At 37.7% G+C, this 72,089-nt stretch overlaps 4 protein-coding genes and 1 pseudogene across 7 annotated transcripts in view; 2 read left to right on the forward strand and 3 right to left on the reverse strand.

Moving 5' to 3' along the window:
- LOC109851030 (tuberculostearic acid methyltransferase UfaA1-like) lies at positions 17,933-38,763 on the forward strand. 3 transcript variants are annotated; one of them, XM_020421153.1, is made up of 24 exons: positions 17,933-18,357; positions 29,096-29,313; positions 30,065-30,170; positions 30,247-30,348; positions 30,938-30,997; positions 31,115-31,177; positions 31,857-32,023; positions 32,287-32,410; positions 32,516-32,696; positions 33,025-33,053; positions 33,244-33,392; positions 34,122-34,224; positions 34,363-34,458; positions 34,531-34,586; positions 34,677-34,800; positions 35,661-35,723; positions 35,814-35,873; positions 35,974-36,135; positions 36,500-36,573; positions 36,675-36,768; positions 37,246-37,382; positions 37,491-37,571; positions 37,819-37,924; positions 38,302-38,763. In XM_020421153.1, exons 1-24 carry the CDS (start codon positions 18,184-18,186, stop codon positions 38,371-38,373), a joined length of 2,601 nt encoding a protein of 866 aa, XP_020276742.1. In that variant the 5' UTR covers positions 17,933-18,183; the 3' UTR covers positions 38,374-38,763. The 3 variants fall into 3 exon arrangements, with proteins under 3 accessions (XP_020276742.1, XP_020276728.1, XP_020276735.1); XM_020421139.1 differs by lacking the exons at positions 17,933-18,357; positions 29,096-29,313; positions 30,065-30,170; ... (1 more) ...; positions 30,938-30,997; positions 31,115-31,177 and having other exon boundaries at positions 31,891-32,023; positions 37,246-37,376; XM_020421146.1 differs by lacking the exons at positions 17,933-18,357; positions 29,096-29,313; positions 30,065-30,170; ... (2 more) ...; positions 31,115-31,177; positions 31,857-32,023 and having other exon boundaries at positions 32,323-32,420.
- Positions 41,969-44,825, reverse strand: LOC109851046 (heterogeneous nuclear ribonucleoprotein 1-like). Its single transcript, XM_020421164.1, is given in 3 exon segments — positions 41,969-42,622; positions 42,625-43,435; positions 44,466-44,825. Coding segments are annotated over 3 exon segments (1,398 nt in total). The 5' UTR covers positions 44,688-44,825; the 3' UTR covers positions 41,969-42,257.
- LOC109830910 lies at positions 51,367-51,948 on the reverse strand. Its single transcript, XM_020398268.1, has 2 exons — positions 51,781-51,948; positions 51,367-51,711 (listed from the first exon to the last, which is right to left on the reverse strand). The coding sequence occupies exons 1-2, from the start codon at positions 51,946-51,948 to the stop codon at positions 51,367-51,369; spliced, it is 513 nt and encodes a 170-aa protein (XP_020253857.1).
- On the forward strand, positions 67,536-70,333 carry LOC109830918 (annotated as a pseudogene).
- Positions 71,199-72,089, reverse strand: part of LOC109851054 (protein PHOSPHATE STARVATION RESPONSE 1-like) — a 6,156-nt gene continuing 5,265 nt past the window's right edge. For both annotated transcript variants that reach the window (XM_020421177.1, XM_020421173.1), the window contains exon 8: positions 71,199-71,915. In XM_020421177.1, the coding sequence (XP_020276766.1) occupies positions 71,583-71,915 (333 nt within the window). In that variant the 3' untranslated portion in view covers positions 71,199-71,582. The remainder of the gene's footprint in view (positions 71,916-72,089) is intronic.

Here is a 72,089-nt window from a genome sequence, read left to right on the forward strand (position 1 = left end):
TGATGGAAGTTACAATCTGACGACTTCCAGAAGGCTGTAATCTGAAGACTTTCGCGTAGATCGCTGAAGGTTACAATCTGACGACCTTCACGACAACTGATGGAAGCTCTACTTCAATAGCCTTCACAATCAACATCGGGAGTTGCAATCTGACGACTCTCATATTCTCAAGGAGCCAAGACGAAGATTACAAGACAATGATCTTTGCAACGCTATGACAAAAAGAGATTACTTGGTGATAATCTCTGCAAGGCAAGACGCGGAGGTCCTCCCCGTGTATCAACATCAAAACGCCGAGGTCGAACCCGCGTTACAACATCAAAACGCCAGGGTCGAAACTCGCGTTACAACATCAAAACGCCAGGGTCGAAACCCGCGTTACAACATCAAAACGCCAGGGTCGAACCCCGCGTCCCAACATCAAAACGCTGGAGTCGGACCCGCGTTACAACAAGCGAAACGTGAGCGACCCTCGTGTTTTGGATGTTCAGTCAACACCCAACCTCGCGTCTCAATCATAAGACGTGAGGTTAGGGTCCTGAACGCCAACGTGGGCGTTTGACTCATTCAACATGAGTTGAACGGTTCTAAAACCGTTTCCCACGATTTGGGGGCTGTTACACCCCACTTAGGAGAGATTTAAGGGGCGGTTTCACCCCCTTAATCCTCTATAAATAACTGAAGATCAATTCAGTTCAGGGGTTCCAGGGGTCCGGTTGGATTTTTGGCATTTGAACCACACAGGTTCTATTTTTCTTGGCTTGGATCAACCATTGGAGACAGGCTTTTGAGGAGATCGACATCATCTTCCAACGAAGATCATCTTCAACTTCAGCAACAGAGAGCTTTGATCCTTGGCTATTAACCGAACTTTCGGTTCAAATCAACTCTTTTTCAAGAGTTCAAACTCGATCAGAGTTATCAACTCATGTATAAGTGGTATGGCTTGCACCAAAGATTCAATCAAACCATTCAAGAATACACGACTAAGTTTCAACAACAAGTGATGGTCCTCAACATTGTGAGGATGAGTACTTAGTCTTTATGAAGTATATGGCGGGTTTGAACGAATATATCTAGAAGGAGATGAAGCTATTCACGGTTGAGTTGATTGCAAAGGCAAGCATGAAAGATATTACCATTGAGAGCAAGCAGAAGAAAGGCAACGAGACAAATAGGGATGTCAAACAAGCAGGGGGCAAGTCTAGTGACTCCTAACCTAAGAAGGAGAAGAAGAAGGGTGACCCAGGGAAGACAAGATTGACTTGTAATCACTGCAAGCAGACATGGTACGTAGCTGATTGATGTTAGGAGAAGTATCATCATCTGAAGCTGAAAGGGTTAAAGAAAAAGGAGGAGAAAAAGACATATGTGGTGGCACAGGGTCCGAAGAAAGTCCCCGGGATAACAGAACCCAACAACAGGCTCAACCTTATGACAGGAAAACTGGCTGTGAAGGAAGACGAAAACCCCAGGGAGCAACTCTTTGTTCTTAAATTGTAGGTGAAGACCAGCTTGGTTGATTCAGGGAGTCAGAAGAATTTGATATCTGAGGCCCTGGTTCAGAAATTGGGTTTGAAGACGGTCAAGCATCCGAAACGATATCATTTAGGGTGGATTCAGAAGGAGGCGGAGCCGAGTGTGATCAATCAATGCACTTTCAGATTTGCACTCCACGAGTCATATATTGATGAGGTCACGTGCAACATCATTCCATTGGATGTTTGCCAAGTTATACTAGGTAATCCTTATTTGTGGGAAAGGTACGCGATCAATGACACGCGAGCCCAGAAGTATATGTTCACCAAAGATGGTGAGCATTTCATAATTCATTCAACATCTCTCCTGCAGGAGATAAGTTTGCTGACAATGACTCAAGCGAAGAGGCTAGTGAATGTGAGCAAAAAGTTTATTTTATTGTTCATTAGACCTTATGATAAGCAGCTGAGTAGGGTGTGCTTGACTACCTTGAGCAAGCTTCATGAGGAAGATTTTGACAGGGTGAAGGCCAAGTATGCGGACTTGTTTTCAGAGATCACGGGACTACCACCGAGACGGAGTGTGGAGCACGAGATTATGTTGACGGGAGAGAGTTTATTATCGAATATAGGTCTCTATCGCACATCTGTACAGGAATCCGAGGAGATCAAGAAACAAGTTTAGGAGCTTTTGGAGATGGGAGTGATAGTACCGAGTTGTTCGCCTTGCGGGTCACCAGTTTTGTTGGTGCCCAAGAAGGATGAAGGCTGGCGCATGTGCATGGATTATCGGGCGCTTAACAAGATAACAGTCAAAAATTGTTACCCACTACCATAGATAGATGATCTTATGGACTAGTTAGAGGGGGCGAGGTTTTTCACGAAGCTAGATCTTAATTTTGGCTACCACTAGGTGAGGATTCGAGAGGATGACACTTGGAAAACTATGTTCAAGACCAAACAGTGTATGTTCGAGTGATTGGTGATACCGTTTGGGTTATGCAACGCTCTAGCAACCTTTATGAGGCTCATGAATGATTTGTTGCAACCTTTTATAGAGGATTTTGTGATAATTTACCTTGATGATATCTTGGTGTACAGCAGGACCTAGGAGGAGCATATTGTTCATGTAGAGAAGGTTTTTAAGGTGCTGCAAAATGGACAGTTGAAGCTCAATGGGAAGAAGTGCGAATTTGGGAAGGACAAGCTAGTATATCTCGGCCTCATCGTATAGAAGGGCCATCGGAGGATAGATCCAAGCAAGGTGGAGGTGATCACGAAGTGGTCAACGCTTAGGACAGTAACGAAGGTGAGAAGCTTCACGGGGCTTGCTAATATTTGCACAAGTTTATTCAACATTTTTTTACTTATGTGGTACCTTTACATGGCCTTACGAAGGTGAATGTTCAGTTTGAGTAAGGGCAGACGCATGAGGAGACTTTTCAGTTACTGAAGAAGAAGATCTCGGAGGCACCAGTGTTAGCGTTGCCTAATTTACAGATGACCTTCGAGGTAGAGACCGACGTTCTAGTTATTCTATGGGCGCTGTATTGACACAGGATAGGAAGCCGATGGAATACCATTCTGAGATGTTTACGGATGCTATTCTGAACTATCCTACCTATGATAAGGAGTTTTATGCACTCAATCAGGTTATCAAGCATTGGAGGGTGTATTTGTTGGGTAAGGAGGTGGTTATGCACTCAAATCACAAGCCATTGGAGTTTCTACATGCCCAGACAAAGCTGCAACAGACACAACACATAAAGTGGATATCCTATTTGATAGCATTCAATATCATCATTAGGTACAAGAAATGGGCGACGAACAAGTTGGCCGATATGTTATCTCTGTATGCGTCAAAAATTACCTATAGATTCCCGCACGTAGTTCGAAACAGAGAGAAGGTAATGAACGCTATTATGTGAGTCAAAGAGGATTATCCAAGTCAAATTAGATCATTCAATACTATAAAAAGAAGCAAAGGAATGCACGTGAAATGTTGAAACATGTAAAACGATGAAGCAAATACAATCAGGAGGGTTCTACAGTAACCCACATGAAGAAGTGAAATTTTGACCATGATGAGATTTGAATACGAAAAATCTCAAAAGACGAAGGTTGTAGCTCTCTTCGTCAAATTTCTAACGCATCTTAAATCGCTTTATTCTGAGGTTAGACAAGAGAATTAAAGCCAAAATACCAAAGATAGTACAAACTATCTCGAAGAATCTGAGTCACTTCGAAGTGACTCGCGGCCGGGTCAGCTCCCGACGTGTTTTCTGATAAGATTAGCTTCTAGAACTCCTTAGGGTGCGGCCGGGTCAGCTCCCGACGTGTTTTCTGATAAGATTAGCTTCTAGAACTCCTTAGGGTCATCCATAAACATGTGAGGTTATTCTTAAATGTGTGAAAGCTGTTACACAACCGAAAAACCTACCTAAACGAATAATAATAATTGTTCTTCAATCATATTCTCAAACACAGCATTTAGAATCTATAAATACACCCCTAGCACCCTCATAATGGCAGATCTGAAGGGAACCATGAATTTCAGAGGAGTTAGGGTGAGGTTCTGATGAATTTTAGAGAGACTAGCAAATCTTGGCGAAGTTCTCCAGTATAAAGAGTGAGAGTTCAAGAGATCTGAGGCTCATTCCCCTTTCCTCTGGATCAAACTTGGTTTTGATCTCAAGAAAAATAGTAATCTCTCTTGGTCAAGATTATTTATTTCTACGATTGTTTCCTTTATGAAGCAAGAGTATTGATCTTTTATTCCAATCAACCGAATCTGATCCACGATGGTCCACGGATAAACGCCGGCACAGGCAAAGATTCAGGCAAAGATCCCACGCAAGCAGCGGATAATAAACATCATCTGCGTGTGTTTGAAGAGAGTTGTATTTTTTTATTTTATTATGTAAGAAAGTCTTATAAAAAGACTAATTTTACTTTGAATCTGTAATCGATAAATGTGTAATGGATTTAGCAATGAAAACAACTTTTGACGCGAACACGCTGGCGATCACAGTGGGAGTTTCAGGTGTCAAGTTACAAGGACTTTAACACAATGGGGTTTGAAACTTTTAATACTGTGTCCAGACTCTAACAATAAAAGTATTGAGTGTACAGACACAGTAGGAGTTTGAGTGGATCAAACCAGAAATAATTTTTAGTGGACCCACCGTTAATTGTGATCAGTGAGGGATTAAGCACTTCATAATTAGACCGTGAGGGTTTTGTGAGGGAAGGTTGATCGGATGAAGTCATTGAATCTTATCACGATAAAAGAGTGCTTGAGAAGTCACAGAGGGAGAGTTTTAATCATCTTGAAAATAATTAAATAGCTAGAGTGGGAGATTCTTAATTATTTTTTATCATGATTAAGAATTTATTGGTTTTGGGTTATCCTTAAGAATATTATGTGTAGTATTCTCCAGGAACTTCCCATCAAAGGTAGGGAACAGTTTAGCCTCGTGTACCAGTTAGAGGTTTGGGAAACAGTTTAGCCTTGTATACTAGTCAAACACTTCCGCAACAAGGCAATGAATTGTAGGGATTCTATCACAGAGGAGTTCATCTTGTAGATATGCAACAATAATCTTTCCATTGATGTCCTGGAAGCATTGGGTGTCGTACCATCCAAAACTTAAAAAGGGTTAAAACTACATGGTGAACATGCCGAACGCTTTCTCAAAAGGAAGAAAACGGAAAGAGGCCAACCGACGGCTAAAGCACCTGCAACTTCTATCAACATTCATTAACAGCAACCTTGGAGGTAGCAAGGGACTCTTAATCTGAAGTTCCAAGAGGATTATTCTTTCGAAGATGATGAGCTATCTTCAAGTACCTCCTCGCCAACAACAAAATCAAGCAACCAACGATTATAAATCAGGAGGAAGCAAACAAAATTTAGGATCCGAAGTATTGTGCATATCACAGGAGGGTTCATCACCCCACCAAGACTTGTATTACTCTGAAAAATAGCATTCAAGCCTTAGTTGATGCCACTATCATGATGGCAAAATAAGCCAAATGAGAATGAAATCCTCCAACAGGTATATGAGGTTAAACTGCTCCCATACTCTAATAGGTATACGAGTATAAACTGTTTTCCCAACCTCCAACGGGTATATGAGGATAAACTGCTTTATTTATTTCCAACAGGAAGTTCTTGGAGGATATTACACATAACATTTTTAAGGATAACCCGAGATAATGATTGTTCAAGTCTACGCCCAACACGCGTTGCCGGGTAGCCTATTCACGTAACAATAACAAAGTCTATATATTTGATATCATAACACTAAGTCTAAGAGAGTTAACTCCTTTAGCATAATGTTACATGTGGAACGAGCTTAGACAATCAGCATGCTAGCCCGACTCAAACGGTAGACGATAGAGAGTTATCAAATCCGTTGATGGCTGAGGATTTGCTAAAAATCCTATAAGTATGATAGTCATTAACGCACCAGCTTCATCAGTTGGTCTCGTGACTTAAACACCCGGGACAACATCAATTCTAGTCGAAGCCTCCATGAGGAACCTTTAAAGCATTCGTAATGGTAGTTCTATCAGCTCCAATAGCTGGTCTCATAACCAAAACTCCCCTATGGTTAAGCAAATAAGTAGTGGGACGTAAGGGTAAGATCCGTACCTACAGATGAACCAGTATTAACGGTTGGTCATGTAACCTCTACACTTGGGCCTGCCATGCGTTACAACGTCAGTCGAGCTTAAACTGTGTAGACTCCAGTAAACATACAAGTATAAATTGTGTTAACGTCGGACAACACGCTATAATGAAGGTCAATGCTGATCAACGCAGTGATAGATTCGCCGAAATAAGTCTCAGAAAAATTTCAGGTCATAGGATAATCCCTGGGAGTTTAATCATGATTCAGATACGAATTCCCGACAAAGATGATCAACTCAACATCGATCCATCGACATGAGCTAATTCAGAAACCAACACTCCGATTCTAATTCAAGATTTCGACAACGGTCAGACGATAAACACAGCACCGGAAGAATTTTAGCTATTCAACAAAATACTGAATAGACTGAAAGATGAAGAAGTCTAAGAATTGAAGGCTGATAATCATATTTTATTATAATTTTATACCCTCATTATCTATTTTATATGAATAAATATACCATTAATAATTGTTTTTATTTTTAACTATAGGTTAATCAAAAATAAAGCCCAACAACCATATCTCTCAACAAAGCTCATGTATTAAATGAAGAATATATGCAAGAGTCAAAAAGCCCAAGCCCAAAGTCAAATGAAAGAAGAAAACTTCGGCCAACATTGAAGAGCAATGCGCATCGATACCAGCATCGATGGCGGGATCGATGCCCGCATCGATGGCGGTATCGATGCCAGCATCGATGCCCTCATCGATGCCAGCATCGATGATGGTATTGATGCCAACGACAGTCTGTTACGAATCAACGACTGAAATTCAAGGGTTTTGGATAAGAATTCGATCCAAGGGCTCACATTCATTGATGTATACTATAAATAGGGATAAAGAGTGAGGGTTAAGGGTGTAAAAAATTTTATAACTCCATTTGGAGAGGAGAGTTACTCTCAATTGAGAAGACCTTCCAAAATTATAACTTTTTGTTACAATCAATAAAAGAATTTTTTTCACCATTTTAAAATTTTTTCTCTTTGTTTGATTATGATGATAGAGATGAAGATGATGGCGGTATCGATGCCAGCATCGGTGCCCTCATCGATGCCAGCATCGATGATGGTATTGATGCCAACGACAGTCTGTTACGAATCAACGACTGAAATTCAAGGGTTTTGGATAAGAATTCGATCCAAGGGCTCACATTCATTGATGTATACTATAAATAGGGATAAAGAGTGAGGGTTAAGGGTGTAAAAAATTTTATAACTCCATTTGGAGAGGAGAGTTACTCTCAATTGAGAAGACCTTCCAAAATTATAACTTTTTGTTACAATCAATAAAAGAATTTTTTTCACCATTTTAAAATTTTTTCTCTTTGTTTGATTATGATGATAGAGATGAAGATCAATTTGAAGGTTTTTTATTTTATTTTTTTATTTTTTTAGTAATTTCTTTCTTATTGTTTATTAGTTTATATTTACATTTATGTCTTGTAGAGTAGATTTATTTTCTTGTCTTTATTTATTTTGCATTTTAATTTATAGAGTAGATTTATTTTCTTGCATAATCTAAATTTTTATTTCTTTTATAATTTAGTTAGATTTATTTCATGTTCATAGTGTAGATTTCCTTATTTTCATTTTTCTTCTTTGTAGTTAGTTCTTTTTTTTTCTTGCTTTTATTTCTTAAGATGAGGAAAAAACTCTTGTAGGAATTTTAGAATTGTATAAAACTAGTCTAATTTCTTTTATATTATGCTAATTATTTTTTTGCACTTAAAATGATCATGTATAGGATAATCAACTAGAGAACTAATTGGTAGAAGAAGAATTTGATAATCTATGTTTATCTTGAGTGGTTTGATAGGTTATGCTTATGAATTCTAGAATTAATATCTTGTTGTTATTTTTGTCATGATTATTAATTTTGCTTATATGATAATTTGATAGGTTATAATTTCCTTAAATGGTTTGATAGCCTACGCTTAATAAATCTAAACTGAAATATGATAAAAAGAGAATAGTTCATATTTTATAATTAAAATTAACTAGTGGATTCAATTCTAAATTTCTCATATATTTAATTGAATCCTCCATCTTTTCTTTCATGATTTTTTTCTTAGTTTTTGATTTTCTCTTATTTGTTTCTTGATTTTTATTTCCTTTATTTTTCTTTCCTTATGATTTCATTTATTCTTTTATCACATCCACTCTTCATTTCTATCATCCAAAATCTTATTTATTGACTTTTATACATATTCACAACACTCTTTATATCTCTCCATAATCATAATTTTTATCACTCCTAACTTTCACGCACACAACATAAGAATCGATTCTAATAATTTCTTACAAGCACCTTCCTCGTGGGATCGATAAATCTTTATATTATAACTTGATTAGTTATGCACTTGTAATTTTTGGTACATATTTATGCCCTAACAAGTTTAAAAAGTCTAAGAATTGAATGTTGGGCCTATCATATCCAAAGTATTTCAAGCTCCTCTAAAAAAAATAAGCCTAAAACACTTTAGAGGGGGTATCTGTAGGCATTAAAAATTACCTATAGGTTCCTGCACGTAGTTCGAAATAGAGAGAAGATGATGAATGCTATTATCCGAGCCAAAAAGGATTATCCAAGTCAAAGAGGATCATCTGATGCTGTAAAAAGAAGCGAAGGAACGCACGTGAAACATCGAAACGTGTGAAACGACGAAGCAAATACAATCAGGAGGGCTCTAGAGTTACCTGCACGAAGAAGTAAAATTTTGACCATAATGAGATTTGAATCCGAAAAATCTCAAAAGACAAAGGTTGTAACTCTCTTCGTCAGATTTTCAATTCATCTTGAATTACTTCATTTCGATGTAGGACGAGAGAATTAAAGCCAAAATACCGAAGATAGTACAAACTATCTCGGAGGATCCGAGTCACTTCGAAGTGACTCACGCTCAGGTCAGCTCCCGACGTATTTTCTGATAAGATTGGCTTCTAGAACTTCTTGAGATCATCCAAAAATATGTGGGGTTATCCTTAAATGTGTGGAAGCTATTACACAACCTAAAACCCACCTAAATGGATAATAACGGTTGTTCTTCGATCCTATCCACAAACACAATATTTAGAATCTATAAATACACCCCTAGTACCCTTATAAAAATAGATCTGAAAGAAGCCATGAATTTTAGAGGAGTTAGGGTAAGGTTCTGACGAATTTCAGCGAGGCTAGTAAATCTTGGTGAAGTTCTTCAACATAAAGAGGAAGGGTTCGAGAGATCTGAGGTCCATTCCCCTTTCTTCCGGATCAAAATTGGTTTTGATCTCAAGAAGAGTAGAAATCTCGTTTGGTTGAGATAATTTACTTCTGCGATTGTTTTCTTTGTGAAGAAAGAGCATTGATCTTTTATTCTGATTAACCAGATCTGATCCGTGGTGGTCCACGGATAAACCCCGGTACAGACAAAAATCTCACGCTAGCAGCGGGTGATAAACGTCCTCTGCGTGTGTTTAAAAAGAGTTGCATTTTTTTTATCATTGTGTAAGAAAGTCTTATAAAAAGACTAATTTTACTTTGAATTTATAATCGATAAACGCGTAATGGATTCAGCAATAAAAACAACTTTCGACGCGAACAATCTCGACCGCCGATTAGAGCTTTATTGGTGGCGATGTGTATTCATCCCTTGGTTCCTTTAGAGTATGTACAGATGTACACATCCACCAGAGATTTTGACAATGTGTTCGAACAGACAAGGCTGGTCGAAGGGGAGAGTATGAGATTAGAGCAGATGGTTTGTTGTATCATGGGACGTCACTTTGCATTCTAGAGGATGGCGATCGATTGTAGTGGATTTGAAAGGCACATACATCACGTGTGCAAGGTCATTTTGGGATTCAGAAGACGCTTCTCAATCTACGACACCATGTCTTTTGGCCAAAGATGTTAGAGGACGCTACCAAGTATGTTGGAGGGTGTAAGCTATGTTGCATATCAAAGCCTTCTAATAGGAAGCGGGGATTGTATCTACCATTACCGGTACATTCAAGACTGTGGGAGAGTATATCTATGGATTTCTTAGGAGGTTTGCCGATGACCAAGCGCGAGTATGATTACTTGTTTATTGTGGTGGACCGATTCAGTAAGATGGTGATCTTGATTCCTTGGAAGAAGACCGTGACGAGAGCGGGTACAGCGCAATTGTTCTTTGAACATATGTGAAAACATTTTTGGTTGCCGAGTTTGATTATTTTAGATCGAGATAGCTGGTTTCTCGGGCACTTTTGGGATTCTTTGTGGAGTTTGATGGACACTAAATTGAAGAAGAGCACGGTCTTTCATCCACAAACAGTCTGGCAAACAGAAGTAGTCAACCGGACTATGGTTCACATGTTGCGGGGGTATAATTCCAGGCATCCTAAGACTTGGGATGAGAGCTTACTATACCTTCAGTTTGCTTTCAACAGGGATATTCATAGATCTTCAGGAAAGTCACCATTTGAGATGTGTTATGGGTTTTTACCTCCAAGTCTATTCGACTTAGTATTCTCTAGTGAAGCTATGACCAACGGCAAAGAAGGGAGCGAAAGACAACATGCTCAACAATTTCTAGAGAAGATTACATAGATTCATGCAATGGTTGAAGCTCAGTTGAATAAGTCACAAGCAAAGTACAAGGTAAAACATAATTAATATTGAGTCCCTTGTAATTTTAGCACAGGTGACATAATGTGGCTGAAGTTAAGTAAGGAGCGGCTAAAAAGAGAAGGGGAGAAGTTGAAGCCTATATGATATGGTCTGTTCCAGATTCTTGATCAGATTGGTGACAACGTCTTCAAGCTAGATTTGTCACCTTACTTAGGTATGTATTCGGTGACCGAGTACTTGAAGTTGTTTGAGCCTCCATTGTTAGACGATAAGGGTGAGGACAAAGTGATCTTACCGCATGTTGAAGACTTATGGTTTGATAGAGAAGATCCGCTGAAAAAGGATTACATTTTAGAGAGGAAGGTGTCTACGATGAGACGCGGGATGAAGGATTCATTTCTGATCGAACATCAAGGTCAGGTTCCTAGCAAGACCAGGTGGTTCAAGAGGGAAGGAGGGCTCGCGAGTTCCCTTAGGTGAAATTCTAACTTGAATGAGACTTCAAGTTCCTAAAGGGGAGCCATAATACGGGTGTATCTTCTTCCTTACTTCGGGATCTTAGCGATCTTCATGGGAGCTTAAGGATAGACTATTCTCAGGGTAGCTTGAGAATCAAAGTGTGGGCGGAGTCGTCGAAGGAGGAAAAGTAGTCAAATGTAGGAAAAACAGAAGAAATCAGGAAATGGAAGAACAGGCTCTGGCCGGTTGACCAAATGGTTAACACCGGTCGACCGACAAGGCCATATCGGTCGACCGACCGACCAATGATGGTCGATCGAAAACGTGCACGCTACAGGATTTAAAACCCCTCTCTCTGGCCGGTCGACCGAACCAAGCAAGCCTGTTGACCGGATCACGTTTTCTGGGTGAATCTGGATTCCTTTTGACGTGTATTCCAAGTTTCATTGGGGTTAGTTATTTACGATTTTACCATCCATATTGTTAGACATATAAATAGGGATCATTTAGGGTTTCTAAACATTAGAGAAGATTAGCAGAAGAGAGATTCTAATTAAGAGATTAGGGTTTAGAGAGAATAGAGAGTTTGTTCTTTATTCTAGTGAGATTGTGAGGGAGAGATTTTGTAATCTTTATATTCTTCATAATCTAGAGGATGTATTTTCCTTCGCCAATTGAATTGTTTTGTGTGTCGTTATTGTTTTTTTCTCAAACTCACATTTGATAATTTCGCGATCAAAGGTGCTCACACGGCGACTCATATCATGAGTAGGTAAAAAAAGAATGTAGAATAGAAGTTTAAAGAAAGATTTATCATGAATACTTAAATCATTTTGACATATCGATCCATAGAATGAAAATCCTTCAATCTTTCTAAAGCATTTTTTTCTTTTCGAAAATATGTCAATTGCAAGCCCACAACACTTCAATGTATCAACTCATTGGTGATGTATGTATTTGACATTGAACTCCAGAAAATGAGTTTGAGAAGAAAGGAAAAAAAGAACATTTTGTTTTAATTGGGGATGAGACTCCATTATATTAACTAATATGTTACTTAATTCGCTTAATCTCTCTCATCCACATGTCACTAGCTTAGCTAGTTAGTTATTCTCTTCCCTTCACCCATAACTTTATTTATACTAGATTTTATACGCGTGCAATGCACGTGGTTAAATATCATGATTAAGTATTTTTGACTTATTTTTTAACTAAAATTTGTTCATCAGTTCCACATTAATAGTTTGTGCTCACTTTTATCTCTAAACTTTTATATCGTGATTTTCTTTATGTTTGTTTAAATGTGCTACTCCCAATTTAAATTTTTACTTTGATATTTGAATTGACAGAAAACAAATATAATTTAAAGCTAATTTAAATTTTTATATTATTTTGACCGATATGAAACCAAGCTTTACTTGAGAAAATATAGTGTTGCAAAAGTGAAAATATTAAAATAGTGTTAGATGAATATTTAATACCAATAAGGTAAAATAATTGATTAACAGTATGCTAAAATGATATAAAAGAACTATAAAGTTTGTTCCTAACCATTGATAGACTTCATAAAAAATTATAAATTAAAAATTAATGCTAACTCTAGTATACTTTTATATGATAAAAGCATCCGTATAAACATATAAAAATACTAAAAAAAAGTTCATGAAACTCTCTTATAAAGATTCCCAATTTCACTCAAAATAATTAAACTATTCTATAATATATTTAAGAAAAAATTGTCTTTTATTCCTTCTGTTTTATTTTTTATTGAGCTAAGACCAATCATTCTTCACCTTTTTCTTTTTCTTAGGCAATTCTAGAGTAGTAGCTTCATCATCTATATCGATTGTGACATCAAGCTAGAATTGTATTTTTTTATGTTGTTATCTTTCTTGGGCTTGTTAATCTTTTATTTACTTATTTAACTTTTCAAATAAGTCAAATGTATTTCCGATGTTTAACACAAACTGCTTAAAATATAGACTTTAATGAGAAGAATAAGTGTTAATTATATATATATATATATATATATATATATGAGAAAAATGGGTATGCTTGGTACCAAGCACAAATTTTGTGCTTGGTAGTGATGTGTCACATCCTCATCCACTCACTACCCATGTGAATGTGTCCCATATTTGAATGAGTGGAGGGGGATGTGACACATCACTACCAAGCACAATTTTTTGTGCTTGAGCAAGCATACCCATATTACTCTATATATATATATATATATATATATATATATATATATATATATATATATATATATATATATGAAATTCTTTGTGATCCTAATTTAGTACTTAAATAAGATTAGAAACTACCTCTTTTTTTCCTACAACGAATTCTTCTGATGTGCATCCAATAAGAGTTTATGTTATGCCAATAATATTACCTTTGCTCTATCCCTGTTATTTTTCACAAAGATCAAAACTAAATACTTGCATTTTCATTACCATTTTGCCATAAATATTAGTATTTAATTTATTTAGTATTTGAAGAACAAAGTATGAAATTTGTGAATACTTACTAATTTTTTTTATATCTTCCATGAGAATTCTTTTTTGATTAGGATAAAGTTATTAAATTATTTTTTAACACAACTCAGTTAGTACTTCTTTAATAGATATATTTTATATTAATGCCAATTCAAGTGATTTTTGGATATTTTTTTGAATTTTAAATTTATTTTCGTTACTTTCTCATTTGCAATGGAAATAAGTTAATTCTTTTGAAGGGTATTTCTGAACATCCTGATAGTTTCTCTATATGTAATTCATTATATTCTTTTACCTTATAAATATTATTAACATTAGAAATTAATGTTTCTAAATTATAATTAATTAATACTAAGATATTATATTATAAGATTTTATTATTTTTACGGATTTAAACATTTATCAATTAATTTACTAATGTATTTTTTCTGCTCTAACCTATTAGTAAAATTATATACAGTTACTTTAATTTATATAATGGCGATGATTTTAAGCTATAATATTTTTTAAATTTTTATTCCTTAGCCAAATGTTTTAATCAATTATTATTACTTTTGTTTACCAGTATCAACTTATACTATTTTTAGATGCTGAAAAGGGATCGATAGTAAACCCTAAATTGAAAATTACGCAAACACACACTCACTCACTCACTCACTCACTCACTCTCACACACACACACATACACACACACTCACTCACTCACGTATCTTAATGAAAAACATACCAACAATTACATTTTTCTTTGCCAAATTTTAAAATTTTAGTCATTTTTTATAGTTTTGAACTTTGAGGGTGTGATTTATAGTTTTTAAAACTTTGGGATAGTTTTTTTTAAAAATATTTTTTTTAACTTTATTAGTTGTAACTTTTATGTTTCATGTATCGGTGGTAATTTTTTTAAATGTCAGGATATTTCTTCCAACTTTAAATTTTTGATGGTGTTTTTTACATTATTAAAACTATAGATTAATTTTAAAAAATTTTAAATTTTTAGCGATCTACTAATAGTTTCTAGATTTGATGTGTAATTGTTAAAAATTTTGAAAATTTAGAGTTTTTTATGATTTTTAAATTTTGAAGGAGTTATTTTTTTCAATTTTTGTAACTTTACGGTTAATTTTGATAAATTTTAAAATTTTAGGTGTCTGAGGGTAATATCTTGAATTCATTTTTTATTATTTGTAAATTTTTAAATTTTAGAATTTTAGGGTGAGTTTTTATAATTTAAACTTTTGAGGTTGTTTCCATAAATTTTGAGATATTGAGGGTGTTAATTAAAAATTTTAAATTCTTCAGAGACTGCTATTAATTTCTTAATTTCATGTTTGTTGATTTAAGTTTTGAAATGTTAGAAATTTTTGGGTGCATCATGATAATCTCTTAAATTCATCTATGTTGTTTACAAGTTATGAAATTTTAGAATTTCTGGGTGCTTGTTTGTGAACTTTTGAGGGTGTTTCTATAATTTTTGAGACATTATAAGGTGCTAACTGTAAATTTTAAATTCTTCGCAAAGTGCTGTTAATTTCTTAATTACATGTTTGTTATTCTAAGTTTTGAGACATCGTGATGGTTTTTATAATTTTAAACTTTTCAATATATTTTGTGCAATTTTAAAACTTTTTAGGGTTTTTTTGTAATACTTCATGTATTATAGTATGTGAGCTACGTATAATTTCTTTATCTTAACAAACTAATACCATAAAGATATTTTATATATTTTATTAAATATTATTTTTTAAATTGTTAAGTTATAGAGAATTCACGTAAGATTAGGATAGGATGTAATTATGATTATGATAGATTAAGATATAAATGAAATATTCAAAATAATAAAGGGTAATATTGACCATTGAAAGATTTTCCTGAACTCGTGTTTTTAAAGTGAGTATGATAATTTTGAAATTAATCTCTCCAATCAAGAGTAAAAGTAACAAGTAGAAGGATTACTTTGAAAATGGGAATTGGGGAACCTAATATAATTTCAATGATTTGAGGTACTACTTCTAAAATAACTTAAAAATTCGGGAATCTAAGAGAAATTTTAATGACTTGACTGACTGATCTCAGAATATGAAAGATTCTACGCTAATATAAGGCTCAAAGGGTATATGTGTATATATATACATAATGTAGGCATGTACATATATGTTACATGCATATACAACGACGCTAGAGGGGCCATGGCGCCCTCCCGCTTTCTAGCTCATCAATGATTTTAAATCATATTACTCATTTCTCATTTCTTTTTCTATTTTCGCTTTGACAAAAGAAAGTCTAATTATCTGTTATAATTTATATATGTTATAACTAAGATTATATAGTTACTGTCAAATATATCTATTTTTACTTTTTATTTGTCAAACAATTAAAGTTATATGTTATAATTTATATGTTATAACTAAGATTATCTAATTTTCCGCAATGCATGTACTTATATGTTAACACTCTCATTTCTTTTTCTCTTTCCTCAATCATATTCCTCTTTCCTCCACCATTACCCATTTGTTAGTGTTAAATAAAGACTTTGACACTTGAAATTTAAAATTAACACTCTAAATCTAAAGTTAACTCTAAAAAATGATCATCTTAGCTAAAAAGACAACCTTTGAAGGTTACAATGACAGTTGTGGAAAAATAATGAGTAACAACTAACAAACATTGAGGAAAGAGAAAAATAGCGGAGGAGATGATGTGGCAGCGAAAAAGCTTAATTGCTAGTTCATGTTACACCTCACATGTTAAATTAAAAGTTTATCTATTAATTTTAAGGCTTCAACTTAAAGTTTTATAGTTAAGTGTTAAGTTTAACTATCAGGTGCTAAGTTTGACCGTTGAGTGTTAATTTCGGCGTCACTTTCAAAGATAATGGTATTTGAGTGATGCGGCAGCTATTGCGAAACAGAGGAGAAGGCAGGAGAGAGGAGAAAGGTGGAGATGCACGAAAGAAGAGGAGAAGGAAAGTGGAAATAAAATTGAAGAAGAGATGATGAAGGTAAAGACGGGACAAATGATAGAAGAGGAAGGAGAAAATTAAAGAGGAGGAAAAGTAGAAGAAGAGGGACGATCGAGAATTGAGTTATGTTGGAGGAAAGATGAGAGAGGGAAATGAAGTTGGGATAGAGAAGAGAGGAGGGTGGAGGATGATGGGCAAAGGAAAGAGGAGGATGAAGGTCGCACAAATTTAGAATGAAGAGAAAGGGAGGAGGCATAACCGTAGAAGAAAAAAAAGAATGGAGGAAAATGTTAGCATGAGGAGAAGATAAGGGTATTTTAGGAATAGAAAAAAAAAGGTGTAGAAAAAAATAGATTTGGATCCTCTCCACTACAAAAAAGTAGTGGAGAGACCACTACTTTTAATCCCAATCGCTAATTACTTAGTACGCGGTTATGATACAATCTAAATCTAACATTCACCATACCTCCGTGTATTGCACTCATTCCTAATTTGCACTCAAAGAAAAAAATCACAATCACCAACTAGATAATCAATGGTTGTGATTATGTAGTGGTCCATCCACTACCTTTTAGATAGTGGAGAGGATCCGAATCCAAAAAAAAATTAGCTTGAAAAAATAGCTTAACCCACGCTTAATTTTGGTCAATGAGTTAAGTCGATCACGTGCTGATTCTTAATTTGGCGCACAAATACAATTGTTTCCCAATAATAATGCTCTCACCTAATTTACCGCTCCCATTACATTTTATTTGTGCTAAAAGATTAATATTTTTTTTTCTTGTCTCTTTTGTCGGTTAATAACATGACCACGTGCACAAGTTGAAGTCTGTCGAGATAAGCCCGAGGAGGATAACCCTCCACGGGTTTAGATTTCCTTTCGAAATTGTACCCGACGTGGTTAGATCCGTATCCGTTAAGACCTTGATATTCTCACTCCCCCTTTTGCTTTTAAGTTCACTAAATTTATCCGCGTGCTCCGACACCCAATTTAAACTTGCTGGCCGCATAGGTTTCTAATATTTTTTACACCGATATTTACTTTTCCACTGACACGGCGAGCTACTAGTATTTATTTGAAATTGATAGTAAAACTTATATATGTTGCGTTTTACTTTCTCTATAGGCGGTCTCCGAGTACTATATGATCTTTTCCCCCCACCAGATTATCAAATTCAACATGGCACCCCTGCTTACTACCTACACTTATGGGGGGTAAAAATATCAAACATCCCCACCTTAATGAACTACACGAAGAACCTTTAAGGAATAGCTAAAACCGTATAGAAAGCATCTAGAATCCACTTACCAATCCTTTAATTTCTTAAAAAATATTTCCCAAATATCTTTTCCTTTTTCCTCTATTTTGTAATATAACACCTTATCCTTTTAAAAACCACCTACAAAGCCCGGGAACAGAACTCTCCTCTCCTCTCCTCTCCTCGAGTTGGTCTTTTTGAGCGTCGCCAAGGTTCTTGAAATTAGTAAGAGACAAAATGCGGGTCGCCGTGGTAGGTGCCGGAATCAGCGGCCTCGTGGCCGCCTACGAGCTCGCCGATGCCGGCGTCAACGTCGTGCTCTACGAGGAGGAGGATCATCTAGGCGGGCACGCGAAGACCGTTGCGGTCGACGGAGTCGATGTAGACCTTGGATTCATGGTCTTCAATCGGGTGAGTTACTAGAGAGCCTCCTCCGGTGTTGTGCTTTAATGTTTTAATGATTCGGATCCTCTGCAGCGTCAAAAAAATTAAAAAAAAAGTGGAGGGGCCTCTACTTAATTACAATCATTGATTATTTATCAGGGTGTTATGATTTTTTTTTCTTTGAGTGCAATAGAGTAAGCGTCTGATATAATATATAGCACAATTACTCATTAAATAATTAATGATTTAGATTAAAAAAACAGCAATCTCAAGAGGGTTTGTCCTTACATTCTTAAAAAAAAAGAGCATATACGCATGTGTCTGCGATTTTTTTATTTTGGAGAATGTTTTGTTACATTTAGACCCGTTATTTGCATATAAAAAGCAAAAAAGAGAGAACATGAAAGAAAAATTATAAAGAAATAAACGAAAATAGGATTTTTTTTTTTTTTAACTTTTCCGACATATTTGGATTCTACTATACGTAGATTAATTTTTCTGGATTACTATTGTGAGATTATTTTAGATGATAATGTTTTCATTCGGAACTTACGACTAATTAGCATAGGCTAAATGGGCGAATGGTAGAGACAAAATTACGACATACATTAAGCGGTGTTTAACTTAGTAAAAGGAAATTGCAAAGTTGGAAATATAAAAGAGAGTAATTACACATGCCTAAAGAAATAGGATAGCTAAAGAGATTCCAAATAAAACCCCTATGATTTTAGCAAGTGTCCTAGCTAGCGCATAATAATTAAAACTCATAATGATGTGTTTACATACAAAAAAAAACTAATAATGTTTCACCTTATCCATTGAGAGTCTACTGATTCACGATATACTTGTGTTGCTTTGGTTGCTCCCTAAAAAAAAGTTATTTAATACTGTATTTTCCAAAGTTGTCTAGGTATACTTGGAGTATCTATCCGAGTACTGTTATCATGAGATTTTGGATAAAAAAAGGTCAATTGCAAAATACACCCCCTCTTCCGCGCGCAGAGATTCAGCCATTTATTATTCTATTTTTTTTAAAGACCCTTAAACCTTAAAATAGAGTTGTCTTTGTATTATCTATGTTGGATGCATATTCGACATCTATAAGAGAATTACAAAATGTTTCTGTGTGACATATTAAAACATGAGTGATTTCTGTGTCACATTGATATCAGATGACACTCACATTAACCAATAACATAAAAGTAACCTTGTTTTAATATATAGTATATAAACAATAATAAAAAGGGTTTAGGACTAATAAGTGCCTAATCACCCAAGAAAATAATTAAATGGGTATTTGGGATTTCTCTATGACCACATATGCTGGTCTAAAGCTGCGGATTCCTTTTCTGCAGAGATTGTCTTTTTTAGTTAGGGGCCCATCTTAGCGCAGCTATGCGGTCTTTTCAGAGCAGTTGGGCCGTCCCTAGTATTTGATAGTAGGGCCCAAGCGTTTGTCCTGGTTAAACGAAGAAAAGATTATACGTGAACCATTTGGCCCTATTAGGGGTAAATAAAAGGAACTAAGGGCAGAGTTACCATGGTTAGCCAATTCGTTAATTTGAAGGGTTAATTTTTTTCCCCATCTGTTAAGTTGTTAGGTTAGTTTATTTAATCTTATGCTTATTTTTATGTTTGGGAATTAAAAAATATTATGACAATGTTCTTTATAAATAGAGATGTTATTTCATAATCCCTCTTATTATTATTATTAGTATTAGTATTATTTGGGTTTAGCGAGGGAACGTCCCCACGATCCTTCGAACTATGAGTGTCAAACCCCCGGGTATGTGTAAGAGGCATAACCCAATGCATTGCCTCAGGTATTTTAAAAAAATTAAATTCTTGTGGGTGCTTCTCAGGAGAGTCTAACCTGAGACCTAAGAATATTACTCATAATCCCTCTAATCGGTGAATTTCTAAACCCCTCATTTTGAGGGGTAAACTCATTTTAACCCTCTGGAGGGATTTGCAAACACTTCTACTATTTTTTGCATTTGGTCAATTATGACATGTTAACTCAATTTACACCTTGTGTAATTCTTTCGTGTTTGACAGGTTAAGAAGGAGTTAACTCTCCTTAGCTCCTCGTTTAACCCTTTACCAAACGGGACTGATGTGGGAAAAAATAAAAAATTCAAAATATCATATTCTCAAAGAAAACTTGTGAAAAGATACATACAAAGAAAATGACTCAAGAGAAAATATTAATCATTTGTATTTTACCCTAATTCAATGATTGATTCATGAAAAAACAAAAACACTCAGCCATGGTTCACATGCAACTAATTAATAGGCTCTGTTTCACGTGCAGAAATGTACAAATCACAAATGTATATATGGTTTCAGATTATTCGAAGTTCTAATACGTATCCTTATATGTATCCTGTTGGATGAGAATATGAACATATCAAATATCCTATCAATGTCTCACACATACAAAACCAAATAATAAAATGAGGCTCCTTGTGTAAATATGAGATTGGAGATTGATTTAGAGCTTCCTAAATTAATTGCCTCTAACTATTATATCAAAACTCTAAAGTTATGATGAGAGTCGAGGAATATAATTTTATACTAATTCTAACATGCCTTCACACGTTGAGCGTCCTTTTAATGGACAGAAATCCTAGACCACGCAGCGGTTACAATTTTTCAAAATCTGCATTAAATTATTTGCCAACAAGATTCGAACTTAGTTTGCTCTGATATCATCTTAAATTAAGTCCTTCTAACCATTATACCAAAACTCCAAAGTTATGGTAAGGATTGAGGATTATAATTCTATATTAATTCTAACACAGCTAAATAGCACTTAAATACACTAATATTTCATTACCTTTACATTTAAATAGCCTAAGTTGTAAAAAGTAGCATAAAAATACCCTAAATTGTCAAAAAGTAGCACATTATTACCTTCTGTTAAATACATAACAAAATATTCCTAGGAATATTTCCATAAGCATAGTACACAAGAATTTTATTATTGTATTGCTCCTAGTTATTGCTTTAATTACTATTTTATCTACCCCTTTAATTTATTACTAATGTTTTAATGAAGTGCATTTTAGTCAAAAGTAACGGTGTACAGATAGTAAAACATTAGGATATTTTTATGTTACTTTTTATAACTTAGGGTATTTATGTGTACAGATAGTAAAACATTAGGGCATTTAAGTGCCATTTAGCCATTGATTTATAGATAAAGTATTTATTAGAAAGTCTGATCATAAGGAATGATATCTTCATACATAGATTAGAATTCTTGAATCAGTCTAACAAATTATAGTGTGTTGGATTTGGGTGTAGCCAAAACCTACCTGTAGGCGACGAGCTCAAGTTGAGTTCTATCAGGCAAGCTCGAGGCTTGCGTCAGGCGAGCTCGAGCGTGGCGCGGGCGAGGGCGAGATCTGAAGGCGAACTTGGGACTCTGCAAACGAGCAACGGGAAAGATCCAGGCGAGCTCGAGCGCTCTTGCTTCAGGCGAGCTCGAGCGCAGCCTCCTTGCAGGCGAGGTTGGTGGCCCGCAAGCGAGCTCGACGCACGCATGGCTGGCGACAGCCTGTTACCAGCCTGACGTTAGGGTTCACCTATAAAAGGAACCCTAACTCGAGATCTCGTGTGCTTCTTCTCTCCTTCTCTCTCGCGAATTTTTCTTGGTGGCGGAGCTTCTCTTCTCCTCTTCTCTCCTTCTCTCTCGCGAATTTTTCTTGGTGGCGGAGCTTCTCTTCTCCTCTCTCTCTCTCTCTCTCTCTCTCTCTCTCTCTCTCTCTCAACAGTGAATTTGAGGGGAGATTTTAAGAGAAATTAAAGAGAGAATTGAAAGGGGATTTGAAGAAGAGGGTTATCACTGTAGCTACAGTAACAAAGTTTCATTTTTTGCGGAATCTCAAGTTTGAAATCTGCTCTTGTATTGTAATTTCTTGTTGATTAATAAGAAATTAATTGTGTGGCTCCCGAGAACGTAAACAAGTTTGTTGAACCTCATAAATCTTGGTGTATTTTTTTCTATACTGTATTTTTCACTGTTAAAGGGGTTTAGCGTAGCCCCGGGTATTTCCCCAAAACCTGGTATTAAAGACTGAAACAATTTAGAGGAAGTCAGATTCAAGTGGGAGCAATGGTCGCAGATGAAGGAAAAGTGAGATTAGAGAAGTTTGATGGAACAGATTTCGGATTCTAAAAAATACAGATTGAGGATTATCTAAATCAAAAAATCTATATCAACCCCCTATAGGCGTCTAAAATTACCTATGAGAGCCCGCACGAAACTCGAAGCAAAGAGTGGACGAGTCAAGAAGGTCTACCCAATCGGCTCGCGCGTGTCGATCAACACGTGCGCGTCAATCAGCTCGTGCGCGTCGGTCAACACGCGCGTCAATCAACTCATACGCGTTGGTCAACACATGCACGTCAATCAGCTCAACACGCGTGCGTCAATCAGCTCGTGCGCGTCGGCCAACACGCGTACGTCAGGCAGCCCCAAGTAATCGACATGTTCGATGGTCAGTCCCGCAACGAAGCGTACAAGTCAACGAGTCGACCAAATACATGAAATGGTAAAAAGTACAAGTCCCGAAAAGAAAAGCGCCAAAAGAGAAAGAGCTTGGCGGAGGTGACGGACCTACACCAGCGCGGGACGGCACAGGCCGACCCGCGCCAGCACGGGTCAGATCTGTCCGACTCGCGCAAGCGCGGGTCAGACCTTGCCGACCCACACCCCCCGCGAGTCAGCAGAGCCCGAAACGTATTTTTGACGTTTTTAAAGCGGTTTTCACGGGATTTATCTGTTCCAGGGGTTCCTAACTAATTTGATATCATCCACAAACATGGTTAGGCTGTTGTTAACTGAAGATAAGACCAAATCACTCATTCTCATCCAAATACCAGCACCCGAGACCTATAAATATCAGCCTAATGCCACCATTTTATAGAGCTAGAATTTTATCAAGAGGACGAGGTGCTGCTGGATTGAAGAGTCAAGGAGCATGAAATTTAAGCGAAGACCAACGAGATCCCGACGAACTTTAATATAAAGAAGAAGTCTTTCGAAGGATCCGAAGCCCCGTACGTCCGTTCCTTGAGATTAGGCTTAGTCTTAATCCGAAGCCCCGTACGTCCGTTCCTTGAGATTAGGCTTAGTCTTAATCTCGAGAAGAGCTACTGATTTCGCTTGGTCGATTTCTCCTTGAGATTAGGCTTAGTCTTAATCTCGAGAAGAGCTACTGATTTCGCTTGGTCGATTTCAGAGCTTTAAGCAAATACTTTCTTGGTGAAGAAGGAGATCCGTTAATTTTTCGACAACCGGATCCGATCCGTGGTCGTCCACGGATAAACCCCGGCACCGGCGAAGAACCCACGCAAGTAAGAGCCGATAAACGATTCTTGTGTTTATTTTCAAGAGAGTTGTAACTTTTATTTTTGTTATTTGAATTCGTTGTAAATGATTAAAGTTATAATGAAATCGATAATGAATGCGACTTTCGACGAAAACACCCCTCTCGGGTAAGAAGCCGGATTCTATGAAGGAAGATGAGTGGAACCTTCTAGACAGACAAGCCCTCGGAGTTATCATATTAACGTTGACTCTTAATGTTGCGTTTAATATTGCGAAGGAAAAGACCACGGCGGGTCTTATGACAGCACTCTCAAATATATATGGGAAGCCATCAACCGTAAACAAAGTTTATTTGATGAGGTGGTTATTCAATCTGAGAATGGCGGAACATGTGTCAGTAGCACAACACCTCAATAAACTCAACATGATCACAACTCAATTGAGTTCAGTTGAAATTGAGTTTGATGAGGAAGTTCGAGCGTTGATCCTTTTGTCTTTCCTACCAGAAAGCTAGAACGCTACAGTCACGGTTGTGAGTAGTTCATCGGGAAGCAATAAGTTAAAGTTCGACGATGTTTGTGATCTAGTTCTCAGTGAGGAGATCCGACGGAGAGAGTCGGGTGAAGCTATAACCTCTTCAGTATTACATACAGAGTCAAGAGATAAAAATTCAACCAGAGGAAACGGACGAGGCAAATCAAACTACAAAGGTAGATCAAAGGACAGGAGGTCCAAGTTAAGGAATCCAAGTAACAGCTTGAAGGCTATCGAATGTTGGAATTATGAAAAGACCGGGCATTATAAGAATCAGTGCAAGAGTACACAAAAGGAGAAGGATGCGAAGGCAGAGGTGAATGTCACTTCCACCTCAGGAGGAGACGACGCATTGATATGCTCTTTGGAGAGAAAGGATGAATCTTGGGTGTTAGATTCAGGAGTGTCGTTCCATGCTACTTCTCAGAAAGAATTCTTTGAAAAGTATATTTCTGGAAATCTTGGATATGTATACATTGGTGATGATCAACCGTGTGCTATTATGGGCAAAGGTGTAGTAAAAATTAAGTTAAACGGGTCAGTATAGGAGTTGAAGGATGTCAGGCATATTTCGGACTTGAGAAAGAACTTAATATATGTAGTTTAGTTGGCTAGCGAAGGATACACTATGACCTTCCATGGTGATGATTGGAAGATCTTAAAGGGTGCAATAACGATTACCCGAGGTAAGAAGACTGGTACCCTGTATATGACAACAGATGCACGTTGTTTGATCTCAGTTACAGCAGGTAATGAGACTTCAAAGCTGTGGCACTAGAGACTCGATCATATGAGTGAGAAGGGGATGAAAATCATGCACATAAAGGAAAAACTCCCAGGACCACAGTCAGTGGAGATGGATATATGTGAAGAATACATACTTAGAAAGCAGAAGAGAGTCAGCTTTTAGACAAGTGGCAGAACCCCCAGGAAAGAGAAGCTAGAGCTCGTTCACTTAGATATTTGGGGACCAACCACCACCGTATCCATTGGTGAGAAACACAACTTCATGACTATTATCGATGATCACTCTCGAAAAGTATGGGTTTACTTTCTGAAGCATAAATCAGAAGTATTTGAGGCTTTCAGAAAATAGAAAGACATGATCGAGAATGAGACTAGTCTGAGAATAAAGAAGCTCAGGACCGACAATGATGATGATTATGAAGACACCGGATTCAAAAAGTTCTGCTATGAGCACGGGGTCAGAATGGAGAGAACCATGCCCGACACGCCTCAGCAAAATGGTGTAGTTGAGCGGATGAACAAAACGTTGACAGAGAGAGCCAGAAATATCTGTATACAGTCAGGTCTACCAAAGCAATTCTAGACAGAAGCGATCAATACAGCAGCTTACTTGATCAACTAAGTTCCATCGGTTTCATTGGAGCACAGAATACCAGAGGGGTATGGTGCGGAAAGGAAGTAAAACTCTCACATCTCAAAGTTTTTGGTTGCGTAGCTTACGTGCATATTAGTGATCAACGCAGGAATAAGCTTGATCCCAAGTTAAAGAAATACACTTTCATCGGCTATGGTGAAGATGACTTCGGCTACCGCATTTGGGACAATAAAAAAATAAGAAAGTGATCCGCAGCAGAGATGTGATATTCAACGAGAAGGTGATGTACAAGAATATGCATAAGATAGATGACTCAGAGAGCGAGTCAATATTTATAGATGTATATGATGTCCCGAGTAACCTCTCGAAAGAACCCAGTACAGAATGTCCTCAGCCAGAAGAGCCTGTTAGACAGAACGATGCGCAGGAGCCCGACACACAAGCTCCGATATTAAGAAGATCTTCTCGGTCTCCTGTGCCCGACAAGAGATATATAAACTATTTGTTGCTAACAGATGGAGGGGAGCATGAAAGCTATGATGAAGCTTGTCAGAGTGGAGATGTGAGTAAGTGGGAGATTGCCATGAAAGATGAGATGAAATCTCTCATCTCAAACTAGACGTGGGAACTACCTGAGTTGCCCACGGGTAAGGACACTTCACAACAAATGGGTATATCAGGTGAAAGAGGAGCAGGATGGCTCCAGAAGATATAAGGCCCGTCTAGTTATTAAAGAATTTCAGCAGAAGGAAGGAATTGACTACACCGATATTTTTACTCCCGTGGTAAAATTAAATACTATCAGGACAGTGATGAATATTGTAGCTATTAAAAATCTTTATCTCGAGCAGTTGGACGTGAAGATACAATTTCTTCATGAAGATCTAGAATAGGAGATATACATGGACCAACCAGAAGGTTTCTTAGAAGAAAAGAAGATGAACTTGGTGTACAAACTCAAGAAGAGCTTGTATGGCCTGAAACAAGCCCTAAGATAGTTATACAAAAAGTTTGACGGCTTCATGCACAAGGAAGATTTCCAGAAGTTCAACATCGACCACTATTTCTACTTCAAAAGATATCAGTTCAGTTATATTATCTTACTGCTATATGTTGATGATATGTTGGTTGCAGGTGCAAATATGGAGGACATCAGGAGTTTAAAGTAGCAATTGTCAAAAGAGTTTGACATAAAAGACTTAGGTCCAGCAAAGAAGATCCTTGGAATGCAAATCACGAGAGACAAGAAGAAAGGGTTCTTGCAGTTGTCTCAGATAGAGTACATCAATCGTGTTTTGCAGAGATTCAATATGGGCGATGCCAAGTCAGTCAGCACACCCTTGACCAACCATTTTCGTCTATCAAAGGATCAATTTTCTTAGTCAGATGAACAGAAAGAGAGTATGGCTAAGGTTCCTTACACCTCAGCCATTGGAAGCTTGATATACGCAATGGTCTTACGAGACCAGACATTGACCATACAGTGAGAGTGGTCAGTCGGTTTATGTTAAATCCAGGAAAAGCTCATTGGAAAGCAATCAAGTGGAATCTGAGGTATCTACGAGGCACCACACAGAAGTGTTTGTATTTTGGTAAGGAAGAAGTGGAAGCATAAGGGTACGTCGATGCAGACTTTGGAGGTGAAGTTGATCACCGAAGAAGCACCACCGGCTATGTATTCATTGTCGGAACTACAGGTGTTAGTTGGATGCTACAGATACAGAAGATTATCACTCTATCCACTACAGAAGCTGAGTATGTAGCAGTGACTGAAGCGAGTAAAGAGATGATATGGCTTCAGGGTTTATTAACAGAGTTGGGATTCAAACACGAGAAGAATGTTTTACACAGTGATAGAGTGTGATACACTTGGCTAAGAATTTCGCATTTCATTCTAGAACGAAGCACATTGGGCTTCGATACCACTTAATCATATCCTTATTGGAAGATGACATATTAAAACTGGAGAAGATTTCAGGAAGCAAGAATCCAGTAGATATGTTAACAAAGACGATGATCATTCAGAAACTGGAGTTGTACGTAACTTCAGTTGGCCTTCATGCATAAGTGATTAGGGTGGAGCCACACAGGAGAAGATGCTTATTGAGATAGCCTGCTGACGATGGTTTGATCTCCTAATGGGAGATTGTTGGATTTGGGTGTAGCCCAAACCTACCTGCAGGCGATGAGCATGAGTCGAGCTCTGTCGGGCAAACTCGAGGCTTACGTCAGGTGAGCTCGAGCGTGGCACAGGCGAGGGCGAGATCCGAAGGCGAACTTGGGACTTTGCATGCGAGCAGCGGGCGAGATCCAGGCGAGCTCGAGCGCTCATGTTTCAGGCGAGCTCGAGCGCGGGCTCCTTGCAGGTGAGGTTGGTGGCCTGCAAGCGAGATCGAGCGCTCGCATGGCTGGCGACAGCCTAGCTGGCTATCGCCATCCTGGCGTTAGGGTTCACCTATAAAAGGAACCCTAGCCTGAGATCTCGTGTGCTTCTTCTCTTCTTCTCTCTCGCGAATTTTTAGCTTGTGATCTCGTGTGCTTCTTCTCTCCTTCTCTCTCGTGAATTTTTCTTGGTGACGGCGCTTCTCTTCTGCTCTCTCTCTCTCTCTCTCTCTCTCTCTCTCTCTCTCTCTCTCTCTCTCTCTCTCTCTCCCCCAGATCCGAAGGCGAACTTGGGACTTTGCATGCGAGCAGCGGGCGAGATCCAGGCGAGCTCGAGCGCTCATGTTTCAGGCGAGCTCGAGCGCGGGCTCCTTGCAGGTGAGGTTGGTGGCCTGCAAGCGAGATCGAGCGCTCGCATGGCTGGCGACAGCCTAGCTGGCTATCGCCATCCTGGCGTTAGGGTTCACCTATAAAAGGAACCCTAGCCTGAGATCTCGTGTGCTTCTTCTCTTCTTCTCTCTCGCGAATTTTTAGCTTGTGATCTCGTGTGCTTCTTCTCTCCTTCTCTCTCGTGAATTTTTCTTGGTGACGGCGCTTCTCTTCTGCTCTCTCTCTCTCTCTCTCTCTCTCTCTCTCTCTCTCTCTCTCGCTCTCTCACTCTCCCCGACTCTCTCAACAGTGAACTTGAGGGGAGATTTTAAGAGAAATTAAAGAGAGAATTGAAAGGGGATTTAAAGAAGAGAGTTATTACTGTAGCTACAGTAACAAACTTCCGTTTGTTGAGGGATCTCAGGTTTGAGATCTGTTCTTGTATTGTAATTTCTTGTTGATTTATAAGAAATTAATTGTGTGGCTCCCGATGACGTAGGCAAGTTTGCCGAACATCGTAAAACTTGGTGTATTTTTCTTTATACTACGTTTTTCGCTGTTAAAGGGGTTTAGCGTAGCCCCGGGTATTTCCCCAACATAGTGGTCCAAAATTAACAGTGTTAGGTCGACACTTGATTTCTTCCTTAATATAAGATTATTAACTTGTGGATATGTTTTTGTATGGACATTGTTGTGTCTATTTCTGCTTCATATCTGCATCTGTTTGCATTAGAGAAGATATACATATCTCATTTAAATATGTATTTGTATACTAAATTATTTTTTATTTGTCATTATAGGTAACATATCCGAACATGATGGAGTTCTTTGAGACCCTTGGAATTGAAATGGAGATTTCTGACATGTCATTTTCCGTCAGTCTTGATGAAGGGAAGGGTTGTGAATGGGGGAGCAGAAATGGATTATCCGGTTTATTTGCACAAAAAAGAAATGCAATTAATCCTTATTTTTGGCAAATGATCCGTGAAATTGTCAAGTTTAAAGCTGATGTTCTTAAGTGAGTAATCTCAATTTCGAAACTATATAAAATTTTAATTAGAGAAATCAGATAGGAACTTTCAATAGTGTAAGAACATTATGAACTATTGAAAATTATTGCTAACGAGGTTCACAGTCTTAAATAAAAAAAGGTCTAAACTATACTTATTTCTACGTAACAGCCTACAAAGCTCATAAGAACAATGTAGTTAAGTGCGTAAGTGCAAAAACTGTCCAAACACTTGAACAACTAGCCGCAGTTGTCGTCAGGCATGACAGTTATTGAAAAGTTTTACAATTGGTTATTTGCACTTTGGTACTCTTGAAGTTTACACTGTGATGAACTTCGATACTCCGAAGTGTACACTTCTTTCAGTTTGATACCCCAAAGTCTTTTTCTGACATTTCGCGACCCGATGTCTACATCTTTTTGAACTTTGATTTTTTTTTTCTTTTTTCTTTTTTTTTACGCTATGATGTCCTAAAATTTGGGGTATTGAAGTTGAAGAATTTTTGAACTTGGGGTGTCAAGGTTAAAACATGTGTGAACTTTTCCATTAACAACACTTCAGAAGAAAGCTCCGTTCTGGGCTTCATTCTCTATCGCGCATTTCATAAAACATGTTAAATCCCCTCAAATTCTTTAGGAATCTCTCTAAATTTGCATATTAAAAGTTTATGGATCCCAATAAGTCTACAATCACTCTTTGAATTAGTTTCAATCGAGAAAACCCAATTGAGCTTTATTAATTTTGCGCATGAAAAAAAAGGTATCTTGAGGATCATGAGAACAATCCTGATTTGGGCCGAGGTGAAACCCTGGAGCAGTTCATCAAGTCACATGGATACTCTCAGTTGTTTCAGACTGCTTATCTTGTAAGCCCATTTTTAAAATGTTGCCCAAAAAAAGCTCATTTTTACTTGGGTCAATTGATAATGATTTTTTTTTAAGGTACCCATTTGTGCTTCAATCTGGTCATGCTCTTCTGAGGGAGTGATGAGATTCTCGGCTTTCTCTGTGCTCTCATTTTGCAGGAATCATCATCTACTTCAGGTATCATCACATTTCTTATTTCTTGATCACATCTAATTTGTGAGATTTGATATTAAGCAACCTTAATCTATGTGCAAATAATCTTGAAGTGTGTCATGTATAGGGTAGGGTTTTGCACAAAACTACCGTAATCTTTTTTTATTAGAGGTCTATCATGAACTGTTAAGACGGCAGAAAAATATCATGAACTATTGGAAATTTTTGGTAATGACCTATCAGCTCGAATAACGCGTAATTATTCTTGAATGTAGGAGAGGGGAATAGGATCATGTATATAAAGTAGATAAGGGTAGATTGTCCAAAATATGCCGCCTGTATTGTGAAGCATGTGACAGACCAGCTTAAATGCATGATAGTTCACTGAAAAAATTATTACAGGAAGTTTAGTGAAAAAAATTTGGTAGTTTTCTCAAATAAAAAAAGTTTATGGTAGCTTTGTGCAGAAACCCGCAAAGACGTGATAGTTTTTCGTGAAATTTACCATGTCAAAAAAGGTTTTTGAATGTGAGAAACAAAACATAAGTTTTTTTTTTTTTTAACTTTCACATATGTACTAACCACTAGATATAAATATTTGTGCGCACTTCAGCTCTTTGGTCGTCCCCAATGGCTCACAGTCAAGGGGCGTTCGCATCATTATGTCAACAAGGTAGATGTTCCTTTGAGTTTTGTTCGTGATCGTTATGAATTTATTGAAGCTATTGCTATTTGTCTTTTCTTTTACATGTTAATCTTCAGTTTGAGTGCACAATTTGACTTGGAGCAGGTTAGAGAAGAGCTGGAGAATAGAGATTGTCATATTAAAACTGGTTGTGCAGTGCAACTGAGGATGTGAGCCTGGCGGCCCCCCCCCCCCCCCCCCCCCTCTCTCTCTCTCTCTCTCTCTCTCTCTCTCTCTCTCTCTCTCTCTCTCTCTCTCTCTCTCTGTAGAACCATTGTGCATGGGCACAATGTCCTTAAGCTGTGGTAAATATGTGTGTTGTGTCAAATTTCAAAATATTGTCACTTTAATATGCTTAAGCTATTAAACATGTTAGATATAATTTTTTCCCCCCTCAATGGCCCTACAACCAGTCATCGTTTACAGATCAAAATGTAGGATGATAGAGTAAGATGTTTAGGATAGCAATTGAGGCTGAATAAAAAATTAAGATGGACAAGTCTATACACTAAAAATAGGATAAGTAATAAGTACCTCTGTGAGAAATCAACGATAGCTTTCTTTGAGAACAAAATGAGGAGAATTGATTAAGATAGTCTGGAGACATGTACAACGGTGACAAATGAATATGCTAATTAGGAGCAATAGCATCACAGGCTTGATACAGCTATAAAAACTGCATCACGCATAAACAAACATGGGTTAGACAGCGAAAAGATGGATATGGTTATTGCTAATTTCCTCATATAATGTGCATGTATACCTGTCCTTGTGTACATATACTTGAGTTCATTTGCTTGCGTGTGCATGACACAATAAAAATACTTCGATATACTTGTCCTGAAACATTTGGTTTATGGTGGCAGGCTGTCGTGTGTTATTGGTAGATAATTCAGAAGAGATATATGATGGATGCATAATTAGCGTCCACGCACCAGACGCTTTGAAAATTTTAGGAACAGGAGCAACATATGAGGAATCAAGAATACTTGGTGCTTTTAGATATATGTACAGGTACTCTCTATTCTATCCTATCTTTTAGATCTAAAGTTAACACCTATAGTAAGCATTAAACATGAAAAAGGATCAAAATGATAAATAATTTTTGTACAGATTGAACATGATAAGGACCTGTATAGCCTTCAGAGGATGCGTATCTGGGAGTAATTAAGTATTTGATATCTTGGAAAAGTCCAGCTGTAGAAGGGGATCATTTTTTCAATTTGATTAGTCTGATATTTATTTAGTGAATGTTTATGTTTATTGTTCCATGTCAGTGATATATATCTTCATCGCGACACAAAAATGATGCCCCAGAACCCAGCAGCATGGAGTGCCTGGAATTTTCTCGGAACAACCAACAGTGGTGTTTGTCTTTCGTACTGGCTCAATGTGCTCCAGGTGTATAAAGGTTCTTCTGTTGGTTAATTGCACTGTCATAATGTTTCTGTAAGTGACCTATTAAGCACAAAAAAAAACTAATTGAATTTCTTTTGCGTTTTGTAGAATCTTGGTCCAACTGAACCTCCTTTCCTTGTGACTCTCAATCCTCCCTGTACTCCTCAGCATACTGAACTTAAATGGAGGACAAGCCATCCTGTTCCTTCAGTGGCAGCATCAAAAGCTTCACTTGAGCTTGAAAAAATTCAGGGCAAAAGAGGAATTTGGTTTTGTGGTGCATATCAAGGTATCTGTGATTTCTCTTCTAATTGAAAGTTATGAATTTCACATGAATAAGTTGTTGACATAAACAATAATGTATCTCTTAGGGAGAAAGAAGATGTACAAACTACTATCAGCATGCATTTCATTAGGCGTAGGGTTGCAATCAAAGAATAGAAGCTTTCTTTTCCAAAACAAGATTTGTACTCAAATTTGAGAACTCATGGTGCAAAATGATTGGCGTGTTCATCATGCTTAATAGAAGTTCTGCATATTTTCATTTTGTTGCATACCTTATCACTCATATTTGTAAAACTTATCAAATGTAAATGTCAGTCATATTTTCTTTGCAGGCTATGGTTTCCACGAAGATGGATTAAAGGTACTTATGACACAACAGTACCTATAGAATTTAGTGTGTAATACAAGCTTTGATTTGATAGAATATTTTTTTATAATATACTTTGAAGTTTGAAACAGTTTTATTATATCCTTTTCAATTTGCTACTTTGTTTATGGATGCTTCCTATCGCACGGGCTCCAGCTAATGAGTTCTTGGGGTTATCTGTCAGGCTGGTAGAGTTGCTGCACACGGTGTTCTTGGAAAGGAATATAATCCTTTGAAAAATCCAACACATATGGTACCTTCTTTGATGGAAACTGGAGCAAGACTTATAGTTACTAGATTTCTTGAACGTTATATATCGACTGGTTGCTTGACGTAAGTTTGCAGTAGTTATTGGTCTCAAGTTATTGTGGTCCATAGAGATCTTGTGCACACTTTTCTTCCTCATTTCTGTCACTTAGAGTAGCATAGGCGTGATTAACCAACAAATCATTTGCTTATCGTCATGTTATCTTGCATGTGATTTAAAGGTCATTTTCACTCCCTAGGCCATGATACACAACTGGTCTTAGGTTGAGATGGGACCAGAGATCAATCACCATGATAAAAAAATGAAGTTTTCATATCACCATGATAAAAAAAAAATGAAGTTTTCATTTGATTCTAGTGAAGTAATAATAATTTAAAAAACTTAAAATATCCCACTTCACTGATTTTGCTTATACGACATATTCTCTTTTAGGAGCATCAAGGTTTCCATTCAATAAAGTTGAACTTCTCAACTTCCGGATAGAATTTATGTGTCTTCTTTCCGTTTTGTTAATCAGGACGTGCAAGTTATATGTGCAAGCTACACCAGCTTTACTTTTTTCAGGAGATTTATGAAATTTATATTTATTTTTATACAACGTTTTATTACTTTTTTTTTGGAATAAACAAGTTCTCAAGATAGTGTTCCAGCAACTAAAAAAGGAGTAAATTCATGTCATCCCAATAAAACATTGTGAAACTATAGTACTTTCACCTAAAGGTATGGTGCTTTTTGCTTAAATTTTACAAAATTAAATTAACAAATAAAAGAGCATGAGAACTTAATTTGTGCAGGTTGCTAGAAGAAGGAGGTACAATTTTTGTTTTTGAAGGAATCAACACGAAAAGTCACATGAAATCCGTCTTGAAAGTTCACACTCCTTTGTTCTACTGGAAGGTTTTCCCCCCCATTCTGTAATTTTTTTTAGTGTAACTTCTTGTATAAGTCCTCAATCATTTGGCATAAATCAGAAACAATTATGAATTTGCATCTGATATTAGTGCGGCAATTTACTAGCACTCGTCATGTTTACAGATTGCTACACAAGCTGATTTAGGACTTGCAGATGCATATATAAATGGGTACTTTTCCCTTGTGGACAAGCAAGAAGGCCTTCTAGATCTTCTTCTGGTATACTTGATTAACAGAATCAGTTTTCCCTACTGAGTTGATCCCGTGATCGACGTTGATTACTTTTTGCAGATTCTTATTTGTAACAGAGATCTTACAAATCCATCAAGCAAGAGTTTAAATAAAAGGTGGTTCAGAACAATTTTTTCTATATTATAAACATGAGTTAGTATTTTATATAGTTTTGTTAATTGAATATTTCTGATTAAAATTTTCAGAGGTTGGTGGACACCATTATTTTTAACAGCTGGAGTTTCATCAGCCAGATATTTTTATCATCATGTTTCAAGGCAAAACAGTCTCACGCAAGCTCGTCGTAATATCTCTCGTCACTATGATCTGGTTAGTTATTTGAGATTATGTGACTGAATAGTGGTGCTTATATTGTTTTTCAGATTACTCGCCATAGGTGTTTTACTCTGTCTCACTGTTTACAAATTTATAGCATAATTGCACTAGTTAGCAGTAGCAAAAATTTACAATGAAACAATAGGTATTAGTTGTTAATAGAATAGTGTAAAAAGAAGAAACAAAAGAAGGAATAAAAATCTGTCATAGTATTAAATATAAAGTATAAACATTACAGATCTTGTAGTGTATCAGATTATTTTGTTATTGTCAACTATAAATAAAAGCAAAAGACACTATATGTGTTTGCATTCAGTTTATGGACTTGGAAGTGATCTGGTAGAGAATTCTGAGTTACTGAAACAAAAAGAAGCCGTGTGATTACTTCTTGGAAGATGAAAATTTATAAATGAAAGGTATCCCTTCTCATCAAAGTACATTTATTTTCATATTGGGTGTTGCTTGCAGTTGCAGGGTATTGGGAGATCAATTCAAACTATTTTACGCAATTGCGTCTTCTTTAACATACTGTTCCATCACAGTTAAAACAACGTATCTAGTAAACTCATTGCCATGAATTATTTAATTTTGTATCTCATATTTGCTAAGTTTTGATATAGTAAAATTAGGAATGCCCTGATATATGTTGCTGATTCCTTGGATTGTTTTTCTCTCCTTGGAAAGATTTAGAAGGTCAGAAACTTAGAATGTTCTTTTCTTCATGCAAAATCAAGCTTTCAATTTGTGTATCCTTGTGTCGTTACTTCTTTGTAAAGTACCATCAATCCTTCTATATTATTTTCCCCCCGACAAATTAGAACTTGACAATATCCTTTTCTTCTTTGTGTATGCAGAGCAATGAATTTTTCTCTCTATTCTTAGACGAGACGATGACATATTCTTGTGCAATTTTCAAGGTTCAGATCTCCTTATAGATCGACTTTACAGTGCTATGTTATTTTGAGTTCTCAGCTGGTTCTGTACTGCATTTGCAATATCATTTACAGATGGAGAATGAAGACTTGAAAGTTGCTCAGCTACGAAAACTGTCCCTTTTGATTGATAAGGTACTTTCCTTAAGATCCTTTAGACTTGACGCATTCATTTGAATGATTTAGTTTTCCACTGGGTATCCTGAGTCTTTTTTTCCCCTTACTCAAAACTTAGGCTAGAATTGAAAGCAAACATGAAATTCTTGAGATTGGATGCGGTTGGGGAAGTCTAGCAATAGAAGTTGTTAAGCGAACTGGATGTAAATACACCGGCATCACCTTGTCTGCAGAGCAACTCAAACTTGCCAAAAGAAGAGTGAAAGATGCAGGTTTAGAGGTTTTTATCTCACTTTAACCCTTAAATCTATTTTCATCAGGAATTCGATTAATATGAAGTACTAAACCACAGTATCTTTTTTTCTTTGCTTTGTATTTTCCAATATATAAGAGAAAGTTGATCTCGTTGAGCTTGTGTTCTTCTTTGTCATAATTCATATATATAATGTATTACAAACTCTTTTCATATTCCTCATAATTCATATATATAATGTATTACAAACTCTTTTCATATTCCTCCTTTAAAGCTATTAAATTGATCATAGGAATTCACATTTAGGTCAAGTGCAATTTTAAGATTATTTATATAGCAGTTGAGGATAGATGGAGATTGGAAATATTTTACTTGGTACATCTTTTTTCAGGACAAAATTACATTCTTGCTCTGTGATTACCGCCAATTACCGAGCTTTCACAAATATGACAGAATTATATCTTGGTATGGATTCCAAACAGCTTCATCTTCTTGCGACATAATTTTGCATTTGCGTGCTCACCAATGCACAAATAGTTTTGGCCTTACCAAATCAATTTTTGCAGTGAGATGTTAGAAGCAGTTGGGCATGAGTACATGGAAGAATTCTTTGGACGTTGTGAATCGATTTTGGCTGAAGATGGTCTATTTGTCCTTCAGGTGAATATTTTTGTTAAAAAATTACATATCAATAAAAAAAATTCTTATAATGTTTACTCCGTATGATTCAACAAAATTTTATTTAAAGGCAATGGGATGAACTGTGTCAGAATTTTCTTCAGGCACAAAGTTAATCATGACATTCTTCAAGATAAAAGGAGAAGGATAAATTTATACAGTTTGCTAATCATCTTGTTATGATTGATTTTTGATAGATGCGCAATATATGTAAGCATGTAAACCTTTGGTAGCAAGGACAGCTGGGCTCAAAATGTGCACTTATTTAGGTTTCAAATGTAACAATACCGAAATAATCCCTGAAGATTCCCCTTTATTGATTTGTTTTTCTCACCGTAATGTAACAATACCGAAATAATCCCTGAAGATTCCCCTTTCCTGATTTTTTTCCCCCACTGTAATTTTATTTTATTGTTCACTCTCACTATAAAATTCTTACAATAGAGCCCTTGGGTACAGTTTATCTCAATTCCAGATGAAAGATATGATGAATATAGGAGAAGTTCTGACTTTATAAAGGAGTACATTTTCCCTGGTGGGTGTCTTCCTTCTCTGAGTAGAGTAACATCAGCCATGGCTGCTTCTTCAAGGTTCTGGTAATTGTTACAGATACATTACAGATCCTCATAGCTTTGTTATGTGTTTACAAAAGTGTATAATGTTTTATCTTGGAAACTTACTTAAGCTTGTATTGTATATCATAGTGTGGAACATGTGGAGAATATGGGCATACATTATTACCAAACATTGAGATGCTGGAGGGATAATTTCATGGCCAAAAAGAGGTATTTCCATAATCAAATTAGTAGTAAGATGGGTGCTTTTGGGTGTTTATTGTCTAGTTATAATCAAAAGATTGCACTAATCAATTTTCTTTGATATGTTTGATTTTTCTTCTGTTTCAACGAATAAATTATTTATATAATCTGATGATGAAGACATGCACAGTTCTTACCGTTAATTCTTTTCGGCATATGACATAAAAGTTTACATATTGTCATGCATAAGCCTTTTCTATATTTCTTTTTTCAGTGAGATTTTTGCCCTGGGGTTTGACGAGAAGTTCTTAAGGACATGGGAATACTACTTCATATATTGTGCAGCTGGTTTTAAATCGCTGACGCTTGGAAATTATCAGGTATGCGTCTGCCTTAATCAAACTTGATAATAAGAAAGAGGAAGTTTTTTTTAATAGATAATGGAGGTGTGTTATGCAGTTTATACAAGATTTGGGGATAATTTTCTTTATAAAATATCTCTTTAGAATCACGTAATCACTTAAGCCAGTACTATTAAGGAATTGATAAATTGTGACAAAGTTCACAATAGTTTTCTGAACAAAACCATGAAAATCCATGTTAGATTCTGTTAAAGAAAAAATGCATGCTTGTAATTTTTGTATACCGTATACAACTTCACAGATGACAGAAATATTCTTATTTATTTTTATTTTTATTAGGTGCCCCTTGTATTGTTTTTTGGTAAATACTAATGAAAAACTACGAAATTTCGCAGATCGTTTTCTCTCGCCCAGGCAACCTTAAAGCATTCAGTGATCCATTCAAAGGCATTCCATCTGCATACTGATCCTTTCTGGCTTTCTCCGAAAACATTTACCTTTACGATTTTTCTTTAAGTCCACTCATTGGTTTTATTCTTGTAGTTCTCGGGTAAAAAAGAAATGATATTGGGTATTATCCTACATTTGCTATTACAGGTTTAAATTCCTGTCATTTTTTTTTTTCTTTCTAGATTTCTCATGCGATTAGAGATAAAGAACAGAGAAGATGTGATCCATCCTTCTTCGGTAGGTGGAGTGCTCTGCAGGATTTTGGTCTTCATTGCAAATATGTGAAGTATATGCTATACGGATTAGTTCATTGCAAAATTGAACTCGCAATGCAAGTACCTTATTGTAAACTGTCGTCGTCCAACACGGCAACACAGCTGTAATAGCAATTAGTTAGCTGGGTGCCATGTTTGAGTTGTTAGAGATTTCTGGACTTCTGTTAGGGGCGGTTTGGTTCTCTGTTTTTGAGGGAAAGGCTCTCTTGAAAGCCTGTCAAAAATACTAAAAGTATCACTTTTTGGCAGGCTTTCAGCCAAAATCGTCTCTAAAAAAGAAGATTTAGACTGAAAGCCTGCTAAAAAATGACACTTTTGATACTTTTGACAGGCTTTCAAGAGAGCATTTCCCTCAAAAACAGGGAACCAAACAGCCCCTTAGGGGTTAGTTGCAATTAAAATTATAACTTCAACCGCATTTGTAGCTCAAAAAGTTAACAATTATGACTATCGCGCAAGTCGTTGCCTTTCATATTTTTCTTTTTTCCTTTTTTTTTTTTGCTACAGTATTTTTTATAAGCACCACTACTAGTCACATCGGTGTAGGCTCACATGACAGTGAGTACAAGTGAGCACACTTCGGCGCAAACAGATTAGACCAACCGAATTTCGGTTGTTCAATGGGATTTTAGAAAAACTAATGTTCGGTCCGGTTCTAAAATATTTGAAACTGAAATAATCAAACCAACCGCCCTCAATATAATTGTCTAAAATTTTATGCTTATTCAAGGTGAATAGATAATTTATACTCAACATTTTTATGTATATTAATTGATAAATATTTAATTTTAGTTCGCAAAGTTATCGATTTAATGAGTTTCCTCTTCACTTTGGTATATGAGATGACTGAAAGGTTCATATGAGCAATAGTCTTCTACTTTGGCTAATGACTGAAAGGTTCATATGAGACATAGTCTTCTACTTTAGCTAATAATCCTTTAACTTTACATGTCTAAGCCCAAACCAAACAAACCGCAGCAACGCCGCATCGATTTAACACGGTTAGGTACGGGTCGGGTTTGACTCTAGTTCGGGTCAGGTCGGTTCGGTTTGAAAAGAAATAGTCAAAACCGTCTAAAACAACCGTTTACTCACCCCTGACAACGAGTTGGCAACCCCTTTTGCAAAATGAGCTGTCAACTTGTAGCTAGTTTCCTCTACTCGTATTGCATTGGTCAATTATAGTGCAATAAATTCTTTTTTCTTTCCCCGGGATAATGCAACCAAAAAACAAACCAAACTGTGACAACCATATAGGAACCTCCTAACCATCCAGATCAACCGTGATGGGTGTGAAACAATCAATTTTTAAGATAGTTACATGCAAATGCAGCAATAGCCTATGCAACTGCAGGGTACACAGCGTGCCCGTTGTGTAGATATGCTGCAGATTACATTGTTGTCAAAATAGAATGCACTGGAAACAAAAGCTTGTTTATTTATGATCCTTAATATAATAGGAAACTAAATATCAACTCCTTGATGTTAACTACACCAGGACTTCTCTCTACCTGCACCTAAAGTAAGACATACAATACTCAAAATCAGTGACACCCAGCTATTGAACTTTTGGTAGGGCAAATTTCAAACAGTGGAGCAAATCTTTCAATTAAAACTGATACCGATTGAGTTCATTACTGGCCTCACAGCCTCACAAAACGTAAACAATCAACATATAAGGTTTAACCTCGTGAGAAACAATTTAGTTGACATGGAAACAATTTAATATATGCCTGCATGCCTCCTAAGTTAACCCATCCAAGTATATCACCATCAAATCAGCATGACACAAAACAAATTGTTTGCGCAAGGAAACACCACAGATCAGAGAGAGAAATCACCCCTTCAAACATCATTCATTCATAACAATCACACACAATTAACACCAAAAAAAATCTCAAAAGAGGGATTCAAAAAGAGATCTACAACCTAGTACATTACAAAAAAAAATACTTCTGCTTTGATGAAATCTCATGAACCTTTTTCAACTTTTAAAGCATCAAGAAGAACAAAAACAAAGAACAAATAAAAGAAGAGGTCAGAATCAAAAAATGAGTTTCATTATTCACTGATTACCACCAGACAATCAATGCATCGCCGAACAAATGTAACCTCAGCACAAGCAACGGGAAAGCAAGTACTCAAAAATGGTTTTCTTCAACCTCCCTCTGCCTTCAAGTAAGCAGTCGGTACCATAGCAGTAGTGGTAGCAGAATCAATGTGAGAGAGCACCATATCCCTGTACACAAGGGAAAATGCAGAAAGAAGGATTATTCCTTTGTTTCTGTATATCACTACTACAGCTATGATGCCAACTTCTCTACTCAAAACAGATTCATCCTCTAATATATCCACTGCTTTCTACATCTCTACTCATAACAAAGCTGCCGATGATACTGTAAAAGCTCTACTTTCTACATCTCTACTCTTAACAAAGCTACCGATGATACTGTAAATGAGTTTCATTATTCACTGATTACCACCAGACAATCAATGCATCGCCGATCAAATGTAACCTCAGCACAAGCAACTGGAAAGCAAGTACTCAAAAATGGTTTTCTTCAACCTCCCTCTGCCTTCAAGTAAGCAGTCAGTACCATAGCAGTAGTGGTAGCAGAATCAGTGTGAGAGAGCACCATATCCCTGTACACAAGGGAAAATGCAGAAAGAAGGATTATTCCTTTGTTTCTGTATATCACTACTACAGCTATGATGCCAACTTCTCTACTCAAAACAGATTCATCCTCTAATATATCCACTACTTTCTACATCTCTACTCTTAACAAAGCTACCGATGATACTGTAAAAGCTCTACTTCAGAAATTTATGTACATTTTATGAACAAGCATTCCCCTTACTTGATATATAATCATGAGAAAATTACAGCTGCTACTGTAGAAAAGATCCACCTCATAGATAATTGTCAAAGAAGCTACTGAAGAACAAACAAGTGTGCTATCATTCCCATGCATTTCTCAACTACAATGTCCTGACACGCTATGTATATGATTTCAACAGACAAACTTCACCCTCTACTAGCAATCTCCACTATTCTCTACATCTCTAGCATTCCATACTCAATATAAAGCTACTCATGATACAATGAAGGCTCTACTCTTGTATCACATGTCAGGGAGGAGAAAACGGTCTGGCTTCATCTTCCATTAGCAGTCTCCATTACTCTATCAATACTCTGAGAATATTACTGTTGCTATTATAAAGCTTACTCTTGCACATAATGTCAGTAAATTCTGAAACATAGCTATAACTTTAATTCTTTATCCTTGTCATGTACCAAAAGATAAACAGTAAAAAGTAGAGATAATAACAAGGCAGAAGCATTTAACACCATAAAACTTGTACTTCAAACTAAAATTATCCAGATAAGTAAAAGACAAATCTTATGAAATATGCTACTCTAGCATTACAACTAGAGGCAAGGTAACGAGCAACTAAATCCAGATAATACTCAACATACCAAACTTAAGAACTAGTCAACAAGCAAAGCAAGATAAATAGTACTCAGGCAAACTACTAACGATACTAGGCAATGGTACGCACACAAATAGCCCCAACTAATACTACCATTACTACTAAAAACTACTGAGATTCGAGCATTCCAACCGTCACAAAATCCGATTCCTCCGCAAGCCATCCTCAAGAGCAATTGTCATCAATCTCTGGTTATAACCAGCAGGCCCGCCAGGTTGGCCACCGACCTGACCAGCTCCATAACCGCCTTGTGAAGGATCAGACCTCCAAGAGTTGGAATATCCTGAGTTGCCATTTGCATCACCATAGCCTCCACCGGCACTAGAACCCATATACCCAGAACCTGCTCCTTGTTCTGCACCACCCGCCGGATTATTTGCAGCAGCACCTCCACGACCACCAACAGCACCGTACCCGCCCTGATTACCATAAGACGCATCAACTCCACCATAACCACCTCCATAACCATAACCCTGGTTTCCATAGCCAGTGGCTGTTATTTGGCGATGTCCAGTCGAGTGCCTGCAGCAGATCCACGCCACTACCGGGCGAGCATTCCATAGCCTGAGGACCCATAACCTGTAGGAGCCTGATTATTCCATGGGCTCCTTGGAGCACCGGGTGGAGCACTCATATAACCGCCAGTAGGAGCACTAGGGTTTCCATAAGGACCTGAAGGCGCACCGTATCCACCAGTGGACCCACCGTATCCTCCGACACTATATCCACCATATCCTACACCATTGTTTGCTGTACCATATCCATAACTAGGTGCTCCGTATCCTGATGATCCATAAGAAGGGTAACCACCAGAAGCTGCTTGTGGTTGCATATACCTATTTGCATCCATTCTACTGTCATATGAACTAGGATTGCCACCAGAACCACCACCATAAGACTGATAGGATCCGCCACCACCTGCAGAACGGCCACCAGCACCACCACCCATGTTTGCATCTTTGGGAAGGGCGCGCTTGACCTCCACCATTTTCCCATTCAGTTCATGGAAGGTCTTGTGAAGAACACGGTCAACTGCATCCTCGTTGTCAAAGGAGATGAATCCAAACCCACGAGGTCGCTGGGTGTTTTGGTCATACATGACGACAACATCAGCAACGTTGCCGTAGTTTTGGAAATACTGACGGAATTCATCTTCAGTTAGCGTGGGAGGCAACCCTCCAACAAAAATTTTCTTAGTCCTAAGGTTTCCACCGCCGCCACCGGCTCCACCGCCCATTCTACCTGAATTGGAGTTTCCAGATCGCCCAGTGGTGTGCTGCTCCTCCCTGGAGAGAGCTCTTTTAGCTTCCACCTGAATGACCAAAACAAAGATTAAAATACAGAACACAAACTATTTCAAAGAGAATGTACAAGGCTGCAACTGAACATACGTTATATCATACCAAAAGACATGCAGAGGCAAGTGAAAACACCAAAAAGAAAGAAACAGAGATCACAGAAGATAAAAGGGAAATCATAGAAGATATTCATATGACAAAAGAAAATCGCTGCATAAATCATTGAACAAGGGAATAAAATTACGCAAGATATTTTATCTTGAAGATATTTCTCTGCCCAAAACGGCATGCTTTCCTGAGGATAAAAAAACAATGCAACAAAATAGTACATGAATGCGTAAACAACAAACTTAGAAGGCTAGAGACTCGAACCAAGTTGGCATATGCACACATCCTGCAAAATCAACAAACAAAATATACTATACTTGCCAACAAACAACAATAATCAGAGTATATGTTGAGCATTAAACAGAAACAGCAAAGAGAACTAACAAAAACTGCTACCGTGCTCATTATACAATATCAAATTCTCCACTAGATTTTACTAGCAAAATACAGTTAAATTGAAGCAGGAACACAACCTATCGTTTCACCTTTACACATTATATACTTAAATTTTCAGAGCATTGTATAGCAGCAAGATAATTAAGCATGCATGTAAACGTAACAAGGTTAAGTTTTTATCAGCAAAGGTATTCATTACACAAAAAATTACCCATAAAATGTAAGGTGTTCATCATATTGTCAGTTATTGAATCTGTGCCTGATATTTGACCAAAAAACCCAAACAAAACAATAAGAAATGAATTATATTAGCTTAGTAAGCAAGAGATCTAAGCAGTAATAAGATAAATTAGGAATTATATTTTACAATGTATATTTCACAAAATACTCACAGATCACCAAAACCCTAGATCAGCAACCACATCAAAACTCAACCAATCAACTCATAAATCAAAACCCACAACCAAAATCCACAGAAAAGAAGAAACCCTAACAAAAGAAATCATCTTAACAACAAGAACAAGAGATCAACTCATTTACCATTCTTCCATCAATATTATGTTTATCCTGAAGAACCCTATCCAAAATCGAGGGATCCGCGAACACGACGAACCCAAAACCCCTTGGCCTCCCCGTCATCTTGTCCCTCATGATCACGGCCTGGAGAACCTCGCCATAATTCCCAAAATACTCCTTCAATTTTTCCTCGGTGGTGTCCCAAGATATCCCTCCGATGAAGAGCTTTCCTTGGTCGGAGTCCATTGTGGGATCGAAACTTTTCTCTCTCTCGTTTTTCTCTCTCTAGGGTTTGAGGGGAGAGAGATTGGGATCTTTTTGGGGGCCAAAGGCGGCGACTTTGGCCCTAGAAAATATCTGAGAGGGAGAGAGGGGTAGACTGGGGACTAGGGTTTTGTTTTTGTATTGGGTGTGGACGGTGAGGATTTTGAGGTGGGTCGCACGTGTGGTGATGCAAGCGGTACGTGAGGGAGTTTCCTCTCTAAACTGTAGGGCTAAGAGCATCTCTAACAAGCTCCTAGCTGCCCTTGTTGGAGAGCTCTCAAACTCTTTCAAGTTCATGGCCCATCAATTTCAATGTCACATCACTCTCCTAACTAATGTTGATCTCCAACAAGCTCCTAGTTAGAAGCTCCAATAATATAAAAAAAACCCCTCTTTATTTTATTTTTGTTACTCATTACTTTTAATTATATTTAAACCTCTTTTATTTGATTCCTAACCGTTGGACACGGTCTTCGAGGGAGCGCGTACTTTCATCGACAACCAACATAATCCTATCCACTAGGCATGGTCTTCGAGATAACCCGTGCTCTTCGAGATTGCCTATATTTCCACCGACAACCGACAGATTCATATTCGTTGGACACGATCTTCGAGGGAGCATACACTTTCACTGGCAACTGACAGATCCTATCTGTTGGGCACGAAGTTCGAGGTATCACACACTTTGACCGTCAACCAACTGATTCCCATAAAATTCGACGTCTTCTCACATCAACCCATCATCTCCCACAACAAAATGTCTAGCTCATCTAGCTCAAGCGATGATGAAATGATGAAGACGTTCTTTATTATGGGAGTTGCTTTTGTCGAGGAAGAAGAATAAGAGAAAGTTAGAACTGCACGTCAACACAAAAAAAATTGTGCTTCAACGAAACCGACTGGAAGGCCACAATCAGTTGTTCTAAGATTATTTTGCAGACATACCAATCTATCCTCTTCATTATTTTCGTCGAAGATTCAGAATGTCGTGTTCATTATTCCTTCGAATCCACAACGTAGTCGTCGAACATGATGAGTACTTCATCCAAAAGAGGAATGGTGTTGGACAGTTGGGATTATCTAGCCTTCAAAAGATTACTGTAGCTATGCGAATACTCGCATATGGAGCATCCGCTGACTCTGTTGACGACTACGTTCGGATCGGTGAAAGTATGTCGATTGAGAGCCTGAAGAGGTTCGTTCGATTGATTATCGACATCTTTGGAGAGGAATACCTTCGTTCACCGACTAATGAAGACATTGCACACATGATTGAGGAAGGTTCACAACGAGGTTTTCCTGGTATGCTTGGGAGCATCGACTGCATGTACTGGACATGGAAGAACTGTCCAACCGTCTGGCATGGTATGTATACTGAGCATTTTCATGAACCTATAATTATTTTGGAGGCTGTAGCTAGCAAAGATGTCACGCCCCGCTTCCCAAAATACCCGGGAATCGGAACGTGAACAAGCTCGCGACGTATTAGGTTGAGTAGAAATAAATAATAAAACTCTTTCTACTCAATCTAATACGCTAAGCGTCAAAAATATAATATACGAAGTCACAGGTCCCCGATCACACATAGCAAGAGTATAATGAACAACTTAGAATGGAAAAGATACATATCACAAATAGAATATCATCCAGGACACAGAGTTGGGTCAAACACGCCCTTATTACAAAATGGTCCAACTAAAAATATAAAAATACATAGTCCAATAGAAATGAAAGGAAAGTACTGCTAAAACAACTAAATCCAACATCAGACTAAAGTAAAGTACGGTAAAAAGAGTTTTAATGTCCAACTACTATTACGAAAGAAAACCACTACGCTTCAACTGGTTCTTCTACTCCTTCTGCAAGGCACTCGGCTGAGAATCCTCTGGCTCCTGCACGATTCCAAACTGAGGCTGTCTGTCTCCTAAATCTGACGTACACCCAGAAAATAGGAGTACGTCAGCGTGTATAACACACGACAAGATCCCCCAAGCTAGGAACAAATACAATAACAGTAATAATAACATATGCGTGGTCAATGCGATAACAGAAATAGAAATAGAACATGTGATGATAGTAATAACAATAAAGGCATGCAACTGGAATACTAATAATCAGAAGAATCCAAAAAATCAACCAAGTAAGAAGTGTTGGCCTTCTTGTTTTGATGATGTTTAACAAACAATTTACCATTAATGTTGTTTGTCTAGTATTTGTGTTTTCCTATGTATTGTAGACAAACAATGTTGTTGGAGGATGGATGGATTGCGCCATAACGATCATATCTAATGGAGGTTGGAGGAATTGTGGAGTGAAGCAACATGCAATTCATAGTTAAAGATCAAGTTCAAGCTTCATCCGCATGTGTACCAAGTTAAGCTACAATGAAGATCAAGATCAAGCTTTTTAAGCTCAATCATATACACACATACACGCTTTGGTTTTGGTTTTGTATATATACAGTTATATATATACATATATGTTTTTGGTTTAATAGGTTTCGAATTTATATATGAAACAAATGAATAGAATTGGAAAATACTATTTTGTTTCATGTTTATATGCCTACATATGATTTCCTCTTTAATAAGCTTATATTTAATGAAATCATATTTAGTGTTTTGTATAAATTGTATAGAATATGCAATTTTGTGAAAATATGGTATTCATTGTTTTTGGACTTAACAATAATCATATACATATTTTATTAAGTCTATATAATCATTGCGCAAAGTTTCAAAACATGGTTTAACCAAAATATCAAATTTCACATATTTACATTTTCGTGTTTTGAACTATTTTGCAAAATGATGATTTTTCACAAATGGGAAATGAAATTTGGAAAATTCTTTATATACATTTCCCAAAGTTTTATTATTTTTGGACTTCATTTGTTATTTTTAACAGTTTTCCAAAGTTCAGCTTTAAAAAACCAGTTTTTGAATATGTCAGTTTTCGGTCGACCGAACCGGTCGACCGAACCTGAGTTCATATGCTCACTGGGCGACAGAGAGTCTGTTGTTCGACCGGTCCGGTCGACCGACGATGACTTTTTCAGCTTCCAACGGCTAGTTTTATTACTGTTGCTGGGGTTGTTTCTGTCTTTTGACTTGGGATTTTTAGCTGAGGTTTTGGAGGATATAAATACTCTCTTTGATCTTAGTTTTCAACTAAGCCAAGAAGTTTTTAAACAAGGGTTTGAAAAAGAGTTTAAGCTTGTTTTAAGCTTGTTTAAGGGTTTGGTTTAAAGCAGTTTTAGCTTTCACAAGTGGAAGAGATTATCTTATTGTAGCTTTTATCTATAATTATTTGTTGATTATCATTTCTATTAAAGCTAGTTTTATATTGAGTTTAGTTTTATTTGATTTACTCTTTGTTTACACACACAACCATTGAGCTTATTGTATTTGCATACATTATATAATTAGGTTGTGGAATAGTATGACATTGAGTTGAGCCTAATCGAGTTCTCACCTTGTTAGAGAGAACAATCATTTGTTATATTGTGCTTATTGTGAGATTCACTTTGTAATACACTTGTACACCGAGTGAGGAGTGTGTGGTGAGAGTCGGGGATCGTCCCAAGAGAAGTGGCATCGGTTGACGAGCCTAGGGAGAGGTTGTAACCGAGCACTTGAGGGAGACACGGCTAGGTCCAGCACTTAGTGGGTGTAGAGTGGGATTACAATAGTGTGTTGATTGTAAAGTTTTCGGTTAGCTAGAAAACCGAGTGTGAGGTGTAAACGTTGTTCGGGTGAACGTAGAAAACCCGGTTGATAGTGGATTTCTCCCCGGGAGTGGGGAGCGGAGACATAGGACGGAAGGGCCGAACTCCGTGATCATATTGCTTATTTTAGTTTGTCTTTGGCGTATTTGTTTTTGCATTTATCTTATATCGCCAATTGTGCATTACTCGTCCTTTTTATGATCCACTATCTAGTTTAGAGTATTTACCCTTGTGTTAGTTTTATATCCTTGCATTGCCTATATCTCATTATTAGGATATATATTGTTGTTCATATTACTTATCCTAGCTTACAAATATTGTTGTATTTCATACTTGCTAGGATAACTTATTAATTAATTTTAATTGGTATTTAATCGGATTAGATTAGCATAAGACCCTAATCACCCCCCCTCTAGGGTCTAACAAGAAGATCATGCAGGTAGCGATCAGAAACCATCCAAGCAATAATGTTATACAATAGAAGGAATTAATACTTAAAAATCTACAACTCGAGACGTAGTACGTCGAGCGAAATAATCCAAACAAGAAAACTCTCATGTACATACCATATGTCTCGAATTGTAAATAATTAAATATTAACTCCGATCTATGTATGGAAAGAAATACAACTGATCTACGTCTCACAAGAGTCATACTTAGCCAAGAATCTAAGTCATGTGACTAGTCATCCTACAACAAATCACTGGCTCATATTATCGGATAACTGATAGATCGCAATCACAAATATCCCAACTCCTCAGACCCATCCCGGTGACTACACAAACTTCACCGGCGCGAGCCCGGAATACAACCATAATCACAAATATCTCAACTCCTCAGACCCACCCCGGTGACTACACAAACTTCACCGGCACGAGCCTGGAATATACATCAACAATCCCAACCGCTCACATGGACCAAGACTTCTCATGATTTTCAACATGGAATAATAAATGCAATTACGCTAAGTGCCAATGTCATGAAGTGTGAACCGGGGTCGTGATCACATGCAAGAAACATACGAGAGTAAAGCTACTATTAACAATGCAAGATAAAACTACCATTAACATATGTTTTACACACGAAAATCAAAATCTAAGTTATTAATTCCAAGAATAATTTCCTTTAAAAATTATCTCTCATTATAAAATTCTAGAATAACATTCTTAAAATATATTTTATTATTATTTATGAACAGTAATACTTTTAATTTTATAAATAATTTCTATGATATTTTATAAAATAAACTAAAATACTCTTTTCCTTAAAATAATATTCTTTTAATCATAGCAATTATTCAAAAATACTCCTTATCCAAAATAAATTATTTTCTCGAAATAATCCCTTTTAAAATATTTTCCTCATTATAAATAATCCTAAAAATACTCTATAAATATATTCTTCCTTTTAAACAACACGAAATTAACCATAAACTATTTTTGACATACTTATTCATCATTTATAGCATCATTTCACAGCATATATTCACCGCGATATTATCAACAACTACACAATTAAAAGCATATCAGCACAAACTAATCTACGCATATACGTAATAAATTCATAATTGAGATAAAAATATAAATTAACGAGACAACGGGCAAGAGGGATCTTGCCTCGGGTTGTGTCGAATGAATCGACGTTGACGGCGCTGGTCGGATCTGACGCGGTGGAGCGTGACGTCGGAAGAACTCTGGCGAGGGGCAGGAGGGGGTGTACGTGAGAGAGAGAAAATAATAGTGAGAGGAGAATTATTGGAGAGAGAGGGAGAGAATTACGGGATTAAAAAGGAATGTGTTAAATAGTGATTAGGGGATTGATTGTGAGGGATTATGGAAAGAATTCAAAAGAGAGAAAATTAAGGGAGAAAAAGATTATGGAAAATATTTACATAAAAAATTCAGAATAAGAATTATATTAATAAATTATTAATAACCAAAAAAAAATCTTTATATTTATATTTATATGTTACTGTACTATGCTCAGGTTATGTCAATAATAACAAGGTCATTAATAATGTCAGTGACCAAATATTTATATATATATAAAAATTCGGTAAACTATAAATTAATATTTAGCAGAACTAATAAATATAAGACTATATATTTTATTTATTTATTTATTTATTTATTTTGAAAACTCAGAAAATTCCAGAAATTGGGAAAATATTAATAAAATAAAATATAATATTTTAAATACTAGAAAATACGTATCGAAAAATTACGGTTATTACATCCTACCCCCCTTAAAACAAATTCCGTCCTCGGAATTAAACCCAAGGACAGATATATGGAACAAGTGTGGGTACTCGCAAATCGACGAGACAAAAAACAATGGGAAGCTCTAAAGTCAAAGAGTGATAAAGCAAGAACGGAAAAACAAGAACTTTGCCTATTATAGGAGGATGGAAATACATCTAAGCTAGCACTCATAAACAAGTCCTATAATAATATCATCAGGCAATACGAAATAAGGAAGTTCATATGCAAATAAAACTAAGAATGAACTATTCTCACCGGTGATAACTTGGTTGTTCTCCGTAGCTTCCACGGCCGTCATCATGAATGTCTGACGCGGTGGTTGCTGCCTTTGTGCTTCCTGATAAATCTGCTGCTATGGAGGAAGAGGGCCTGCTCGAGGGTAGGGTTCGTGCTGAGCTGGAGCTGCTGAGTCTGATCGAGGTGGAGCTGGAAGAGTTGCTCGAACTGGAGGTGGGGGCAAACTGGCCTGCTGCCGCTGCGGACATTCCCGGTTGACATGGTCGGGGGACCCACAGTTGTAGCACAGACGAAGACGCCTAGGGCACTCCTGCTGGGTATGCCCAGGGTAGCTACAATAGGAACACTGCACCAATGGCTGGCTCTGAGACTGCACTCCAGGACGCTGATAAGGATGAGCATGATGAAATGGCTGACGCTGAGAATGATGCTGCCTCTACGGGTTCTGCTGCTGCCTCGGAAGGGGACGCTCGACATTACGGGTCGGAGCTGCTGGTGTCCTGCTCTGAATCACGTGTGAGTCTTCAGGCTCCTTATGCACGCTCTCAATCTCCCGTGCTGCATCCAGCACCGCATCATGGATCGCAAGTGCTCTACCAGCTAAAGCCAATCTAATATACTTGTCCAGACCCTTCTGGAACTGATGCCTCCTGATAGTAGGGTCTGTAACAAGATGAGGAGCATATCGACTCAAGGAAGAAAACTCGGCCTCGTACTCATCGATGGATCGACCTCCTTGCTTGAGCTCAACAAATCTACGTAGGAGTTCATCCCGAGCTGACTGAGGAAAATATTTCCTGTTAAAGCGGTCTGTGAAGGTTTCCTAGGAAATCGGTCTCTCCAAATGAGCCTTCTCTGCAGTCCACCAAATCCGAGCGGTGTCGGTGAGCTGAATATCCATAAAGTCCACCCATTCAGCATAGGGAATGCGGGTCACCGTGAGAATAGTCTCCGTGACCTTGAGAAACTCCTCTGTTGCTAAAGGTCCTTCGGCACCAGAGAAAGAAGGAGGCTGCATATACCGAAACTCCCTAACATTAGACTCTGGACGAGGGGGAGGCTGGTGCTGAGGCTCCCGCTGCAAGTGCCCAGCCAAGAACTGCTGATGACTCTGGACGAGGGGGAGGCTGGTGCTGAGGCTCCCGCTGCAAGTGCCCAGCCAAGAACTGCTGATTCATCACTAATCCATGAATCATCTCCAAAAGCTGGTGCGGTTCCATTTTAGGCATCTGACCACTTCTGCTGGATGGATTACCATTACGACGAGTACACACCATGGTTCTAAGGGAACACGAGGATCAAAAGGATAACTAAGGTTAAAAACAATATATTGGGAAAATAGGAATTAAAACATAGTTATTAAGATAATAGTATAAGAACTTAATTGTAGTCTTACGGATGAAATATGATATGTATCTAAATTGTCTTCTATATTCTTACTAGTGAGGACTCGGGACCGTGACCTGCATGGGCCACCAAAAAAACCTGTCACGCCCCGCTTCCCGAAATACCCGGGAATCAGAACGTGAACAAGCCTGCGACGTATTAGGTTGAGTAGAAATAAATAATAAAACTCTTTCTACTCAATCTAATACGCTAAACGTCAAAAATATAATATACGAAGTCACAGGTCCCCGATCACACATAGCAAGAGTATAATGAACAACTCAGAATGGAAAAGATACATATCACAAATAGAATATCATCCAAGACATAGAGTTGGGTCAAACACGCCCTTATTACAAAACGGTCCAACTAAAAATATAAAAATACATAGTCCAATAGAAATGAAAGGAAAGTACTGCTAAAACAACTAAATCCAACATCAGACTAAAGTAAAGTACGGTAAAAAGAGTTTTAATGTCCAACTACTATTATGAAAAAAACCACTACGCTTCAACTGGTTCTTCTACTCCTTCTGCAAGGCACTCGGCTGAGAATCCTCTGGCTCCTGCACGATTCCGAACTGAGGTTTTCTGTCTCCTAAATCTGACGTACACCCAGAAAATAGGAGTACGTCAGCGTGTATAACACACGGCAAGATCCCCCAACCCAGGAACAAATACAATAACAGTAATAATAACATATGCGTGGTCAATGCGATAACAGAAATAGAAATAGAACATGTGATGATAGTAATAACAATAGAGGCATGCAACTGGAATACTAATAATCAGAATAATCCAAAAATCAACCAAGTAAGAAGATCATGCAGGTAGCGATCAGAAACCATCCAAGCAACAATGTTATACAATAGATGGAATTAATACTTAAAAATCTACAACTCGAGACATAGTACGTCGAGCGAAATAATCCAAACAAGGAAACCCTCATGTATATACCATATGTCTCGAATTGTAAATAATTAAATAATAACCCCGATCTATGTATGGAAAGAAATACAACTGATCTACGTCTCACAAGAGTCATACTTAGCCAAGAATCTAAGTCATGTGACTAGTCATCCTACAACAGGTCACTGGCTCATATTATCGGATAACTGATAGATCGCAATCACAAATATCCAACTCCTCAGACCCACCCCGGTGATTACACAAACTTTACCGGCGTGAGCCCAGAATACAACCACAATCGCAAATATCTCAACTCCTCAGACCCACCCCGGTGACTACACAAACTTCACCGGCGCGAGCCCGGAATACAACCACAATCACAAATATCTCAACTCCTCAGACCCACCCCGGTGACTACACAAACTCCACCGGCGCGAGCCTAGAATACAACTACAATCACAAATATCTCAACTCCTCAGACCCACCCCGGTGACTACACAAACTTCAACGGCGCGAGCCTGGAATATACATCAACAATCCCAACCGTTCACATGGACCAAGACTTCTCATGATTTTCAACATGGAATAATAAATGCAATTACGCTAAGTGTCAATGTCAGGAAGTATGAACCGGGGTCGTGATCACATGCAAGAAACATACGAGAGTAAAGCTACTATTAACAATGCAAGATGAAACTACCATTAACATATGTTTTACACACGAAAATCAAAATCTCAATTATTAATTCCAAGAATAATTTCCTTTAAAAATTATCTCTCATTATAAAATTCTAGAATAACCTTCTTAAAATATATTTTATTATTATTTATGAACAATAATACTTTTAATTTTATAAATGATTTCTATGATATTTTATAAAATAATCTAAAATACTCTTTTTCTTAAAACAATATTCTTTTAATCATAGCAATTATTCAAAAATACTCCTTATCCAAAATAAATTATTTTTCTCAAAATAATCCCTTTTAAAATATTTTCCTCATTATAAATAATCCTAAAAATACTCTATAAATATATTCTTTCTTTCAAACAACATGAAATTAACCATAAACTATTTTTGACATACTTATTCATCATTTATAGCATCATTTCACAGCAAATATTCACCGCGATATTATCAACAACTACACAATTAAAATCATATCAGTACAAACTAATCTACGCATATACGTAATAAATTCATAATTAAGATAAAAATATAAATTAACGAGACAACGGGCAAGAGGGATCTTGCCTCGGGTTGTGTCGAATGAATCGACGCTGACGGTGCTGGTCGGATCTGACGCGGTGGAGCGTGACGTTGGAAGAACTCCGGCGAGGGGCAGCGGGTCGGGAGGTCTCGGCGTCGGGCTGAGCGGCGCGAGGAGGAGGGGGGAGAGAGAGATGATGTGAGAGGGGGTTTACGTGAGAGAGAGAAAATAATAGTGAGAGGAGAATTATTGGAGAGAGAGGGAGAGAATTACGGGATTAAAAAGGAATGTGTTAAATAGTGATTAGGGGATTGATTGTGAGGGATTATGGAAAGAATTCAAAAGAGAGAAAATTAAGGGAGAAAAAGATTATGGAAAATATTTACATAAAAAATTCAGAATAAGAATTATATTAATAAATTATTAATAACCAAAAAAAATCTTTATATTTATATTTATATGTTACTGTACTATGCTCAGGTTATGTCAATAATAACATGGCCATTAATAATGTCAGTGACCAAATATTTATATATGTAAAAAAATTTAGTAAACTATAAATTAATATTTAGTATAACTAATAAATACAAGACTATATATTTTATTTATTTATTTATTCATTTACTTATTTTGAAAACTCAGAAAATTTCAGAAATTGGGAAAATATTAATAAAATGAAATATAATATTTTAAATACTAGAAAATACGTATCAAAAAATTACGGTTGTTATAAAAGATCTTTGGATATAGCATGCCTTCTTTGGACTGCCGAGGTCTCACAATGACATCAATGTTCTATATCGTTCACCGGTTTTCGCACAGCTTGTGGAGGGAAGAGCTTCACTGTGCAACTATATTGTCAATGGCCTTGAATACAATATGAGATACTATCTCGCCAACGAGATTAACCCAGAGTGGTCTACATTAGTGAAGACTATTTCAACACCTCGAGGAAAAAAGAATAAGTACTTTACTTAATAACAAGAGATAGCAAGAAAAGATGTCGAGCGAGCTTTTGGCATGTTGCAAGCTCGATTTGCGATTGTTCATGGACCAGCACGTTTCTAGCAACATAGTATGCTGAAAGACATCATGACAGCTTACATCATAATGCATAACATGATCGTTGAAGATGAACGAGATTGTTAATTTGATAACAACTTCGACTTTGTTGATTCGATATCAGTCGTTGAACCTTCGCATGTGCGGACGGTGCCTCTAACTGAGTTCATCCAAAATCATCATCGGATCAGGAACACGCAAACACACAAATCACTAAAGAATGATTTGATCGAGCATCTGTGGCAGCTCAAGGGAGAACACGCAAACACACAAATCACTAAAGAATGATTTGATCGAGCATCTGTGGCAGCTCAAGGGATCCATAGATGAGGATTAAGTTTCTTTATGTCTAATGTAATTTTGGCGAATTTGTTCGAGTTGTTGTACTACGCCAATTTCAATTTCAATAAAGTAGTTGTATTCTATGAAGCACCAACGCGCGAAAACAAGCCCCGAGTCTGTGTCTGACGCGTGTCTGACGCGGACACGCGTTCGACACGCGGTCAACGCCGTCGACTCGCGTCAACGCCCCGACACATTAGTTCTAATTTATGTCATGTTAATTCTAATTTGTACCATTTTAGTTCTAATTTATACCATGTTAGTTCTAATTTGTACCATGTTAGTTCTAATTTGTATCATGTTAGTTATAATTTATGTCATATTAGTTCTAATTTATGTCATGTTAGTTCTAGTTTGTACCATGTTAGTTCTAATTTGTACCATGTTAGTTCTAATTTGTACCATGTTAGTTCTAATTTGTACCATGTTAGTTCTAATTTATGTCATGTTAGTTCTAATTTATGTCATGTTAGTTCTAATTTGTACCATATTAGTTCTAATTTGTACCAAATTGGTTCTAATTTATGTCATGTTAGTTCTAATTTATGTCATGTTAGTTCTAATTTGTACCGTATTAGTTCTAATTTATACCATGTTAGTTCTAATTTATATCATGTTAGTTCTAATTTATGCCATGCTAGTTCTAATTTGTACCATGTCGTGTCTGTGTCGACGTGTCCGTGTCCGTGCTTCATAGGTTGTATTCATTCAATGCCAAAATTTTCAACTGCTAGTACAATCCTAAATCTAATACAAGATAATATATGATAACTAGGAAGAACCCTTAGACATCCACCTCTCTAATATCTTTGTCTGACGTATTTTAAAGTATTGTCGTTGAATTGAATTAAGTGTTGAGACATCCATCTTCATGATATTGTCATCTTGTTTCTTCTGTCTTAGCTCTATTTTTTATTGGTGATTTGCTTTATCCACGCGAAAGCCTCTCCCATGATGGACTTAGCGAACTCAGAGTTTTCCATATTTTGTTTTCTCTTGAGCTTTGTTGCTTTCCTCCCTTCAGGCCTTGCTATAACATCATCCGAGTCAGTGTTCAACTAGATGGGGGTTGCTGGAGAGGAATTGTTTGGTGAAGAATCAGAGTTTGTGTTTCTTCTCGACTGTGATCGAATCTTATTGTAAGTTTCAATCTAGTGGATCTACTTTTGATGATGACGCAACTCAACCCAGTAATGGTCAAACACAAATGACTTGCCATAAAGAGATTGGTATAATTCGTTTACTTCTACAGTCTACACATGAGTTAAATTTAGAATAATTAAATGTACGACGTTTGAAGAGAACAGTGAAGAATACAAACGTGCACAGGAGGAGCCCATAGGTGTTTATAAGTTAAATATTTACCTGGTCAATAATTCCCATACCAGATCTTTGTCTTCCTTCAATCTGAGAAACGCACCCGCAGAACTTGTTGACGGGCAGTTGAATCGTTGACCAACGATACATCATCTGGTTTGGTGTGCGGCTCGTTGGATCGGTGGAGTATTGGATAAAATAGTCGTTAGCTCTGTGCCAAAACTTATCTTTGTGTTGCCTCGTACCTTGGATGGCGTCTTGGCTCGTGTTCAGCCAAGCAGACACAAGAAGCTTATCCTCGTGGACAGTCCAATTTTCGGACCGCGTGTAAGCCTTCTTCTTATTTGTGGTCAGTGTTTCTTGGGATGACACTTGTAGTGTTGCCGATTGCGAGAACTCATGGCTGGGTGACATTCTTCTACGACGTCTATGTAGAACAGTGGGTATAAGGTCGATCCTTCACCGGTAAGGAGTTGCGAATAAAAGTTTTGGGAGGGATCCATAAGATTTGTAATTTGATAGGAAAATATAGAGTTTTTTTATGAGAGAGTTGTGTGAAATGTTTTGTGTAGTAAATTGAGTATTTATAGAAAATTTTTTACTATTCATGCTATTTTTTTAAATCTCAACGACTAATTTTTAAACGACCAATTTACTGTTCATGTCAGTTTTAAAAAATCTCAACGGCTAATTTACTGTTCATGTCAGGTTTGAAAAATCACAACGGCTAATTTTTCTTTTTGTAAAAAAAAATTTAATGGCTGGGAGCTCCCAAGCGCTCCACAAATTTGTGGAGTGCTTGGGAGCTCCTTGGCACCCCTCCCTAGGCTGCGTGCCACGCCAGCCCAAGGATTAACCTTGGGAGCTTGCTGGAGCATCTGCAACAAGCTCCCACCGCCACCTCAGACTTAGGAGGTGGGGTGAGAGCTTGCTACAGATGCTCTAATAAGTAGTTCGTAATTTCAAATCTCTCTCTCAAATCTTTGAAATTGCGCGCAATATTATATTAGTTATTTCAAAGTAGTCCTTGTAGTTATGTACATTTGATTTGGGAGAATACTTTATTTAATTTAACTTTTTGACATGAATTTCCGGTTAAACGCACATGTTTATGTAGATGTGACGTGAGGTGGGGGGCCATATGGACTCTTAGGCATGTGATGAAAACCGCGTGAAAAGAACTCTTGTGAATACAAAAGAGCTCGTGGGGGCCACGTGAAAATAAGCCACATGAAGAGATTTCGGTTTTTGTTTTGTTCAGTGGACAAAGAGGTCGGCCCACCCGCTTTCACCTTTGTGCTATATAATCATCTTTCAACAATTCCTAGGTTGGTGTGCAAGGTGGGAGTTCTTTGCAGGCGGCTACGAAGGAATAGGCAGGAGGCGGTGAAAAGGGCAGCAGCAAGGTGGATTCCCCTTTTTTTGGCGGCTTTGTTTCTTGGAGAAAACGCAGCAAAGAAAAGAGAAGAATAGGGATTTGTGTAGCTTTGGTAAGAGTATTTGTGTGAGAGAGAGATAATTGTGTGAGGGTTTAGATTGAGTGATTGTAAACCCTAGTTGTATCTCTCCCTCTAATAGTAGATCTCCCCCTCCTTGCCCCGTGAACGTAGGCAGTTTTCCGAACCACGTAAAATTGGTTGTTTGAGTTTGTGGCCATTGTAATAGTTTTTAGGATCCCTCGACGCGCAGTCCTAGAGATGACGAGAGGAAGAGCAAATATCCCACTTTGATGGGATATTAGGCTTTCAGATTCTTGTTCCCTTTGAGAAACAAGAATTCTTATCGATCTTTCTCTCTTATTGTGCACCAGAAACTCTGCCGAAATTTCCGCTACGCACAACAAGTGGTATCAGAGCCCAGATTCCAGATCTAGGGTTTGGTTGGAGGAGTAGATCAATTTGGAGGCTCGTTTAGGGCTTTGTTGGTGATAAATATGGGATCTTTTGGTAAAGACTCTATCTTTTTAGTTTTGAATCTATTCTTCGTTCGTTGATGCGTAAGATGTCGGGGAAAGAAGGTGCTTCGGGTGTCGAGGGCGGTGCTTCTGGCGTGAAGACCATTCAAAGTCTGAATATCCACTCTATGAAGATAGATGTGGAGAAATTTAATGGCACAAACAACTTTGGATTATGGAGATGCGAGGTTTTGGATGCGCTGAACGCGCAGAATTTGGAGGATACCTTGGAGTTAGATGGCAAGCCAGATGAGATTGAAGAGAAGGTTTGGAAGAAGATGAATCGAACGGCGTGTGGTGTGATTAGGTCTTGTTTGACTCAAGATCTAAAATATGATGTGATGAATGAGACTTCTGCAAAAAAGATTTGGGAGATTCTTGAAAGCAAGTATCTGATAAAGAGTGTTGAGAACCGCTTGTATTTGAAGAGGAGACTTTATCGTTTCCAGTTGAAGAAGGGAACCTCCATTAGAGATCACATGAACCACTACACGAAGCTTCTTGCGGATTTGGCGAATGTGGATGTCATAATTGAGGATGAGGACAAGGCGTTGCTGTTGTTGAGTTCCTTGCCCGACGAGGAATATGAGACCTTCGTTCTTACTCTGATTAATGGGAAGGCATCACTTTCGTATAGTGAGGTCACCGCTGCACTTGTGAATTATCAGCTTCGAAAGAAGGATAAGGAGGCTTCGGTTGAGCCGGTAGCGAAGGCGTTGGTCGCAAGAGGGAAGGGTCCAAACCGAAAGAATTGGAAGTCACAGTCTAGAGTAGGGCATCCTACAATTGGAAAAGATCAGTGTGCTTGGTGCAAGGAGACTGGTCATTGGAAGAAAGACTGCCCAAAGCTCGACGAATGGATGAAGAATAAGCAGAAGGGAAAAGGGAAGCAACCATCATCAGAAGCAAACATCGTATCGGATGGTAATAATTCTGACTCTTCTATTTATTCGCTTTCTATCAGTCCTACAGATAGCTATTCGGAGGAATCTGAATGGATGTTGGATAGTGGTGCGACCTATCATGTGTGCCCTAGAAGGGAATGGTTCTCCAGTTTTGAGAAGCTGGTGGATAGTGGTGTGGTGTACATGGCTGATAACCGTGCATGCCAGATCCTTGGGATAGGAAGAATTCACATAAAAATATTTGACGGGACGGTTAGGGAGTTGATGTGAGATATGTTCCTTCTTTGAGGAAGAACTTGATCTCGATTGGAGCTTTGGTTGGAGAGGGTCTGAAGGTTCGTGTTGAGGACATGGTTCTCGAGATTGCGAGAGACTCTCGTATTTTGATGAAGGGCGTCAGGAGAAATAACCTGTATTACTTGACTGGAGGTATAGTGGCAGGTGAAGAGCTGACGACTTCTGTTGATTTGACTAGACTGCGGCATTTAGGGTTTGACCATTCCAGTATTGATTCCTCGCATAGATTGAAAGAGGGTGCAAAGACCTGCAGTTTGAAGTCCAGTGAACATGTTGATGTGAGCAAGAAGACTGAGGTGAAGTGTGGCACCTCTATTTACCGTGCTAAGGATCGTTCTGGAGGAGTTCACGTGGATGTTTGGCGGCCTTCCAAGGGGTCATCATTGGGAGGTAATAGGCATTTGGTTTCCTTTGTTGGTGGCTGTTCTAGGCGTGTTTGGGTTGCAACTAAATCCCCTATGGATAAAGTCCTAGTAGTCTCCAACAGATTGAAGAAGTGTGATATTGGCAGAAAGGTGAAGGTACTCCATTCTGGTGGGAGGTACAAGATGGACCTGTTTCTGGCATTTCGAGACACTTCGTTGGAAAGAAAATCTTGGGGCAACTAGATAAGGTGACAAATTTGGAGAACCGTGCCTTTCTGGAGGAGGATCGGTGTTTGTGGTCGAACAATGGTTTGCAGAAGAGTTTCTGGACAGAGGCTTCGACATATTTGGGTCATCCTATTAAAGAGTTGTCAACTGCTGTGATTGGAGGTAAAACTCCATTAGAAGATAGGTCTGGTAGTGTCACTTTGGTTGAGGCTTCGATGAGGGAGCTAATTGACTCTCAGCAGGTGGAGAGTTTTGGACAGACCTTAGAGGTATCGCAGCGGGTGAAGATTGATGCTACTCCACATTAGGTGGGGATTTTCCCACATACTCTAGGTCATTCTGCATTGGTTAGGATTCTAGCTGAGGTGACACAGTGTGGAAGTCATTTGGATTCGGATGCAGATGATGAGTTGGGTTTTGACTCGAGTGCAGCTGATAGTGTTGGCCTTCTTGTTTTGATGATGTTTAACAAACAATTTACCACTAATGTTGTTTGTCTAGTATTTGTGTTTTCTTATTTATTATAGATAAACAACGTTGTTGGAGGATGGATGGAATAGAGCTTCAACGATGATATCCAATGGAGGTTGGCGGAATGTCGGGTTGAAGCCTGTAGCGATAAGCGGCGATTCACTAGTTAAAGATCAAGTTCAGCCTTTTCGCAGATCCGCACGGGTGGTACCAGAAAGTGTTTGAGATCAATAAAGGACTCAAGATCAAGCTTGGGGTCAATTGAGTTTAGGCGAGTGTTATTAGTGTTCAGTGTGTCTAGCTACCTGTAGAGCGTCAATTATGGCAGCTTATACAGCACAGCAATTTATTGGGTGTTCGTTGAGTCGCGGTGCTGACGCCCGCGCGTGTAGTAGCGTACGGCGGGCGTAGTACGGCGGTAGTGCCGCGCGGTAGTATGTAGTATATATTACCGTAGCCGCTGAGCTGTAGTACTACTATATATCACTGCGGCTACGTCGTAATGGATATTATACTGTAGCCTAGTCATGATAGGCCGGGTAGTGGACGGCTAGTGAGTTACGCTAGTGAAGGTATGTTATGACGCACACGAGTAAGTTTTGGGTTTCATTATGTATATATACTTAGTGTATATATATGACTATAGTGTTTTTGTTAGTAGGTTGGTCGACGCTGTATATTATAGAAACAAATGAATAGAATTGGAAATAGTACGTATTGTTTCAGATTGTTTATGGGTGGCGTAGTATGATGATTTCGTCGGTTGTACAAGTGTATATTTAATGAAGGTCAGTATTAGGTGTTGTTGTGGTCATAGTAGCTAGAATATGCATTTTGTGTGAAAATATGGTTTTTTTTAGTTTTTGTGGAGCTTAAGCAATAATCAGCTCTATCGCAGTTATTTGTATTAAGTCGGTAGTTATAATGCATTGTTGTAAAGAGTTTCGAAGAGACATCGGTTGTAGCCAAGAAGTATCAAAGTTGTCACATGTATTACATGTTTCGTGTTTTGAACTACTTTGTGCCAAGAATGATGATTTTTCGGACAACATGCGGAAAATGTGATTTTGGAAGAATTCTTTTTGTAGCAGATGTTGCATTACATGGTTATGATACTTCCAAAGTTTATAAATTTTTGGACTTCATTTGTTATTTGTTTAGACACATTTTGAAAATAGTTCTCAAAAGTAGGCTTCAAAAACAGTGTTTTAGTTGTATCAGATTTCGGGTCGACCGCACCGGTCGAATCGAACCTGAGGGTTCGATACGCTCACTGGGGAGAGAGAGTTGTCAGGGCTCGACCGGTGTCCGGCTCGAGCCGATAAAGATTTTGAGTCGACCGATGAAATTTTGGCTCGTGTCGACCGACGATGGTCTTTTAGCTTTCCAACGGCGGTAGTTTCTTATGCGTGTGTTAGGGCTGTTTTTGTCTTTTGTTTGGGCTTCTTGACTGAGATTTCAAGTGGGTATATATACCCTATTGCTGCTCTCTTTCAAGTTTTAAAAGAAGTTTTTAAACAAGGGTTTTAAAAAGGGTTTAAGTTTGTTTTAAGCTTGTTTAAGGGTTTGGTTTATGAAGAAAGTTTTACAAGAGCTTGAGGAGATTATCTATTGAAGTTTGAGCTTCCAACTATCCTCCCTCCATCTCTTGTTATCAATTGAGAAGTTTTCTAAACTCAAACTCTAGCTTTACATTTATATACTTGTTTGATTATCATTGTTCTTAAGCTAGATTTTATATTTGAGTTTAGTTGATTTAATTTTATTTACTCATTGTTACACACACCCACTTGAGCTTATTGTATTTGCATACATAGTATATTAGGATTGTGAGAGATTGTAGAGTTGTGCTTAATTGAGTTCTCATCCATTGTAGAGAACAAATTTATATTTGTTACATTATGAGTGTTGTAAGGTTTTCGGTGAGCTAGAAAACCGAGTGTGTTGTGAAGTTTTTGGTGAACTAGAAAACCGAGTGTGAGGAGTGAACGTTGTTCGGTTGTAAACGTGATTCGGGTGAACGTAGAACACCCGGTTGATAGTGGATTTCTCCCCGGGAGTGGGGAGCGGAGACGTAGGACGGAAGGTCCGAACTCCGTGATCATATTGCTTGTTTGAGTTTGTCTTTGGCGTATTTATTTTTGCATTCATCTTATATCGCCAATTGTGCATTGCTCATTCATTTCATCCACTATCCTATTTAGATTATTTACCCTTGTGTTGTTTATATATCCTTGCATATATTTCTATCATTTAGGATATATCTCATTTTTCATGTTGCTTATCCTAGCTTATATTCTTGTTATATCTCATACTTGCTAGGATAACTTGTTAATTAATTTTAATTGGCATTTAATCGGATTAGATTAGCATAAGACTCTAATCACCCCCCCCCTCTAGGGTCTAACAGATAGATGCAGTTTAGATATGACCATTGGTTCACCTCAGGTGGAGGTGTTTGAGGCCATTGGAGGTGCTATCAGTCGCAGAGTTGATGATATTGGAGAAGGGTTGCAAACTCTTCTAGTGAATTGAGGTCTTTGGAGGCCATTTGGGTGAACTACGTTCGGCTTGATTCCTTGGGCAAGAGGATACATAGGCAGTCTTTATGATGCAGCCGGGTTGGATTATTTGATGGGGGTGAGATCAATTTTGTGAGTTGATACTGACATTTGGAGAGTGTTTGTATTCTTATTTGGGTTCTCCACTTGTTATGGATTGAGTCTGTTGTCGTGAATTATTTCACGGTGTACTGGACACAACAAGTGAGACATTTAGTTTGGTTGGTGTCGGCTCAGTTTTGTAAAAACTTCATCGAGGTGGAGAATTGTAGATGTGACATGAGGTGGGGGGCCATATGGACTCTTAGGCATGTGATGAAAACCACGTGAAAAGAACTCTTGTGAATACAAAAGAGCTCGTGGGGGCCACGTGAAAAGAAGCCACATGAAGAGATTTCGGTTTTTGTTTTGTTCAGTGGACAAAGAGGTCGGCCCACCCGCTTTCACCTTTGTGCTATATAATCATCTTTCAACAATTCCTAGGTTGGTGTGCAAGGTGGGAGTTCTTTGCAGGCGGCTACGAAGGAATAGGCAGGAGGCGGTGAAAAGGGCAGCAGCAAGGTGGATTCCCCTTTTTTTGGCGGCTTTGTTTCTTGGAGAAAACGCAGCAAAGAAAAGAGAAGAATAGGGATTTGTGTAGCTTTGGTGAGAGTATTTGTGAGAGAGAGAGATAATTGTGTGAGGGTTTAGATTGAGTGATTGTAAACCCTAGTTGTATCTCTCCCTCTAATAGTAGATCTCCCCCTCCTTGCCCCGTGGACGTAGGCAGTTTGCCGAACCACGTAAAATTGGTTGTTTGAGTTTGTGGCCATTGTAATAGTTTTTAGGATCCCTCGACGCGCAGTCCTAGAGCTGACTAGAGGAAGAGCAAATATCTCACTTTGATGGGATATTAGTCTTCAGATTCTTGTTCCCTTTGAGCAACAAGAATTCTTATCGATCTTTCTCTCTTATTGTGCACCAGAAACTCTGCCGAAATTTCCGCTGCGCACAACAGTTTATGTTAATACAAACTTCAAGCCAGTTTCTTTAAACCTGATTAAACACCAAACCTATTTAAAATTCAAACTCATAGTATTTGTTTTCTTTACCCCATGTTCCTTCCCCAACTTATTTTACATCAATTCTCTTTCTTGCAAATTCACGAAATCTCATAGGGATGTAAATCTATCAAATATTCAGAAATGCGACATGTCCCTTCGCCATTTGTCTCTTTGTCACTGGCCGAACTCTACATGCTGCTCCTAACTGATGTGTCATAAGGCGGGGGACCCACTGGGTGCAACCCATTATTTGACTTGATCTGTTGCCAAATGTGCTAGCAGCACTAGTTGCAATTGACTCTTTAAACTTACATTATAAACAATTCAATCTCTCGATCAATATCCAACTTGGAACTACCTTTTATAGGTATTGCACCGAGATTGTTACGATGACGCGAGAGGGCGTGGAAAGAATATTACATGATGATCACTGTTCGCGCCTTCACGTGAATAGGATAGAATTTTGCTAGCTCACATGAGGAGACGTTTGATCTTTTATCTTTTTGTGGTCGATGAGGCACTGAGCAGGGCTCAAATCGTGATGACCAGTGTGATTCAAGACCGAGTTTGTGATGACCGACCTCGAGCTAGGGATGAGCGAGCATGTTGTCTGAGGTGGTGCCTGGCCGATTCTGCTCATGCCCAAACTCTTGCCTAACATGTGAAGTCCTTCCACTGATTGGTCTTAAAAATCGGTTTTTATGGCATAAAATGTTAAAAACCCCCTTAAATGTTAGTTTGCATATAACTACCTGCGGAAGTGGTCCGGACATATTGACTCCCTAAAAAATAGTGTGTCAAAATTTTCGTGCTCGAAGTTTTGTTCTATGTTTTTAATGAAAAAAATTATGAACCCCCACCTTATAATTTTTTTGAGGGGAACTCCTACCTTCTCTTAAATTGAGCCAAAGTAAATTCTGATTTTTGAGCAGTGATGCTGATAGCAACGTTACTTCATTTACACTATTTTCATAGAAAGAAAAGTGTGAATTTCAGTCTCTTTCTATGTCCAGCTTTGGAATTCAGTTTGATGCAAACTTATTAAAAATATTACAATTTGTATACATGTGTTATGTCCATTTTCACATTTTGATATAAATTTTAAAGGAATGATGCATATTCGAGAGATTCGATAAAGATGATTTGATCATGTACAACAGGACACACTAAATGTGCTGTAAGATGAGGTGATATTGTTATTCTTATGGGGACAAAGAGGAGTAGAGGTTGACCTAAAAGGCAATTAAGAACGATAAGGTAATTGTTAACTTAGCGAAGGAGATGACCCGTAGTAGAATTGAACGGAAGTATACCTGAAAAGGTTTTATGAAGACCCTGTTTTGTTGTTGTTGTTGTTGTCGTCGCATGTTTGAATGCCTTGAGCTTGGTATTAGCATATGTTTGTTACTGACAATTTTACATCTATTTGAACTTCTTTCTTGTATATGAAAAGATTTTCCTACCTGAGCTCACCTCCATGTATTTTGATCCTGTCATGGTAAAGAACTGACTGGCTGCTGGAAGAGCCATCCACCAGTTCTTGAATAAGCAGTTTCGGATTCCGTCAATGGTAAGCCATCCACCACAATGTTGTCTTTGTTTGTAGGCAATCTGGCGATGGAAACTATGAGGTTGTCAATCTGGCTCAGAACCTGAAGTTTATTATGTAGAGAAGCACCTTTAGGCTTCCTTCTATAATAGATCTCAGTCTACCTCATTATTAACAACAAATTGACATTGGGGAACTTACTACTAACCTCTGCACTGAAAATCTACAGTACTCTGGTACCTATCTTATTGTCTGATCTATTCGCTTTGTTATATTGCAGTTTGTTGAAGCGGTTAATTGAAAAGTGAAAGCCAAATATTGAAAGTTTAACTGTGTATAACCTCTTCACTTTGACCAATTTCTAAATTATCGTCTTATTTTTTTTTTAATTTCTCAACTCCTGATTTCTTGAAAAGCCAAAAAGTATACCATCTCAATAAGTGGATGGGTCTTGGAATTTTGTACATTAATATTGTTGAGGACTCTTAGGAAACTTGACCAGTTTAATAAAGAGGGTAGGACAAGGAGTCCTCAAATCCTAAAGTCACTGCCTTTTTCACCATTCCAGAAAAGAGTGTGGTGGCTTCTGACTGTCTATGTGTCGCAAGTGCTGATCCGTTTGATAAAAGTGTGATGGCGAAATGATGAAGAGTCATAACCTATGTTACTTGGGTACTTCTAATATAGAGCCGTGCCCGTACCCGACACTTCTTGGACAATCCTTAAATATATGCATATATTTATTTGGACATGTACGCGATTATACTACGCATGTTTAATTTAAAACACTCGTCATACACTCCGTGCATATGTATTCACGCTTCACTTCCATATCTGTAACTTGTTGGATAAGGGTCGAGTTCGTTTCAACCGTGTCCCCATACCTGATCTTTTATAATTTGCCATGTCCTATACCTGCACCCCTACCTGCACCTGAACCCGTACTGGTGCAACTTGGGTTATAACTAATGGGCAAGCTGCATACTAACACCATTTGTCGAGTATATGCAGGCATTGCCTTTCTGGTTATCCATTATATTCAACCAAAAGCACGAGGGTGTTGAGTCAGCTGACATGAAGTCACTGAGAGTGTTGGGAGCAGGTGCTGGTATTTTGAGCTTTGCGACTATAGCATCTGCTGATGAAGCTGAACATGGTTTAGCATGTCCCACCTATCGTTGGCCTCACAAAGGAATTCTTAGTTCCCATGATCATGCCTCATGAGAATATATCATAACTATCAGAGCATGCATTTTCAGTAGAATATAATTTGTTCTTTTCCCCCTATGTGAGAATAACTAGAAAAATGTAACAGTTTTCTTGAGGTATAAAGTTCCAGAATCCATAATACTTAGTGCTACCATTTGCCTACCTGGAATTCACTCTACGCTACAATATGAAGCACAGTTTCTGCTATTAAGATATTTTTATCTTAAGATAATTTTCTTCATATTTTTTAACACCTAGAGGTAGAAGGGTACCGGTTTAGATATATTTTATCTATATGAAGTGACCTGCATTTGCTTGTCATTACATGTTCAAGACTTGTTGACATTCTAGTGCCCTATGATATGTACAGTATGACTATATTTACTGGATAGGAGTCATAGGATCATAGTTGAAGCTGCTTTTTGGATGAGGGATAGACCGAAATATACCTGGATTCAGTTGGTTAAGAAAATACAGGATGGTTACTTGCCCATAAGGCTAAATGTGGCAGATCCTTGTATCTGGCAGGAATTGAGATAAAGGGTCTTTCTAATGTCGCAATATTGTTTGGGGATGTCAAGTTTGAGGCAATTTTCCTGATACATATTTTCTCTTTTTTAATATATTGAACCTGCCAAAGATCAAGGTCACCATGTACAACAGCAAGTGCATGCTTTTGTCATTCATTGTCGCTGACATCTTATAGGGATCTTGTTGGTGTGACATACGCAGAGGAGGAGACGAAAGCTATGGCTGCTGAAATCGAGGTGGTTGATAGGCCAAATGATGAAGGTTAAATGTTCACTCATCCAGGCAAATTGAGTGATTGTTTTCCTCAGCCATATGCAAATGAACATGCGGCAAGGTTTGCTAATGGAGGTGCATATCCTCCAGATCTCAGCCTTATTACCAAGGTAATAAAACTATTTATAATTCATTCAAGATAATTGTCCCTCTATCATCATAGATGCACACAATATTTCAACTTTTTTTTATCCAAAAGTTTTTTACTCTAATTTCTTTCGTTTTTCAGGCACGATGCAATGGGCAGAACTGTGCATTTGCACTCTTAGTGGTTACCGTGATCCTCCTGCAGGTGTCTTGGTAATACTTTTTTGCCGAATTTGAATGTGTATATATGCATGACACCTATACAAAAACATATTCCCTCAATGGACAAAAAAATTTAAGCAGTATGTCATAAAACTGATCCTGCATTTCTTTAAAAGCAAAATGAATTAGTGCATCATATTATATATCCTTACTTCTAAATATCATTTGTTGGGAAGTCATGTTACCCATGTAATTTAGGCTTTTGTATTTCAGGTTTCAGACTCCTTAAGACCCTTCCTGTGCCTTCCTGTGGGTGTTTATGTCCCTCCTTGATTAGTTATCTTTGTTCATGAACTTCAGTTTGGCCATACTGTCATCTTGTTTAGTTTGGTATAAAGATGCATCAGCATTCTAACAAGGAAAAAATCATAACTGACTTATTGACATTGTGTCTTTCGACATACCTAAACCAGCTTTGCATGCTTGTGTTGTTTGGCTCATGTAGGCATATTGATCAGCACATATATGCATGATTCATGCATGTCCTTACGTGTGCATATGTTCATGTGTAGGGTAATACATATGCCCCTAGTGCAACTGCGTCGTTGCCAGAATATATTTGAGTTCAAATTCTTGTTAATCATGATCCGTGAAACTTCGAAGCCTGGAACAAGATCCAAGTGGTTTAGGGATGATTAAAAAAAAAGTTATTGGAATCAAGTGCTCTGAGACTATACGTTTTTCAGTTATAAATTGATTGGTTCCAAAAGAATCTAGACACCCACTAAAATCTAGTAAATATTTGTTATCATCAATTGTTAGAAATTTGAACTGAAATGTATAATCATAATAAAATATGTCTACTGAACATGCTAATATGCTGTAAAAAATTTGTCAATTTAACCACTTGTTTCATAGTTGAGTTGTTCTTTCTAAATTCTAGAAGCAACATTGCTGTCTGATCATACAGCTTCGTCGCTTCATTAATAAAGTCGTCATTCCTCTCAGTTGCTTTTATGCTAACTTTGGATGGTTGTTTTTGTCTGTGTTATATGAAAATTAGATTAGAGAGGGCCTGCACTATAATCCTTACTTCCCTGGTAGGGCCTTCGCCTTGCACAAAATGCTTATTGATGGCGTTGTCGAGTATGAAGTTGGCACTCCTGCTACCGAAGCACAAGTATCATCAGTCCTCTCTATTTATCATCTGTCATAGTCTGTCTTTGTCATGTGAATAAATAATCTTAATTACTTGCTAATTTTCTTGTTATACTAGATGGGGAAGGATGTTGTTTCGTTTTTATCATGGGCGGCAGAACCTGAGATGGGAGAGAGGAAACAGGTACAGAGACTGCTTGTTTATCATTTGACATGGTCTTCTTTATTGAGATAGAATTATAATGATGATATGCCTTCTGTATGCAGATGGGATTCAAGGGATCTTCGTTCTGTCGCTTACACTGCTACAAGCTGCTTGCTATCGGCATATCAGGTTGTCACTTTTGAAGTAACGCAAGATGATTGTTGATGCAGTTCACTGATCAGTTTCTTGAATTTACTTAAATGTATATGAGCATCAGAGGAAGGAAAAAATGAGTACTTCAGGGAGAATGATCGAATTTGAAGCCATTCTCTTAGGGAAAACACGGATTTTGCCAGCAATTTTTGATATGGTGAGCAGCATTCAAGACCAATATCAGGGAAATAAAATTCCATTTTGCTAATGACTGTAATAAGACGAACTTACTGTAGTTCCTCGTGCTTAATCTAAGTGCTGATATGTATCCTCACTGGAAATGAGTTGTCCAGTGAGTGCTATCCAAATTAAATGGTGCATTTTGTACTAGCCACTTCAGATGTATGTGTTCTTGGTAAACAGCCAGCAGTAGTATGTTTATCGATTCATTTTGTTCGTTATTGCCTGATTCAGGCAAGGTATAATAGTTCATGTATTTCACTTCTTAGTATTACTAGTATTATAATGTATGTTATTCCTTTTTCTTGGAACGAAAAGAACCTAATTATTATATGCATGTTCATAAATATCAAATCATGTGGTCTGTCATTGATTTAAATTATGACATAATTTGGCATGCTAGCTATATATTGATTCTAAAATCTTCTCATTCGGATCCTTGACCTTTTGCACTAATGAGCTAGATTTCACTCAGAATTATTATATTATTCAATTGCCCAGTTTCCTCCCAGTCTTTTACCTTTTTCCTTGTGTTAAATCAATGTATAATTTGTTATCACATTCAGCAGCAAACTGTTATTTGACATGGAAACAAGTTACAGCTCCTGAAATATGAAGCTATTGGTTACCAAGTTGATCACCGCCAATCGATTATGAAGACATATATCACAAAGAACAAGCTTTTAAAATGATCAGATACATACAAAAAATTGAATCAGCAAATTCTCTTTGTTTATTTTAACCAAAATTCATGATAGCATCAACAGATACCTTCCAAGTACAAAAGAGTTGGCACATCAAGTTTGTACATATACGGGTTTCTCCAATTGCCACCGACTGTCAAAAAAACAAGTCTAAGTCATAAATTTCATCGAATTTTCGTACTACTAAATTGGGTGGAATAATTTATCCCACCACCAGTATATACGCATAAAAGTTTTATAAAAGCAGTCATGAAGTATCAATCTTCTGCAATTCATAGTCTTTTCGCTGGGCACAATGATCAACTTGATGCGAGAATACTTGATCACGCCGCACAATAACCTGCCTACTACTATCAGCAGCTTGCTCGAAATAAATGCCACTGTGAAGGATCAAATGCTCATATCACCTTTGGCTCTCTTTTTGGGAGGAGATTGAGACCCATCAAAAGGGTCAAATTCTTGATCCGCATGAGATTCTATCTTGAGCAAATTCTGCTTGTCTCCCACTCGTTGAGAGCTTTCTCTTGATTCTAAAGATATGGACACATTCCTTGGCTCAGAATCATCTTTTTCAGAAGAAATCACATTTGAAGTCGCGGTGTGAACAGCGTTCAATGTTGAAGATGTCTTTGGTGTTTCTCCATCAGCTTTGCACTGCTGTTCTAGCATCTTTTGAAGATACCTCCCTTGTTCTTCAAGCTTCAACTGTAAATTCCTCTGTATCTGTCATGGATAAAGAAAATTGGATCAGATACCATGAATAAATGATAATGTAGATAATAGCATAGAGTAAATTTCACCCCCCAAAAAAAAGACTTTGCGGTGTTTCCCATGAAATCCCCTGAAATTTTGTTTTCCCCACTAAATTCCCAAAACTTTTCCCAGCCCAAAACTACA

The sequence above is a fragment of the Asparagus officinalis genome, chromosome 1, assembly GCF_001876935.1.
Source record: "Asparagus officinalis chromosome 1, Aspof.V1, whole genome shotgun sequence".
Taxonomy (NCBI): domain Eukaryota; kingdom Viridiplantae; phylum Streptophyta; class Magnoliopsida; order Asparagales; family Asparagaceae; genus Asparagus; species Asparagus officinalis.

What these genes read in the sequence shown, in the direction of transcription:
- LOC109851030 (XM_020421153.1), top strand. Translation starts at nt 18,184, where the DNA reads ATGCGGGTCGCCGTGGTAGGTGCCGGAATCAGCGGCCTCGTGGCCGCC. An exon ending in GATTCATGGTCTTCAATCGG is followed by an intron (nt 18,358 to 29,095) that starts GTGAGTTACTAG and finishes TTGTCATTATAG; the next exon opens with GTAACATATCCGAACATGAT. An exon ending in AGCAAGAGTTTAAATAAAAG is followed by an intron (nt 34,587 to 34,676) that starts GTGGTTCAGAAC and finishes TAAAATTTTCAG; the next exon opens with AGGTTGGTGGACACCATTAT.
- LOC109830910 (XM_020398268.1), bottom strand. Translation starts at nt 51,948, where the DNA reads ATGCAGCCTCCTTCTTTCTCTGGTGCCGAAGGACCTTTAGCAACAGAG. An exon ending in TTTGGTGGACTGCAGAGAAG is followed by an intron (nt 51,712 to 51,780) that starts GCTCATTTGGAG and finishes TATTTTCCTCAG; the next exon opens with TCAGCTCGGGATGAACTCCT.